General features: G+C 47.0%; 2 protein-coding genes across 2 annotated transcripts in view; both read left to right on the top strand.

Annotated features, from left to right (window-relative positions):
• Ddx47 (DEAD-box helicase 47) overlaps positions 1 to 4,393 on the top strand; it is a 12,120-nt gene extending 7,727 nt beyond the window's left edge. The window contains exons 9-12 of the mRNA XM_057788936.1: positions 400 to 537; positions 1,658 to 1,728; positions 2,991 to 3,120; positions 3,897 to 4,393. Of these exons, the coding sequence (XP_057644919.1) occupies positions 400 to 537; positions 1,658 to 1,728; positions 2,991 to 3,120; positions 3,897 to 4,028 (471 nt within the window). The 3' untranslated portion in view covers positions 4,029 to 4,393. The remainder of the gene's footprint in view (positions 1 to 399; positions 538 to 1,657; positions 1,729 to 2,990; positions 3,121 to 3,896) is intronic.
• A 49,681-nt stretch (positions 4,394 to 54,074) lies between these two features.
• Gprc5a (G protein-coupled receptor class C group 5 member A) lies at positions 54,075 to 70,154 on the top strand. The gene is made up of 4 exons (XM_057779152.1): positions 54,075 to 54,263; positions 64,552 to 65,478; positions 68,888 to 68,946; positions 69,207 to 70,154. Exons 2-4 carry the CDS (start codon positions 64,563 to 64,565, stop codon positions 69,300 to 69,302), a joined length of 1,071 nt encoding a protein of 356 aa, XP_057635135.1. The 5' UTR covers positions 54,075 to 54,263; positions 64,552 to 64,562; the 3' UTR covers positions 69,303 to 70,154.
• Positions 70,155 to 71,233: the final 1,079 nt, after the last annotated feature.

The following is a 71,233-nucleotide window of genomic DNA, read 5'->3' as shown; positions in this document are numbered from 1 at the left end:
CCTATACATACATGTTCGTGCGCATACTCTTGTGCACCTGTGTATACATATGAATACACATGTACACAGAAGAACATAGGTAGTTGTCTGGTTTGTAAGCTGTTGAGTCAATATATTAGCAGTGATGACTCTGGTCTCTAAAAACTGTTAATATTTTTTTATTATTATCTTTCTGACATGTGGAAAACAGTCCCTGTTTTGTGTTACTGTTTGAGGCCTGTCTTAAGTATTTTTTGTTGTTTCCATATTTGTTTTGACTTGAGAAACCCTGCCCTTGACTTAGAAGGGGAAACTATATTAAACAATTAATTTATTATTGTGTTTGTATTCCATATCGAATATGCTAGGATTTCTTCATTTTTCAGAATAAAAGTTTCTCCTTTCTTTTCCTCATTTCAGAGCAAGCGCCTTGGATCCCTTAATAAGTTTAAGGCCAAGGCTCGTTCCATTCTTCTAGCAACTGATGTTGCCAGCAGAGGTCTGGATATACCCCATGTGGATGTTGTGGTCAATTTCGACATTCCAACTCATTCTAAGGTGGGTCCTCTTGATGCCTGGACTTTCTAGTTCCAAGGTTTATTTATTAAATAATGCGGGTTTCTTTTGTTGTTTGTTATCCTGAGTTATTATGTAATGTTTCTGTCCTGTTAGTTCAGTATTGAATCTGAGAAAGTGGTGTGGTAGAGCTCATTTGGTAGAACTCTTCGCTGGCGTGCACAGGACTCTGGGTGTGAGGTGTAGCCCAGATAAACTGGAAATGGTAGCACAGGTCTGTCATCCCAGCAAGCCAGAGGAAGAAGCAGGAAGATCAGCACTTCAGGGTCATTCTCAGGGACATAGGAAGTTCAAGGCCAGTCTGTGCTACAAGAGATCCTGTTTCAAAAAGCAGAACTAAGAAAGCTCTTGACTGATTTATTCCATTTTGCACTTGCCTGTGTTTGCAGCATTAGCCGATGTGAGTGTGAAGATATCCAGAGAGTTACTAGACACAGTCCAAGGGGTCAAGTGCAGGATGCTGACCACTCAGTCTCACTTTACAGACAGCGGCTTCTGTTGCGTAGAGTTTCCGTACTTTGCGGTCTTGGCACTGTTAGCATTTTCCTGGTGGATTCCTTGTCCTGGGAGTTGTTCGTGTATAGTATGCCTAGCATTCCTCGAGTCTACTTGACGACAGTATCTCACACTCTGCCAGTTGTGACAACCAAAATGTTTGAGGCATTACCAAATGTCCCTTGGGAGAGGCAGGATCACCCCCGGTGGAACGTTGTTTCTCTTGGCTCCTTGTTGAGCTGTTACAGATAAGCTGCTGTCTCGTTAGATTTTCACAACTCTAAGTTTGGGCATTCATATCTAGCCCTGGTCTATAAATAGGAACTAAAGTTCAGAGATGTGCAGATAATTGTGTAGGACCCCTAGGTCCAGTGTCACCATAGCCATGGAGTTAGGTGCTGTAGGTTTGTCTTTGTATAAGAGAAGGCAGGCGTTGGATGAATTTTGTGCCATGAGAATGTTATTAAAAAAAAGAGAGATTTCTTAGCTCATTCCCAGGCCATGTCCTCCACCTTCCAGAGGCGTGTTTTCCATGGAAGGCTTGCAGCAGGGCTTTGCACACATCCCTTCTTACCTGCTCTGAATTTATTTTCCGTTTCCATCTCAGGATTATATCCATCGAGTTGGGCGGACTGCGAGAGCCGGGCGCTCTGGAAAGGCCATTACTTTTGTCACACAGTAAGTGAATCCACACTGGGACAGCGCAGTGAGGGACGGGGCACCAGAGCCTCTACCCTTTGCGTGCTGATCACACGGGTGCTATCTCGGCACTCTGTGTGTGTGTGTGTGTGTGTGTGTGTGTGTGTGTGTGTGAGAGAGAGAGAGAGAGAGAGAGAGAGAGAGAGAGAGAGAGAGAGAGAGAGAGAGAGAGAGAGAATATCTGTATAGACCATAGGTCAGCCTTGGGTGTCATTCCTCAGGAGCCATTCTTGCTGTGTTTTGCGGCAGGGTCTCTCTTTGGCCTGGAGCTTGCCAAGTAGTCCAGGCTGTTTGGCCAGTGAACCCTGGGACCCACCTGTCTACCCCGTGTGCACCACCGTGCCCAGTTTGTTTTTATGTGGGCTTGACCTCAGGTCTTCATGCTTGCTCCTTGAGCACTTCACCACTGAGTCATCTCCCAGCCCTGTTTTTCTTAATTCTGAAATGGGAACCACTCTGACTTGGTTAAATTTTGGCAAAGATGGGATAATCCGATGGCCATGGTAAATCTGTCTTAAAAATAAAGACGGGAAATAGTGTGAAAGAGGTCACATATCTTGTCATGTCGTACAGAAGCACAAATGGCACCGCTACTTCTTTCAGTGCCAGAACTGGGGAGCAGTGGCCGTTCCCTTAATTACAACTGCCAAATGACCATGTTTGACTTTTTTTTTATTTTTAATTTTTTTATGTGTATGGGTGTTTTGCCTGCATGTATGTCTGTGTACTACATGTATGTATGTCTGGTGCCTGCAGAGGTCAAATGAGGGTGTCAGATTCCCAGGGGCTAGAGTTACAGATAGTTGTGAGCCACCATGTGAGTGCTGGGAATTGAACCCTGGTCCTTTGGAAGAGCAGTCAGTGCTTTTAGACAGCAAACCATCTCTCTAGTCCTGATTTAAAAGTTTATTCTTTGCCAATTTCACACATGTATACAATGTATCTTGAGCGTATCTGCCCCCCATCCCCCTCTCTCCCATTCACTCTCCCTCTTTCCTTCAGGTCCTCTTGTTCTTTTGTACAACACTGAGCCCAGTTAGTTCAGCTCTTATGAGTGCATGTGGGTAATTTCCCAGGGGTCCAGCACAAAGCTTCATTTTTACCTGTATTTTGAGAAATAGTCATATATTTAGCATTGTTCGAGACTGGTCCATACTCCAGTATGCATGATAGCATGGTACTGGGATCGGAAGATGCTGGCATCACCAGCCCAGCAGAGCCAGGCAGCTTTCTTTCCTCAGGTATGATGTGGAACTCTTCCAGCGCATCGAACACTTAATTGGGAAGAAACTACCCGTCTTTCCGACACAGGATGAGGAGGTTATGATGCTCACAGAACGCGTGAACGAAGCCCAGAGATTTGCCCGAATGGTACGCAGTGTCTGCTTTCCCCAGCTTCTGATGCTCTGACCTGTGCCCTCATCTTTAACCCTTGCATTTTGTTCCAGAATTGACATGGGCAAACAAAGGTTGAGGGCTCATGGGAAGTTCACCACTGACTATGGTGACCACATTCTCCACTCTTCCTGTAACTGTGCTCTCCCCCAATAAAAGTCAGTCTCAAGGTCAGAAGGCTAGTTGTGGCTAGAGTAAGCTCGGGCATTTTGCTCACCTCTCAGAACCAGTTCCTCACCAGTAAATTGGGCATAACATTTGCCATGTATACCTTCAGTGTGTTCTGGGCACTAGACAAGGCTGTGTGAACTGTGAGTGTAGTAGGGGTAGTGGCAGAGGCAGCAGGGAGAGAAGGTTCTAGAGGACCCCCTTGGAAGTTCTGCCTTCAGGCTTCCTGCGGTTTTCTGCTCACGTGGAGTTATGTTTGAGGTTTTGTTTATAAAAGTGTTATCTGTGGTGGGTAAGAAAGGTGGACGACACCTGAGGAATGACACCCATGGTTGTTCTTTGACCTGCATGTGCGCACACAAAAATGGACATCCCTCTCCCTGTATTCTGTGCTACCTGCAGTGAAGTATAATGGCAAATGCCATTCTTTTCCCATCTCTGCCAGTCTTGTTTTATTTTCATGCTTTGGTCACTGTGTAAGGTCAGCGGTTTGTTCATTTGGAGTTGATTCTTACCCTTTGCTGATATCCTCTGACCTGGAGCTTATTGTCGTGTTCAGTCCTATCCTTTGTGCTGTCCCACAGGAGTTAAGGGAACATGGAGAAAAGAAGAAACGCAAGCGAGAGGATGCAGGGGATGACGATGATACCGAGGGCGCCATGGGTGTGCGGAACAAGGTGGCCGGAGGGAAAATGAAGAAGCGGAAAGGCCGCTAGTGGCTGCAGGGAGACCGGGCTTCTGCTCTGCAGCTGCGAAGAGATGGAAGGCGGCAGTGAACCCGCCTTCCCTCCAACAGTTCTGAGACCCCAATCTTCAAATCCTGTCCAGAGGCCGCTCAGCCAGCCGGGAGCTCAGTTTTCTCTCTGAGGGTTGGAGCGCCATTGCAGTGGGACAGCTCTGACAGTGCTGACCCGGGACTGACCTGTGGCTCACGTGCCGTGGGCTCTTGTGCACTTCTGCCTTTTCCACCTGCAAGCCAAGGGCCCGGCTGATGAAGAGCATCGTCTGTAGTTAACTGTAAATCTATCTCAGCTGTCATTAAGTCTGATGTGGAGCAATACTTATTATTTTTAAAGATGTATTTTTATTATTTGTGTGTGTGTTTCTGTGTGTGCATGCACACACTTTTGTGTAAATGCCCATAGAGGCCAGAGGACTCGGATCTCCTGGGAGCTGATTGTGAGCCCCCTGTTGTGGATGCTGGAAATCAAACTCAGGTCCTTTAAAGACCTCAAATTCTTTGGAGACCTTGCTGTTAAAGGGCTTTGTAGCTCTTGCTGATAGAGACCTGTCAGTGTGACTACATGACAGATTTATTAGTTGTCCTTAATTAAGGGAAACGTCATTTTGTGATGGGAAAAAAAGAAAATCAAGAGGAAGATGATGGTTTGGAAGGGAGGTCCTGCTTAAAAGGAAGTTCATTTTCCTTCCTTGTGGGAAGCTGCAGAGGGATTCAGAGCCCGGAATACGTTTTCCTGGTTTCTTGGACTAATCAGGTGACTAGGAAAACTGGTTTCCTGAGTAGTTCCTGTTCCCAGGTGATGGGAATTCCAACAGTGCCTCAGAAAGGAAGGTTCTGCAGTCAGAGTTCATCATCTTGTTACAGCACGTGGTGTGTCACTCTTCTGTTGGTTTGAGTTCAGATGTAGAGCTGGGACACTTCCAGAGGAGGTAACCACTGCCCTGGGCATGTGGTCAGGAGTATGGGTTGTTGGGCATCAGAAATCCCATTTTGACCTGCTGGTTCTGAATAGCCTTGAATTCTGAGTGCTTCTACACATGAAAGGTTCCTGATGATTTTGTTGACTGTCAGTTTATTGAAAGTGTGTGTGGAATGTCAGGCCTGTGGTAAAGGAATTGCAGAGAATCACTGATTGCTTCAAAGATTGTTTTTCTCAAAGAGAAAAGTGTAAGAAGTATAGTTTAGCCCAGGGTGGACTGTTCATTATGTCGGGGATGGGGCCTGTGTGTGTGCATGTATGCACATGTGCTCACCCAGAAGGCAGAACACCAGGTGCCGTTCTCTGATTCTCTGCCTTACTCTTGACTCAAGACAGTGTCTCTTACTGAACCCCAAAGCTCTGGGGTTAGGGGGAACATGATCACACCCAGTTTCTACATGGGTATTAAGAGATTTGAACAACAAACAGATCTACCCACTGAGCCATCTCCACAGCTTCCCATCCCAATCTCGTGAGCGTAGCGTGTGTGAGGGTATGCACATACGTGGTCGTGTGTGTGTGTGTGTGTGTGTGTGTGTGTGTGTGTGTGTAGGTCAGCCCTGGGTACATTCACCTCCCTTTGAGTCAGGGTCTTTAATTTGCCTGAAGCACCCTGAGCTAGGCGGTTAGCCAGTGATCCCTGGGGACACGCCTGGTCTGTTGCTTGTTACTGTCTCCTCGGCATTAGGATTATTGCAGTTGTATGCCGTACCTGGCTGTTTATGACTTCTGGGCATTGAAGTCAGGTTCTTGTGCTTCCCTAACAGCTCTCTCTCTGCCTCCGAAAGGGGCTCCTTTCGCCAGAGGCATTGGTAGTGAACTAAGTACAGCACATAGCTTTTGTTTAGTTGGCTTTTAATTTCCTAAGTTCTTTTTCTTTTTAGCCAGGGTCTCTTGTGTCCCTGGCTGACCTCCAGCTAATCCTCCTACCTCTTCCTCTGAGTGCTGAGATTATAACTGTGTGTCCCTCTTACTGGTTTATGTGGTGAAGCTGCAGATGGAACCCAGGGCTTTGTGCCTGTTCGGTTAGGACTCTATGGAGTGACAGCCTCAGGCTTTGAGTTCCGTAACTGCTCATGATGCATTTGAGTACAGGGTAAGTTAGAGGAGTCAGACAACCCAAAGGAACGGGCAAATAAATGAGAGGGGCCATACTTGTAAGGAATTGTTATGAGTTGGGTGCCCCTTGGAGCTAATTTTGTGCATATCAGATTCTCTTGAGAGACTTCTAAAGGGCAGCTTCGCTGGCATCTTTATCTTGCATCAGTGGATGGCTGATGTTTTCACTCTGTGGAAGATTTAAAAGCAAATTAAAATTGACTGGGAAGCGGGGCACAGTGAAGAGCTTGGAGTTACTCCGGCCTGAACTGTTCTTAGGCAGTGGTCCAAAGAGCTGAGGGATATGTAAAATTTTAGAGAGCCTTTTTTAAAAGAGTGATTGAGGAAGACACCAGACTCTGATCTCTGGCTTCTTTGTGTTTGTTTAGTTTTTTGTTTTTTCAAGAAAGGATTTCTCTGTAGCTTTTGAGCCTGTCCTGGAACTAGCTGTTATAGACCAGGTTGGCCTCGAACTCACAGAGATCCGCCTGCCTCTGCCTCCCAAGTGCTGGGATTAAAGGCATGTGTCACCACCTCCCAGTTTGACCTCTCGTTTCTACACACACACATGCACACACACACAGGTGAGCACGTTTACACCACATAGACATACAAATCTGTGCCAGGCTTGGAAGTGGTAGTTGTCACTATGAAGGCAAAAATGCAACTCGATCATGTTTCTCTCTCAGTTTCTGAAAAATGCAACAAACGAACATCCCAGAATTTTTATGGCTCCTTCTAGATGTCTGGATTAGAGCCAGAGAGCCTTCCAGGTAGCCTGGGAGCCCTCTACCATCCCTATCAGACTCCATCTACCAAGTACCTCAAAGCTCTGGGAAATGGAGCCAGAAAGAACCAGAGGCTGTAGTGCTGGTTACGGAAAATAAAGGAGTCCACCTTATCAGAAGCAAGTAACAAAGCTGAAGAAGGCATGCCCTCAAAAAGAAATGAGAGAACGGACTACAGCAGCTCCAATTCAGAGTTCTTGAGGTGAAACCTAGCCTTGGGACAGATAATAAAAAGGGCGTGAGTCACTCTCAGCTGGAATGACTAGAGACTCAAGGGTGCCCACCCCGACATTCCTCTTCATGCCTCACCTGTCTCAAGAATGCACTAGAACTACAGCTAAAAATAACTGCAGAAACTTGAGGTCTGGGAAGTTTGACAAAACAGTCACACCTAAGAGTCAAGAGCTGATCTGTGCCAAGATTGAAGACAGGAAGAGAACAGGGGCAGGCAGAGGCCACATAGTCTCCAGGACCCTGATGGCTGTTGATACCGTTGGAATTGTCTTAGTTACACTGCTCTATTGCTGTGAAGAGACACCATGACCAAGCTACTTAGAAAAGGAAACTTTGGGGGCTTGCTTACAGTTTCAGGGGGTTAGTCCATGGTAGTGGCAGGTAGCATGGCGTTGGAGCAGTAGCTAAGAGCTTATATCTGATCCCCAGCAGGAGGCAGAGAGTGAGGGAGATCCCTGGCAGGGACTTTTGAAACCTCAAAGCTGACCCACAATGACACACCTCTTTCAACAAGACCACACCTTTTAATCCTTCCTAAACAGTCCACCAATTGGAAACCAAATACTCAAATATATGAGTCTATGGGGGCCATTCTCAATCAAAGCACCACAGATCCTTTTGTAATTCCAGATCTTAGGAGGAAGAAACAGGAAGATCAACTCAAGGCCAAGGTTAGCTGCAATGGAGTTCGAGGTCAGTTTGGGCTGCGTGAGACTTAAAAGAGCCAGTGGGACGCAGGTAAAGGCACTCGCTGCCAAGCCTGAGGGCCTGAGTTTGCTCCCCAGAACCCGAATTATGAAGAGAACTGACTTTCACAAATTGTCCTTTGGCCTCCATATGCGTGTGATATATTACCACCCACCTCCAATAAATAAATCCCACCTCCAGTAAATAAATGGGTGTTTTACTTTGAAGAACCCAAACAAGAGACAAACAAAAAAGCAAAATCAAATCTGATTCCAAGTCTCAGTCTTTTCAGTCTTTATACTAAATACATGCATGAACATTTATCTTTTGTGTATATTATTCCTCTGAGCCTCAGTCTATACTGAGCACATGTTTGAACATGTATCTTTTGTGTACATTATTCCACATTACGCGCTCAGTGAGCACTTGTAGCACAAAAGGAACCAGCTGCTTTTCTTAAATGTGCTCCACATAATAAATGAGCATTATTATGCCAATTTTGTTTCCAACTTAGAGAAAAAAAAGAACATTTTCGTTTTCACCAGTAGATGGCAGGGGTAGGAAAGCTCCCCCTCACTTTCTCCGTGGGAACAAACGTTTGTGCCCATGAGCCGAGACAGGGGCGCAGTGCAGAATAAAAGGGCACACAGTGTATTCTGTGGCCGGCGGTGACTAAGGGGTAGTAATCCGGGTGAGTATGAGGACTACCTACAGTATCTGAAGGGTGTCGCCCTTCCACAGGACCGCCCGGGCTCTGAGCGGTACTTTGCTGGTAGACAGCTTGTCTTCTATGTGCAGGGGACTGCTGGGCTCTGCTCTACTGGCGTCCGGGCTCGCTCATCTGTGTTCGCGCTCCTTCTGTTTGAAGTCTGCTCTTCCTTTCTGGAGTTTGATGTCACCAGCCTCTTATTCTCTCCCTCGAATCTATAGCCTGGAGACACTGGCATTTCCTCCTCCCCAAAGCACATTGTTTTTGAGAGGAAGTTGCTCAGTGTCTTGAATCCCCTTTCACGATATCCCTCAGTCTTGCTGTATGTTTATCTAGTAGGCCAGTCCGTAGCTTTTGCTTTCCGTGAAATAAGCGTGGAGCTTGGTAGCTGGGTGAGTCACTCGTTCTTTTTGTCTTTGACCCAAAGTGGTACGGAATTGTCCTCTTACCGAAAGAACCACAGCAGCAGCTAGGCGTGGTGGTCAACAATACTGGGCTGTGTGGCTGAGGGCATAACTCAGTGGCAAAGGATGTGTTTACATGCATGTGGCTTTGAGTTTGATTCCTGGCATTAAATAGAAAACGAGGGAGCGGGGAGATTGCTCAGTTGCTGAACTGCTTGGTGCACAAGCGTGCGGACCTGAGTTCAGATCGCCGGCACTAATGTACAAAGCCGGTACGGCAGCATTCACCTGTGATCACCGCACTCGGGAAGAGAGCCTGCAAATCTGGGGCTCACTGGCCAGCCAGGCAATTGATGAACTTTGGGCTCAGTGAGAGACTCTGTCTCAGAAGATGCGGGTGTGAGCCTGTGGTGGGGCACAGTGGGTAAAGGTACTCTGTGCCAAGCCTGCTCATCATCTGAGCCTGGTCCCTAGGACCTATGTGATGGGAGGAGAGAATGAGGGGACAGCAATCAAGAAATATACCGGATGTTGACCTCTAGCCTCCACACGCACAAGTGAGCCCTCCTCCATGTGTACACACGAGAGAGAGAGAGAGAGAGAGAGAGAGAGAGAGAGAGAGAGAGAGAGAGAGAGAGATCCCACACTTGAACGCTGGTCCCGTGTCTTTCCCCCCCATTCCTTGAAGAGGGGTCCTTTGGTCGCTCCAGCTCATTGTCTGACACCTCACACACTCCCCAGCCGTGGCGATTAGACCCAGTGCCACCTTCAAACTAACATTCCCCTGTGATTTTCAGGAGAATCAAGAGAGCAGAGGCCATGACAAGTTTTCTTGATGGCCACAGTTTTCTTTGTTCACTTGTCAGAGTTGTTTTAAGCAGGTGATGCTGAGCATCGAGGCTGCACCAAGCCTGCTGTGTGCTTGGCGTCCTCAGGGTGCCGGTTGCCCGTTGTCTCTCTCACTGGGAGGAGTGATTCGGTTTTTGAGGTGACTTCTGGAAAGCTTGTTTGTGATATTTACTAGACGCATCCTGGTCGTCCTCATTCCGTGTCTACCTCTTTAAATGTGTCCAAGGAGTTTCGAGAATTTGGTAGGGAGCTGAAATTTGCTCATGATGGAGCCGAACCAAGACATTTGTTGGCATTTTGTTGGTTGTGGTGGTTGTCAGAGGGCTGGGGGTAGCTCAGTCTTGTAATCCCAGTACTCAGAAGGCTGAGGCAGGAGGAGTGTGAGTGTGTAGTCCAGGCTACCCTGCATGGCAAGAGGATGGACAGGTGGGATGGCTCAGGTGCAGGCACTTGCTGCCAAGCCTGGCAAACGGAGTTTAATTACTGGGATCCACATGGTAGACAGGGAATTGACTGCACTAGTTCCGACCTCCACGTGTGCACCTTGACAGTGAGTGGGCACAAGCACACATAAACAAGGCAATTCTTTTAAAGGAATAGGAGAGAAAGAGATAGGTTGGAAATTTGGCCTCTACCACAACAGTCTCAAAAAATCCCACATAAAACCTGAACTTCAGACTTTAGAGGATGTTGATGAGCAGAATCTTCTCGTTTTTCCTTAGAGGATCCTTAAAAGAATGTGTATATGTTTACACATGTGTGTGTGTCTTATGATGTGCCCACAAGCTCACAGCTGTTTAACAAATGATTCCCACTCTTAAAGGAGCCTAGCGGACTTGGGTTTGTAGTTCCTGCCCGAGGGAGCTTCAAGACCTCGTCAGGACTAATGCCTTGCAGACTGAAGTCCTTAGTGAAAGGATTGCTGGGAGATGTCAGAGAAAAAAGAGAGGTGCTTTCTTTTTTAATTTTTTTTTCTGTGTGTGTGCATGTGGACACACATGTGGCAGTCAGAGGACAGCTCGTAGGAGCTGGTTCTCTTCCTCCATGATAGGGATCAGGACATTGAACTCAGCTTCTCAGACGTGGCTGCCAGTTCCTTTACCCACTGAGTCATTTCCGCAATCTTACTTTAATTTTCTTTATCTTTCTTTTTGTTGTTGTTGTTGTTGTTGTGTGTGTGTGTGTGTGGTGTGTTTTGAAATAGGGTCTCACTATGAATCCCTATCTAGCCTGGAACTCACTATGTAAACCAGGCTGGTCTTGATCTCATATGAATTTTCTTAATAAATGCAGGTGTTTCCTTAACTCGTGATTGTCACGAGAGGATTATAAGTAAGTCACATTCGGCACCACCTCTCTGCCGTATCCTCCTCTGGGGACTTCAGATTAACGTGACCAGGGAGGGTCGCCTTGGAAGGGACAGAAGACCTCACCAGGACAGGCCTGGCAGAGAGGGTCAGATGGAAATAAGGGAAACCAGTGCACTGGGCTGGGTGCGGGCTGAGAGAAAGGGGAAATGCCAAGGTTTATAGCCAGGGTTTATGGTTAACCAGCATGGAGTCATTTCCTGTCCCTCCTCCTGCTTTCTTTACACTCCTTGGGACACTCCCTGGTCAGCAGCCTGTGACCAAGGCTCATTTCTTTCTCTTGTGGAGTAGAAGAGTTATTTCTGAAAAGGACATGTACAACTGGGCGGGAAACAGGTTGTAAGATAATATGTTCAGGTGCCTAAAGAAGCTTCTAGAACTTCTATTTCTATTATTTCTGATTTCTATTTCTGCTTTATAACAGATTTGAAGTGTTACTACAGTAATCATTTATAATACATATGGAGAAACAGGAGTATGTAAAAAATGTTATGTTGAGAGATGTAACTTGGTGGTAAAGTATTAACCAGCACAATGAAGCCCTGAGTTCAATCCCCAATGCTGAAAATAAAAGTTACATTGAGGGCTGGAGGGATGGCTGAGCACTTAAGACTATTGGCTGCTCTTCCAGAAGTCCTGGGTTCACTTCCCAGCATCCACATGGTGGCTTACAGCTGTAACTCCAATTCCGGGGGTTCTGATGCCCTCTGGCCTCCATGGTCTCCCGACACACACATGGTGCATAGACATATATGCAGGAAAACACCTATACACATATAAATAAATTTTGAATAGGAGTGGGGCATAGTAGCAAGAAAGTTGGAGATGATAGCCCTAGAGAATCATTTGGACAAAGTCATTCATTTATTTGATTATTTATCGAGACTGGGTCTTATTGCTCATAGCCCAGGCTCACCTTGGAATTCCCTGTGTAGACAAGGATGGCCTTGAGTTCATGGTTTCTCCACCTCCTTGGTGCTGGGATGGCAGGCGTGAGCTTTAGCGCACTATGGCTGTTCTATGAGACAGTACAGTTTCCGAGCCGGGCAAGGGGCCAGAGATTGAAACACACACGCAGAGACAGAGACATAGGTCATCCTTGAAACAAGAATGCCAACTTGAATCAAGTATGCCAACTTTATTGTGTTACCGGGCAGCTCATATAGGGTCTCCTTGACCAATGGCCACACCCCACCTCTCAGCGCAAGCCCACCAGAAACCACTCCCCTGTCTTATGCTCAGAGAAGCTGCAGGAAAACAAGTTGTTTACAGGAAACAGTCCACAGTCCCCAACAATGAGCTACCACCTCCTTGGTGTTGGGACAGGCGTGAGCCACCACCTCCAGCTAATTACTCTAAAAGTTTTGTGTTATGTTTCATTCTGAGATTAAGTTTAATTTCTAGACAACATCCTAACGAGGCCTTATATTTTGAATATTATAGACTTGAGGGTCAGTGAGGTGAAAGTGCTTGCTGTGGACACCTGACAATTGGAGTTTAGTCCCTGGATTACCCCTGTGCAGGGACAGAACCAACCCCTGATTGTAGGGACTCAAACTCAAATCAGCAGTCTTGGTGGCAACACCTTCACCTGCTGAGCCATTTTGCTGACTCCTGTCAGGCATTTTGATTTTAGCCATTTTCCTTGTAGATTTTTCCCATAGAGAATCACCCTTTTTCTATCTCTTTCTGCCTCCTCCCCTCCTGCTATACAACTTCTCAACATATTTACTGAGGTGTCAAGTATGTACCATAAACTACACATATTTAATATATGCAGTTTGATACATATGTGTTGTGTATATGCACCTACGGCGCTCTTACATGTTGAGAAACTGAGCCATTCCCCAAATGATTCTTCATGTTCCTTCTAATGCCCTCCTCCTTCCTCTCCTAGCTCCTCCTCCTTCCTCTCCTAGCCCCTCCTCCTTCTCCTAATCCCTCCTACTTCCTCTCCTAACTCTTCCTCCTCCCTCTCCTAGCTCCTCCTCCCTCTCCTAGCTTTTCCTTCCTCTGCTAACTCCTCCTCCTTCCTCTCCTAGCCCCTCCTCCCTCTCCTAATCCCTCCTACTTTCTCTCCTAACTCCTCCTCCTCCCTCTCCTAGCTTCTCCTTCCTCTGCTAACTCCTCCTCCTTCTTCTCCTAGTCCCTCCTCCCTCTCCTAATCCCTCTTACTTCCTCTCCTAGCTCACCCTCCTTCCTGGGAAACCCTCGATCTGCTTATGCAGAGGCTGGTTACCTTTCTGTTTTTAACTTGACATTTAGGTGAAGATGACCGTGAGCTCCTGATCCTCCTGCCTGCTCCCAAGTATTGGATCACTACACCTGGCTCATCTGATCTGTAAACTTAACAAATAAGTTTGCATTCTTACAGTGCTAATAAGTGGTGGATCATATGGCATATACCTTTAAATAATTACCTAGGGTTATTATTCTGAGTTTCACCGTGCTAGATCCTGTGGTACAGAATTGTAATCCCAGTTAGTCAAGAGTTGGAGGCAGTAGACTTGCAAGTTCAAAGACTTAATCAGACACCATCTGAAGATAAATAAATAAACCAAGGCCGGGCGGTGGTGGTGCACGCCTTTAATCCCAGCACTCGGGAGGCAGAGGCAGGTGGATCTCTGTGAGTTCGAGGCCAGCCTGGTCTACAAGAGCTAGTTACAGGACAGGCACCAAAGCTACAGAGAAACCCTGTCTTGAAAAACAAAAAATAAATAAATAAATAAACCAAAAAATGTGTAGCATACACCTTTAATCCTATCACTTATGAGACAAAGGCAAGCAGATCTCTATGAATTTGAGGCCAGCCTGGTCTATCTAATGAGTTCCAAATCATAGTTGGACCCTGTCTCAAAAAGAAAAAGGAGAAGAAAGAGGAAGGAGAAAGAAGAAGAAGGAAGAAGAGGAGAAGAAGAAGAAAAGAAATGAATGGAAGAAAGGAAAGAAAGACAGAAAAGAGACAGACAGACAGAAAGAAAGGAAGAAAGGACTCTTTTTGATGCTACCCCATCCACACCATGACTGCAAAGCTTAAAAGAGGTCACACGTGCCATATTTTTGTAAGATGATCCTCCTTGGCCCATTCCATAATTCTAACTTCTTCCCCACCCCGAGTCATCCTCAAGAACATCCTGACAGGGAGACTGCGTTAGAAGTGTGTAACTGTTTTTTTTCCTGGAGACCACTGGATTAATCCCCCCACACCTTACAGCCTCCTTTACCTCTGAACTCCCTGATGTCCAAGCCCCATGTAGAACAGAGTGGATGATGCCTGGCCAGTGCACGTGTGCATATGTGTGTGCATGTACATGTGTGTACATGCGTGTGTATGGGAGTGTGTACATGTGTGCTATGGCACAAATGTGGAAGTCAAAGAAGAACTTTTAGGGGTCTGTTGTGTCCTTCTGCCATGGGTTCCAGGGAGCCAACTCAAGTTGTTGGGCTTGGCCAGGAAGTGCTTTTACTCTCCGAGCAGTGTCGACAGCCCCACATCCCAGGCTTACCACAGTTCTTACTGTCTCTTCCTCTCCAGTTTCTGTGCGGCCCTAGGTGGCCTGGAGATCCTCTCTATATAGACCAGGATGGCCTACAACTCTTCTAAGCTGATTTTGATGCTCTCTGGAGGTCTGGGCTTCTTTCTTCCGTTCCTTCCTTCCTTCCCTCCTTTCTCTCTCTCTCTCTCTCTCTCTCTCCTGATTTTTCAAGAAAGGGTTTCTCTGTGTAATAGCTCTGACTGTCCTGGAACTCCCTTTATAGACCAGGTTGGTCTCAAACTCACAGAGATCTAGCTGCTTCGGCCTCCTGAGTGCTGGGATTAAAGGTGTGCGCCACCACATGCCCAGTAGAGCTCAGGATTTCTAAAATGAGTTGAAAGGTCCTTCCTAAGGAAACATTGAAATGTTTTATTTATTTTATTTTATGCATATGAATGTTTTGCACACACACACACACACACACACACACACACACATCATGTGAGCATGTGAGTGCCTGTTGCCTGGAAAAGCCAAAGAAGGCATAGGATCTCCTCAGACTGAAGTTACAGAAGGCTATAAGATGCCATGTGGGGGCTGGGAACTGAACCTGGGTCTTTTGCAAGAGCAGTTCAATCATGGTTAGTGCTTTTAACTGCTATGCCAACTCTCTAATCCCAAAGAGACATTTAAAACAAAACGAAACAAAAACATTATTTGTGTGTGTGTGTGTGTGTGAGTGTGTAGTGTATGTACACATGTGCAGTTGCACCCTCCTGTCCATGGACAGCGGCCAGATGAGGACGTCAGGTGTCCTGTTCTGTCACCCTCTGCCTTATTCTCTTGAGACAGCGTCTCTCACTGAACCTGGAGATAGCCTAGTGCAGGACTTAACGGCTCAGGACATCATGCCCAGCACATTTTTCTAAAGATGAGAAACAAACATACTGATAGCATTAGTGGAGTCAGGAGCATCTCCTTCACCTGCTCTGTAAGCCTGAGATGGGGGATGGAAGCTGGGCCGGGATGCATCGTGTGACCCTCTGTTTTCCCATTGGAAACGGTCCCTACACCAATGTTGAAAATGCCCATTTCTTTCCCCAAACTTTGCCAACTCTAAGTGCAGTGGCTCGGCTCCACGTCCCTTCATCCCTGGATTTTGAGCCAGCCCTAAGATGAGGATGCATTCTGCAGAGTGGATGCCAAAACAAATGCCACGGTACCACATGCAGCTCTCCCAATTGAACCTTCATCCGCTGCCAAAAGGCACAGAATACAGAACAAAACACAGTTAAAACAGCCAATAGCTCCAGGGTGCAGTGGAATGCAGAGCCCCAAATCCCTGGGCAAGGTACAGCCTAGACCTGTCCGACCTCATTGCTGTGGTTCTGAGGGGCCAATATGGCGAGCAACCACATGCACTGTGTGCTTCATGGGACTTCCTTCCCCCCCTCCCTACTTCCTTTATTCCCCTCTCCCTCCCCCTCTTTCTTTCTCTGTCTTTTGTTGTGGATGGATTAAATCCAATGCCTTGTGCCCATTTTTTAAAAAATGGGGTCTCATGTAGTACAGACTGTCCTTGAACTCACTGTTTACCTGTGGAAGACCTTGACTAATCCTCTTTTCTCCACTTCCCAAGTGCTGGGATCCCAGACCTACACCACCATGCCCAGTTTATGTGGTGCTGGGGATCCAAGCCAGAGCTTTTTGTATGCTAAGCAATCTGCCCACCAACTGAAATACATCCCTTATCCAGACTGTTGTTGTTGATTTTCAAGGCAGGCTCTCTGTAGCCCAGGCTGTCCTTGAACCTACAGTAATCCTCCTGCCTTGGCCTCCCAAATGCTGGGATTATAGGTATGAGCCCTCACACCTATATGTATGAGGTATGGCTGAAATTGACATTTCCAGTTAGGGTCTCTTCTCTCTCCTCTGGTTGTTTGATGGAGCTGATGGACACTTCAGGGATCTGATTCACCCCCTTAGCCAGGTGGAGAAAACATACTAATGCTTGTTCAGGGAAGGACACTGTGAAGTCTGTGGTGCCGGCCTAAGGCCAGAGAGACCTCAGAGGAACATGGACAAAGCTAAGGGACATCCTGCTCACACCCAAAGGGGATGGTGTGGGTGTCAGTACCGCTGTGCCTGCTGTCATAGCCTGGATTTATGACTATGCACTCCCTCTGAGTTCCTATAAGGCATAAATGGCTAATCCATGGATGGGAGCACGGTTCTGTTTGGAGTGTTTGCCTGGAGTACCTTGGGTTCAGTTCCCAACACTGTCCAAGTGAATAAATAAATAATGTTAATTTCTGTAGTAATAATAGAAGGTGCTGAGTAAGTGCTAACTGCAGCAGTCGTGACAATGATATTTAATTGCTGATCTGGGGTGCCTTTAAAGTTCTTGTGGCTGGGCATGGTTGTACATACCCAGGATCCCAGGCTTGGATGGTAGAGGCAGAAAAGTCAGGAGTTCAAAATCATCCTTGAGGACTTAGTGAGTTCCAGGTCAGCTTGGGCTACATGAGAGCCTGCCTCAAAAGACCAATGATGAGAGGTTGCAGGGATGGCTCAGCAGGGGAGAGCACCTGACGCTCTCTCAAAAGATCCAACTCTGGTTCCTTACATCCACATGAGGTTCCCCAATTATCAGCGATTCCGGTTCCAGGAGATCCAATGCCCTCTTCTGACCTCTGAGGGACTGCATGCACATGGCACACATGTATGCAGATATAGGCGAAACACTCTGTCTTAGTCAGGGTTTCTATTGCTGTGAAGAAACACCATGACCACGGCAAATCTTATAAAGGAAAACGTTTGATTGGGTGACTTACAGTTTCAGAGGTTTAGTCCATCATCATCATGGTGGGACATGGTGCTGTGCAGGTAGACACGGTGCTGGAGAAGAAGCTGAGGGTTCTACATCTTGATCCACAGGCAACAGGAAGTGAACTGTGTTTCACACTGAGCATAGCTTGAGCATAGGAGACCTCATAGTCTGCCTCCACAGTGACACCCTTCTTCTAAGAAGGCAACACCTACTCCAAGAAGCACCTCCTAATAGTACCACTCCTTTTGGGGGCCATTTCCTTTCAAACCACCACAAACTCATATACATAAAATGAAATAAAATGTATTTTTAAAAAGGATCAATGATACATAGATGAATAAATAGATTTGGAACTGTGAAAAGCAAACCATGTGACCACAGAGGCAGAGGTTGGTGTGGTATAGCTATAAGCCAACCAACACCAGAACTTGGTCCTCTCGAGAGACAGGCCTGCTCACACTTGGTTCTAACAGCCTCTGAGACAGGGCTTTGGGAGGTATCCCATATCTTCCTGCCAGACATCTTCCTGCCTCCGTCTCTCAAGGGCTTTGTGTTTTGTTTGTTTGTGATTTATTTATTTATTTTATGTATACATATGTGTGTAACAGGCTTTCTTTTGGGCCACCAACCAGCTCCCAAATCAGAACACAGACATTTTTAGTTATGAATGCTGGGCCTTATCTTAGATCTTGTTTTAATCTCTTTCTCTTTATCTACATTTTGGCTCAGGACCAAATTATCTTCTTTTCATTCTGTATATCGTACTTTCCTGTTTCCTCTATCTGTCTGCCAGCTGCCTGGCTTCTGGCCCTGTGTGTCTCCCTCTTTTTCTCCCTTGTTCTCTCTTCTCTCTTGTTCTCTTTCCAAGCCTACATTCCTCCTCCTACCTGTTCTCTCTGTTTGCCAGCCCTGCCTATGCTTCGACTGCCCAAATATTGGCTGTTCAGCTTTTTGCTAGACCAATCAGGTGCCTTAGGCAGACAAGGTGAAGCAGCAGAACATCTTTACACAATTAAACGAATTCAGCATAAACAAATGCAAGACATCTTTACAGTGCTCAACAAATGCAGCCTAAACAAATATAACACACCTTTACACAGTTAAAGTAATATTCAGGAACATAAACAAATGTAACGCATCTTTGCCTGGTTAAAGCAATGTTCCACAACATATGTGTGCCTGTGTGAGTTTATGCATGCCGTGTGTGTGCAGAAGTCCTTGGAGGCCAAAGGTGTGTCAGTTCTCCTGAAGCTGGCATTAGAGCCAGTTGTGAGCCACCATGTGGGTGCTAGGAACTGAATCCATGTCCTCTTGAAGAGAAATAAGTGCTCTCAACCATTGAGCATCCCCCCAACTTTTAAATCCTGATCATGGAAGTGGTGAATCGTTATTTATGATTTTAGATTAGGAAGCTCAGACTCCACTAAGTTTACACTAGAAAACCAGAAGCTAAACTTTAATGTAAGCTAGCCATAGTGATCAAGACCTGTAATTGCAACATTAGCAAGGCTGAGGGAGGAAGATGGCAAGTTTGAGACTAGCTTGGTCTATATAGTAAGACCCTATCTTTCAAAGACACAGCACCATCAATAAGCACACAACCACAAAACTGACTTAAGTAGGTAGAATTCTCTACAAAGAGCAGATTTTTTTTCTTGAGATAGGATCTTGCAATGTATCCCAGGCTGGCCCCAAAACTTGAGGAAACCATCCAGTCTCACCCACCAGAGTTCTGGGATTACAGGTGTGCACCATTATGACTGACTCACAGCAGACATGTTGGCTTTGGGATCTGCTATCTTTGTAAGGTATATTATTGCATATAGACAGCCAGATGCTTAGATTAAGGAATAATTCAAGCAGAAGCAAGAGTTGGTTTAAGTTGAAGTTATGTTAACGTGAAGACATATGAAGCTAGAACAATAGAGACAAAAGGAATGACTCATGGAGAGCCCAGCATTCTGGGACATGTCTTCAGACATTAAAGTGCTATCAACAGAGATGAACGTAAGCATCTAAATCCAATGCCCGCGTGTGCTGATGAGGTGACTGAGTGGTTAAGGCAAGGACTGTTAAACCCACGTCTGCTTCCTTGTGCTATGGTCAGAGACAGAGCCCGTTGTGTCAACAAAGGTCTTTCAGAGAATAGTCTTTGCTTTGTATTTTGGAGAAGGAGGGGAAAAACACATGTTTCCAGGTGTGGTGGTATGTACCCATAATCCCAGCACCAGGAGGAGGGGGCATGAGGAATGAGAGTTCAAATTTAGTCTGCGCTACATACAGAGATCTTGGGAAGAAAAATGAAATCACAGCATTAGAGAAATGGATCAGAGACTTAGAGCACTTGTTACTCTTGCAAAGGACTGGGATTCAGTACCCAGCATCCACATGGTGGCTCACAGTCATCTATAACTCCAATTCCAGGGCATCTAATGCCTTCTTTTGACCTCCATGGGCATCAGGAACACAAAGTAGTTCATATGCATACATGCAGGCAGGCAGGGCTGGAGAGATGGCTCAGTGGTTAAGAGCACTGACTGTTCTTCCACAGGACCTGGGGTTCAATTCCCAGCACCCACACGGCAACTCACACACATGCAGACAAAACACTCAAACAAATAAAATAAATAAATCTAAGTAATTTTTTAAAATAAAGAAAAAATGAAATCATGACATTTACAAGAAAATGGATTATCCAGGAAATTGTGAATATTGTACATTTTTGTCATATATATAACCTAGATCCTGTGTCTGTGTATATATGGTCATAAAACTAGAAAGGAGATTGATATGAAAGTAAGTGAAGGGAGGGTTGTTGGGGAGAAGAAAGGAATCAACCAGAGTGAGGACAAGGGGCATGAGGAAGGGGACTGGGGATGGGGAAGAGCAAAGCATGATGTCACATATCTATGAAAATGCAGTAATGAAGCCATTACTTAGTTGTTTTAATCCCAGCACTGACGAGGTTGATGTCATGGAAAATGTTTTTTTTTTTTACACTGTGGGTATATGTTTCTCTTATTGATTCAATAAAGAGCTAAATGGCTAGTATCTAGGCAGGAAGAGGTAGGCTGGAAAACCAGACAGAGAGAACCCTGGGATGAAGGACAGAGTCCCCAGGAGACATGAGGAGAAGCAAGATGAATATTCTGTGTAATAAAAAGATACAAAGCCATGTGATAGAACATAGATAAGAAATATGGTTTAATTTAAGTTGTAAGAGCTAGTTAGTAACAAGCCTAAGCTATCAGCCAAGCATTTATAATTAATAATAAGTCTCTTGTGGTTATTTGGTAGTTGGCATGTGACAGAATATTCTGCCTACAAATGGCATCCAACATCTGGGGAATGAGTAATTGCTGCTAAGAGGTATTGGATTATGGGGGCAGCTGGGTCAAACAAGCCTATATATCTAACAAGTGTCTCTACTTCAAAATGGACATCAAAAGGTGTGTTGGTTTGGGGGATGAAGTTATGATTTGTTCTCATAGAAAACTAAAGGCTGTGTATTCATTTAGGGTTGAAGATCAGGTTTGATCAGGGAAGACCCCTGAAAATCGTGGGTACAGACATAGAAATAAATCTAAAAAAACCTACAGGACAGGTGATGTATAGTTTACATGCTCAAACATAAAACAAAAGATTATCTTTGACTAACTTGTGTACAACAGTCTATACTTGTATTAATGAAGTTATGTATATTACCTTTGAAAGTTTATGTATTTTCAGAGCAAGGGGACCAAACACCAATAAAAACGGGTGGCCCAAGTGATCCAGCATCTCAGGGTGCTTCTGTTGCAGTTTCCTCAGAGTTCTGTATCCAGAGCAGCTTCAAGACTGCTGACTGAGATGACTCAGCCTCACAAACTACTCCTGCCAGGACTTAACCATTACCCTGATTTTCTTACTGTTCCCCAAAGATGCCAGTGCCTCCAAGCAACAGGAAACAGTTTAGAGAAAGCAACACCCACATTCCCAAGCGATGGATTATGGATGTTTGTCATCATTATGGTGGTGGGGGGGTGGTGGTGGTTCCAAGTTGTTATTGGTCATGGTCAGGAAAACGACTAAACAAGGAGGTAGATTCAAAGATCTCTTTCTTAAGGAAAAAAGGGGGATATAGTATAGAAATGATAAAATAAAAGAGTGGATTGTTGAGTCTACTTTTAAACAACTATTAAACTCAAATATTTTATATTGATATGGGTTTTGGTTTATTGATACAAATTTGAAATTAGTGTTTTGTTATACTGTATGTATACTGTATGTATGTTTTTACTCTTGTTTGGGGTATTATGTTTATGCAACTTATTTTAAAATGTAATGTATAATTAAGAAATACAGGTTAGAAATTATCTATAATAATTAAACTTGTAGTCATATTAGGTATGTTTTCAAGGTTAAACAGGTATATTTAGATAGATGGTCTTCAAACACTTCAAAGGCCTACAGAATATGGCGTTTAAGATGTTTAATAATCTAAGGATTTTCATGACACATCTGCTCCTGATAGCACCAATCTATTTCAGAGAAGATGACAGGTAACAAAGAATCTCTGTAAGGAATTTACTTTCTATGCGGCAAAAGCTAGTCATTTGGGAAAGAAACTGCTCTTGCCTCATTTCCTGACAGTATGTTGTCCTAATTAAACAAACAGAACACAAAAGAAAGTGACTGCAGGACTTGGCCAAGAGAAGACAAGGTAGGACAGTCCTTCAAAATCCCCTGTTTCTTGGAAATGTCTGTCAAATATTCCAGGCCTGTAGGCCAAGGATGGATGCTTCAATGTTGCAGAGAAACTTTAGGTGAAACATCCAGGCAGCCAGATATCTCTGCCATTAGATAATATTACATCCTTCTGGGATCTTTGATGGAGTTAAAGACTAAATAGTTAGACTTATGGTTTTCATTAGTTATGTTAAAAGTAAATTAGGTATAAAACTTTAGACTCAGAAAGATAAGATAATAATATTTTCTCTAAATTTGCCAAATGCAAATGAGCTGGATATTGTAACTGTAATTCTTACATGATAGCTGTTTTTGCTGTATATAGTTTTACTATGTTAAAGTTAAAACCTTCCTTTTTAATTAGACAAAAAGGGGGAGATGTTGTGGAACAAACATTTTGTACACTGTGAAGATGTGTTGCCTCTCATTGGTTTAATAAAGAACTAAATGGCAAGTAGCTAGGCAGTAAGAGATTAGGTGGGACTTGCATACAGAGATGGAGAGCTTGCTGGGATCACGGAAGGTAGAGTTATTAGGAGATCGACATGAGGATCTTAGGAGGCCAGTCTGTTTAGTATCAGGTCAAGAATAGGCAAGAATGCTGGGGGCTGGCAATGTAGCGCTGTTGGTAGAGAGCCTGCCTAGCATGTAGAAATGTAATCCCCCCCATGCACGAAACTGGCTGCAGTGGTTCACAACTGTAATTCCAGCACTCAGGGCAGTTAGGACAGGAAGAGCAGAAGCTCAAAGGCAATCTCTGCACATAGCAGAGGTCAACTGGGCTCTATGACACCCTGACTTCAAACAAACAAACATAAGCAAATAAACAAAATAATCCCAGTTGGGTAAAGGGTTCATCTCTGTATCCTAACACATAGGAGGCTGAGGCAAACCAGGCATGGTGGTGGACTTTAATCCCAGCACTTGGAAGGCATAGGCAGGTGGATTTTGTGGGTTTGAGACCAGCCTGGTTGACATAGTGAGTTCCAGGACAGCCAGAGTTTATCGTTAGGTTCTGCCTCAAAGAGAGACAGACAGAAAGAGTTCCTTTCATTGTCTTCAAAGATAAGGCTTTTCAAATGGGAGATATTTAACAAAGCAGTCATAAAATTTACAGCGCAGAGGTAAATGCACGGCTTGAAGGCCTGCCTTCTGTTGTGTTCATTTGGTACTCGTTCTCACAACCCTAGTCATCATCAGACCTGATTTTTTCTATACTTTGCTCTATTTGTTTTTATCATATTTGTTTATTTGTTTGGCATGGACTCTTACTCTATAGTCAGTTGTGATGATTAGTTTTGATTGTCTGGCTTGACCCAAAGTAGAATAATCTGGGGGGGGGTCAGTACATAAAACAAGACAGCACACCTGAGAGGGAAACTGTACAAAGACTTAAATCATAATTGATAAAGAAGATATGATATGTTTACACAAAGGAGTACTACACAGTGGAAAAAATAATGGCATCTTGAAATTTGCAGGCAAATGGATGGATCTAGAAAACATCATATTGAGTGAGATAACCCAGACCAGAAAGACAAATATCATATGTACTCACTCGTAAGTGGCTTTAAACATAAAGTGAAGAAAAACCAGCCTACAATTCTCAATCCCAGAGAACCTAGACAACAAAGAGAACCCTAAGAGAGACATACATGGATCTATTCTACATGGAAAGTAGAAAAAGACAAGATCTCCTGAGTAAATTGGGAGTGTGGAGATCATTGAAGAGAGTAGAAGGGGAGTGGGGAGGAAAGGAGGGGAGTAAAGAAAAATACAAAATTCAATAAAAACAATTTTACAAAAAAACTGAGATCATAATAGCGCATCCCTGCCATCTGACAGTAGTGGCAATAGAACCAGTTCAAGGTCACCCTCAGCTACCTAGTGAGCTTGAGGTCAACCTGGGTTACATGAGACCATGCCTCAGCAAAACAAAACAAGGACTGAGAATATCTAGAAGGGACAATAAACATTGTTAGGATTCAGGCATTATGCTGGTTCCTGTCACTTGGCAGGATGAACCCAGACAGTACCCTGGCCAGCCCAGGGTCCAATGACTGCTAAGTCACTGCGTAGTCTGTATAAAGGTGCAAGGCCCCTTTAAGAGACAAACTCTGCCCACTCCCCCATCTCTCTTTTTCCTGCTCTTCTGAAGAGGCAGACTGGTCCTTGCCTCTTCTTCTTCTTCTTTCTCTCTGTATTTCTTTTTCTCTCTTTCCTTGCCAAATCACTTTAACTCAGTAAACTCCCACATAACCTGTGCTTGTTCCTCACCCTCTCTTACCCGCTGCATGGCCCCTTGGCCTGCCAAGGTCTGTTTCACGCTGTTTTACAACAAACATGACAGACATATTCAGGTGTACTAGTCACTTGCAGGCTCATTTTGGATAGTGTTTTAATCAATCTAGTCTCAATTTCCCCATATATAACATTAAAGCAGTCATAGCCGTGGCATGTCATAGTCATGATAGTTTTAGTATATGTTTGAGAAAGGTCTTATATAGCCCAGGCTGGCCTTGCACTGTGGCCAAGGCTGACCTTGAACTCCTGATCTTTTATGCCTTTTCCTTCCAGGTTCTAGAATTACAAGTGTCTGATGCTATGTCTGCCCTTGTTTTATTTTTATTTTTATTTATTTATTTATTTATTTTATTTTATTTATTTTTTTTTTTCTGGTTTTTCGAGACAGGGTTTCTCTGTGGTTTTGGAGCCTGTCCTGGAACTCACTCTGTAGACCAGGCTGGTCTCGAACTCACAGAGATCCGCCTGCCTCTGCCTCCCAAGTGCTGGGATTAAAGGCGTGCGCCACCACCGCCCGGGGCTTATTTTTATTTTTTGAAAGGGTCTTGGTATGTGACCCTGACTGACCCCTGCGTAGAACAGGCTGGCCATCTTTCTTCCTCTACCTCCTGAGTTCTCAATCAAAAGCACAGGCCTCCACACATACCATAGTTTATAACTTAAATGTCCCCCAAACGCTCTTGTGTTAAAGACTTGGTCCTTGGCCTGCGGCACTCTTGGGACGTGGCCCTTATGGAGGTCTTCAGGTGTCAGGAGCCGTGTCCCCCCAAAATTTACAGGAAGCACCGCTGTGAGGAGTTTTTGCAGAGGGCTCACTTCTCAATTGTATTGAGAATAGTCTTATTGACCAAGCCTATCTCACACCCAAATTAACTGTTAATAGAGAGCTATCTGTTAGCGGAACCTGCCTCACATTCCAGACTATCTAGAGAACTAGGTGGGTCACCTTGTGACTTCCTGACCAAGGAATCATGACCTGACCTATCGTAACCTCTTGGACTACGTGACGGGCGTGGACCACGTGGCAAGACCCCGTGCCCCAGCCCCCCAAGCTCCTCATCCAGGGGCTATATAAGCTGTAACCATGACTCTAATAAAGGGAGGCTTTGACAAATATGCTTAGCCTTCTTCCTCTTATCAGCCTATGTCTTTTAGGTGGTGCCTCTCCGTGACCCTGGAATAACTGACCAGCCAGGCGGGTTACAAACCCTAGACAGAGTAACCCGTCAAGGCGGTCGACATTCAGGTCACAGAAATGTACCCTGAAAGGGGACCCCAGAACTCCAGCCCCTTTCTTTTTCTTTTCTTCTGTATGTGTGTTTGTGTGTGGTATGCATATATGTGTGTGCCTGTGTACATGGAGCCCAGAGGACACCCTCAGCTGCCACTCTTCAATGCAATCCACCTTGAGCTTTGAAATGAGTCTCTCCTGGTACTAGAACTCTCCAAGTAGGGATCCACCTGTCTCCACCTCCCCAGTGCTGGGATTACAAATTTAGAGGCCCCCACCCACCACCATGCAGCACAGGCAGGGCAGGTAGCACTGTGATGAACGAGTATGCGGAAGGATGATGGGAGAGAGAGAAGCGGAATGGTTTGTGCACTGTGAAGAGAGATGGAACTGGAGATGCGAGGGTGAGGAACAGCCTGATTTGAGTAGCTCGTGCTGCCACCTGAGGCCCATGTCGCTACCAAGGGCCATAGATGGTCTGGGTTGATGTCCATGGCCCATGTTACTACCAAAGGCCATTTAGACGTGTCTGTTCTGGACTGCCACCTGGGGTCATGTTGACGCCTGAGGGCTGTGCAGAGTTGGACTCACCCCTCACTTGGGAAAGCTGGCCCTGCCCCTTTCTGGGGCAGTGCTGAAGAGTTGACCACAATGGAATGAGAGCCAATCCCACCCCTTGCCCCGGCAAAGTGGGAAAGCTGGCCTTGGTGATGCAGGTGTAGGAGAACGGGTGGGCTCAGCAGCTCAGTTACCACTCAGGGACAGATTCAGGCCTTTGAATTGGCTCAACCCAACATCTACCCCATTCATGAACTGTTAGAGTGTGGTGGGAAGGGGCCGGTCCTGCAGAACCAAAGCTGGAGGATCTCCACGACTCTGGGCAACAGCAAGCTACCTGAGAGGAATCCCAGAGTGGATCCAGTGTTGACAGTGTGGCAGAAGACAGAGGCCAATGACTCATTGCAATGAATGTTTGCAAGTAAAGATGAACAGACTAAAGGGTGTGCTGTCTGACACACCGAAGCTTTAAGGGTGAGATGTTTTTCTTGTTTTTGTTTTCATTTGTTTGTTTGGGTAGAGGTTGCAAGGATGGAGGGTAGCTATGGAGGGACAGGGAGATAGGTGGGACTGGGGTCATGATGTGAAATTCACAGAGAATCAATAAAAAGTAAAACAACAACAACAACAACAAAAAAGCTAAACCAAACAAAAACCAAAAAACATATTTATGGAGGTGCACCTGTGTCTACCTGTCTCCGCCTCCCCAGTGCTGCAGTTACGAGCTTACACCATTATGTCTGTCTGCCTTTCTCTTTCTCTACACCGTGAATTCCAGGCCAGCCAGGGCCACATAGTGAGACCCTCTCTCAAAGGGCAAACCAACAAACAATAGTTCGCAAGCCAGCTTTCTGGGGCAGGTGTAGCTACTGCCCCTCTTCAAAGAAGCCTCTTTTTACAGCCAGTGGAGACATCGCAGAAAACCACAACTGGACACATGCGGAGATCAGAGGATCATCAGGAGCCCTGGCCCCGGGGATACCTGTCTATCACAGCTCCCATCCACATCTGTGGTTCAGGGAACACCACAGAAGAGGAGAACAGAAGGTTATAAAAGCCAGAATACCAGGAAGTCTGTGGTGACTCGGCCTCTCCTGGAAATAGCTGCATAAACAAGACCAGAACAATGGCGACATCAGTAGGCATATTACTGCAGAGGGAGGCAGGGAATTTCACAGGGTTCCACCCCTAGACAAAGAACCACAAGCCGCTAATGACTGCCTGGAGAAGGAGAATTAGCTTCTCCCAGGGATAAGACCCCTTGTTGGTTATCCAATGGGATAGAGTGGGCAGCCCTGAAATCATACACATACACAAACGACAGAAACCGACTTAGCAGGCTGTACTTATATATCTGTATATATTTACAAACATATATACATTCTGAAAATCACCAAAGGAAAAGACTATCAACATGGGAGTGTTGGGGGGCCAGGGAGCTGGAGGGAGAAAAGTGATGAAATTCTACTTCAATTAACTTTTCTTTTCTGAGACAGGGTGTGGTGGTCGTATGAACGACCCCCATAGGCTGATCTGTTTAAAAGCTTAGTCTCCAGGGAGTGCTGCTATTTGAAAGGATTAGAAGGATTAGAAGGTGCGCCTTTATTGGAGGAAGTGTGTCACTGGGGGCAGGAAGGCTCATACCCGGCCAATAAGTGTTTCTCCTCTTCTCTCTCTCTTCTTCACCCTCCTTCTCTCTAAATCTCTGAAACCATAAGCAATCCCCCAGTTAAATGCTTTCTCCTTTAAGGGTTGCCTTGATCATGGTTCTCTGCAGCAACAGAACAGTGCCGAAGACAGAGGGTCTCTTAGTAGTCCTGCTTGTCTTGAAACTCACTCTGTAGACCAGGCTGGCCTCCAACTCACAGGGATCCACTTGCCTCTGCTTCCTGAGTGCTGGGATTGAAGGTTTGCACCACTATGCCCAGCTTGAAAACCTATTTTTTAAACAAGCAAACAAATCAACTTAAAGGAGAAGGGGTTGATGTCTGCTCCCAGTCAGTCAGTCCGTCATGGCGGGGAAGACTGGAGGCACGCTGCTGGCTACTGTATCCACAGCTGGGAAGCAGAGTGATGGATCTCCTGTTCAGTTTACTTTCTCCTTTTCAGGTAGCCTGGACCCTGTCCATAGAGTGGCACTTCCCACTTCCGTTAAATTAATCTAGATGATCCTTTTCAGCTGATTCCCAGGCCTGTCTTCCAGGTGATTCAAAATTCTACCAAGTTGACAATATTAATCATTACAAATGCGATCCAGGAGTAAAGATATAGATTCTATTATTGCTTTCCTGGAGGTTACATAGATATCAAATTTAAGGGTTTTTTTTCCTTTTTTTTTTTTTTTTTTTTTTTGGTGGCATTGGGGATTGAGCCTGGGCCTTCATGCATGCTAAGTGTGTGTGTTCTCTCGCTGCCCTATAAACACAGGCCAGAGATTATAGATTTAAGCAGGCCAGTACTGACCAGATCCCTCCTTCCAGGTCTGGCAACGCTGGAGACTGAACCTGGGGCATTGTGCATGCCCTACCTTTGAGCCACAGAGCAGGAGTTTCGGAAGGATCGATCGCCACACTACAGATCTCCAGGGGAGAAGGAAATCCAGAGATACAGAGACCAAACCAGAAGCTGCTGCCTGCAGGGTTGGGGTAACTTAATAGATAGGGAGGGGGGTGGGCCTGCCAAAGGTCACAGTGCTGGTTGGTGACAAGCTGGGACTGGAGCTGCTGACTTGATTACACAGGCATTTCCTGCCAGGAAATTAACCTTTTTTACCTGTTTGTTTAGGCCTGAGTATAATATGTGCTAGTTGATAGAGACAGACAGAGAGGAGGAGTGACCCGCACAGGTGGCTTAGGTGGGAAGGTACAGGCTGTGTTTCCCCTGCCCACTCCTGCTGGATTGGTGTGTCAGATAAGGGAGCCGGTGACCAGCACCTGGGGAAACAACACAAGCTGAGCCGTTCTCTTTGAAGCAGAGGTGATTCTCCCCACCCCACTCCATACCTCCAGGCTGTTTGTTGGGTCACACCCCACCTTCTCGTTGCTGCCTTATTTGTTCTTTTTTGGGTCAGCCTAGGAGGTTTATTTGCATTTTCTCATTTAATTGCCACGTAAAATACCAGTTACACGTGACTGGCGACTGTGTTGGGGGTGTCGCTGGCCTTTCGGGCTGTGTTTCCTAAACATCCTCAGTGGTCACAAGTTTGTCCTGAAGACCCTGTTGTAAGAAGAGACAGAAGCGATGAGGGCGGCTGGGGACAATGGCTTCTGGAGGTTGCCACGTGGGGAAGGGGCTTGGGAGGAAGAGGGTCTGGGGTCTCAGTTACTTATCAGTTGTGCTGAAACATCACGATCAAAGCATCTTAGGGTTCCTAGTGCTGCAATGAAACACCGTGACCAAACAAAAAGCAAGTTGAAAAGGAGGGGGTTTATCTGGCCTATGCTTCCACAGCCCTGCTCATCATTAAAGGAAGTCAGGACAGGAACTCTAACAGAGCAGGAGCTGATGCCGAGGCCATGGAAGGGTGCTGCTTACTGGTGCTGCTTACTGGCTTGCTACCCCTGGCCTGCTCAGCATGATTCCTTATAGAACCCAAGACCACCAGCCCAGGGATGGAATTACTCTCAATAGGCGGAGCCCTCCCCCATTGATCACTGATTAAGAAAATGTTTTACAGCTGGCTTTAAATTTATTTTGTTTTTTTTTTTAAGACTAATTTTTATTTAATGTGCATTGGTGTCTTACTTGCACATGTTTCTGTGTGAGGGTGTCAAATCCCCTGGAACTGGAGTTACAGACAGTTGTGAGTTGCTAGGTCCTCTGTAAGAGCAGTCAGTGCTCTTAACCGCTGAGCCATCTCTCCAGCCCTAAAAATATTCTAGTACAAACATTCTTTTTAAGGTTTACTTATTTGTATATTCATATATATGTGCTTATGTATATGAATGCTCTGTCTTCACGGCCACCAGAAGAAGGAATCTGATCCCATTACAGATGGCTGAGCCACCACGTTGTTGTACAGCTGGATCTTACAGAGGCATTTTCTCAATCGAGATTCCCTCCTCTCGGATAACTCCAGTTCGTGTGTCAAGCTGATGTAAGACCAGCCAGCATAGTGTAACAGTTAAGAGATATTCGATTGGAATTACAGTTTCAGAGGATTAGAGTCCATGCTGGTGGGGTGAAGGCATGACCGCACGAACAGCCAGAAACAGAGAGCACACTGGTCATGGCAGGAGAACACAAAGCCCACTCCTCCTTCGAGAGGGCCATACTGTTGTGGAATATTAGTTTAATATTCCAAAGATGTGTTACATTTGTTTAACGATCTATAGGAGTGTGTTTATGTAAAGATGGCTGCATTTGTTTCACCTTGCCTGCCAAGGCACCTGTTGGTCTGTTAAAGAGCAATAGCTAGCCATGTAGAAGAGGGATAGGCGGGGCTGGTGGGCAGAGTGAGAGAGAAGGAGGAGAAGAGAAGGAGAAAGGAGGAGAGGGACAAGCCTGGGGCAAGAAGCCAGGCAGCTGCCAGGCAGTCAGACAGGAGAAACAGAGAAAGTAGGATATACAGAAGGAAAGGAAAGTAGATAAAAAAGAAGCCGGTTAGTTTTAAGTTAATAAAGCTAGCCAGAAACGAATCTAAGCAAGGCCGAGCATTCACAACTAATAAGAAGTCTCTGATTCATGATTTGGGAGCTGGTTGGTGGCCCAGAAGAAAAAGCCTGGTTCACCATAGACTTTAATCCTTCCCAAACAGTCCATCAACTGGGGATCTAGTATTCAACCATGCGAACCTATGGGGACTGCTCTCACTCAACCATCACAGAAGACAAAGGTGGCTGCTGGGACTGAGGGCACAACATGAGTCTTGAGGGGACCTCAGGTACTGAATAAGGTGACCCTATGGCCAATAATACCTTTGGGATCTCCCAGGCCTTTCCTTTTGTCCGGGAACATCTGGTACTGTGTGGGATTTGGCTGAAAGACACAGACTGGGTTCACCTGACAGAGGCCTCTTTCCGCTATGCTGGTTCACCTTTGCATTACTTTCTGTCCCCTTCAAAGGATCCCTGGAGGACAGGAGGCACTGCACACTCAGCTTCAGTTTATTTTTGAGACAAAGCCTTGCTATATAGTCCAGACTGGCCTCAGAGATCACTAAGTAGTCGAGGCTGACCTTGACTTGACATCTTCCTGCCTCAGCCTCCTGAGCACTGGGGTTACAGGCATGTGCCCCCATATATACCTAGATTACAAGTATTTTTCTTCATTATGAAGAGAATATTTTATTATTTTCTGTAGTTAAACCTGTATAGCTGTTACATATTTAATATATTGTGATAACTTCTAGAAATTGAAAGAGATTGTTAAATGTTTTCATTCCAATATGGCTAATTTCAGAAAAATGCCATCTCAATAGATTACAGTTTTATTACATTTATTCATTTTGTGTGTGCATACATGTATGTGGGCTCTCACAAAACACATATGGATTTGGTTCTTTCCTTCCACCATGTGAATCCTGGGGGTTGAACTCACATCGTCAGGCTTGGTGGCAAGCACCTTTACCCACTGAGCCATCTCACTGGCCCCTCAATTACAGTTTGTATTTGTTTATTCTTTAAAAAACTTATTTTAATTGTGTACCTGTGTGAGGGTGTGTGCGCATGTGTGCAGGTGATCACGGAAGACAGACATACTGGGTCCCTCTGGAGCGGGATTAACAAGAGGTTGTGAGCCTCCTAATGTGGGTGCTGGGCACTGGACCCAGGTCCTCCGCAGGAGCAGGCCCTTAATTGCCAAGTCACCTCTCTAGCTCCATGGACTGTGGTTTTAAAACTTGGTAGGTGATAACTGAGCACATGCCCAAGCGACAGCAGGCCGGCTCAGGGCTGTGCCCCTTTGAAGGTTAGGCTGACCCGTCCCCTTGCAGGCTGACATCTTACAGGAACACCTTCTCCTCTCATAGGGACTCCATCAGACCTGTTGTGGGGGGGACAATCATCCTTACAGTTTCTCGCTACAATCCTTTGGGGTTCTGAGCCGTGGCACACACCTGTCATCTCAGCCCTCAGAAAGCCGAGGCAAGAGGATCATGAATGCTAGCCCAGAGAAGGGAGGGAGGGAAGGAGGGAGGGGGGGAAGAAGGAAGGAAGGAAGGAAGAAAAAATGGCTCACTGTTTAGAGGTTGTGCTGAATGTGGTAAGCTCCAACTCTTTTGGGGAGCCTTTTCAGACCTGCAGCCTAGTCCCCTCTGGGTGTCTGTGTGTCTGTATGTCTCTCCATCCCTCCTCCTCTCTCTGAGAGTGTGTGTGCATTGCGTATGTGTGTGCATGCCCATGAGGTCAGATGACAACCCCTGAAATCATTCTTCAGGTGTCTTCCTTCTTTTTGTTTGAGACAGGGTCTCTCATTGGCCTGGAACTTCATCATGCCAGCTGGCCAGTGAACCCTAGTGTAGGGCCCGGGTCTACCCTTGTTCCTGGGGTGCATCTCGAGGACAGTTTCTGGTCAGCAGACAAAGCATTCTGTTTGTTCCTGTGCTGTCTCTGCCCCACCTGGTGACTAGCTGTAGGACATTGACTGCATTGTTGGTATGGTAATTTCCCACCTGCCTGGGCGGAGGTCCTTGTGCAGCAGTTAGGTACTTAAGGACTTCCCCAAGTCTGAATAAACGGCATGGCTGATCTCCTTTCGAATGACCCAGGTCTCTTTGTGTGTTCTTTCAATCTCCAGGCCCTTGCCCGACTCGCGTATGGTACAGTGGCACGCGAACTGTACCGAGGGTGTAACACAAAATCGGGTGTTACACCCTAGATCTGCCTCCCATCCCCCAATGCACTGTTTCAGGATTCTGAGGGGCACTGAGGCTTTGTCCCCGGAATCACTGCTTATTCATGTCAGTACTGGCTCAGTGGGTTCACATGCGAAGGCTGGGTCTCCAGTGCTGTGGGCAGACTGGTCTCACGTGCTCTCTGTTGGGTCCCTGGTACATGGTAGCCCCTTTGTCTCCCTTACATGGTTGTGTGGTCTATGTGACAGGCAGAGTCACAGAAGTGCGCATAGATGCTGACGGAGCCACATTGCCTTTGTCCTTACTCCATTACCATTGTTGAGATTTCCAGCATGGGCCACCACACCTGTAAGGGCTTTACAGAATATGTCTTCTCCTCAGTGTGCTTGAGGTTTTTGAGACACGTAGCTCAGGCTAGCTTCGGATGTAGCGGAGGATAGTCTTGAACTCCTGATCCCTTTGCTGCTACCTCCTAAATGTTAGGATTACTTATGTGAGCCACCGAGTCCTTGTTAGTTTTCTGGCTTTCTTCTGTGACACAGAGATCTAGACGGAATTCCTAGAAGGCCTTAGATGTGGACGCATTAGTCTTCGCCCTGGGTGTGACCCAGTCTCTGGTCAATGTGTGCAGCCCTCCTCACAGGGTGGTGTAAGAGCATACTCAAGTACTTAAAGGCCCGAGACAGGAACGGGGAAGAGACTGTGGTAAGGCCAGACATCGCGGGATGGCTCACCAATCACACTCCACACGCCGTGTCTCGAGGCAACACCGGCAACAAACTGGGTTCATTTTTTTTTTCTCCGTTGTCCTCCTTGGTTGCAATGCCCTCCCCTCATGCACACTTGGGCTCCCATGACACAGCACAATTAATAATTAAATATTAATAATAATTAATAATCTAATGGCTAGATGAATGTAGCCCAGGCTTGCCTTAAACTCTGGACTATCCTCCTGCCTCAGCTTCCCAAGTGCTAGGATCATAGGCGTGAGCTACCACACCAGACTCAGCAGGAGAACTTTGAAACCGGCTTTTAGCAATATTTAGGCCCAGCGCCTGAGGCCATGGAGGGGCTAGAGAATTCCTCCAGAGGCTGCTTTTCATTTGCCTGGCTTTCCTCATAAACATCTCAGGCTCACAAATCCCTTGCTGTTTCTCAAGTGTGTAGTCGGTGTTTGCAATGCAAAGTAACCTCACTGGGGGAAGAGCAGGGGTCACACCCGCGTGCTATTTGACTATCTGTGCGATGATTCTGTAGTGGCTGCAGACAAAGAGAAGTTAGTGTTGCCTTTGAGGAGGTGTTGGGTTAGGGTTTGGCGAGTGAACCACAGAGGAAGGAAAGGCTACTCAGGTAGAGGAAGGCCATTTCTACTTAAAACCTCCCCGGCCGTCTTCATCTCACTGAAGAAACCTCCCTCTTTCTTTTGAATTCCCGGGTTAGCCACTTCTCTTCATTTACTCACTGTGTTCTAATCGCGGGCTTTTATATCTTTCTCTTCCAGGAGATGGTGAGGGCCTGAAGGACGAGGGATATACTTATGCCCTCCGCTCCAGAGCCTGGTCTCTGGGAAGAAGGTGGCTGTTCACTAAATGTGTGAATGAATGAACCAGGTGGCTAAGCTGAGTGTTGCCTAAATTATACATGGGTGAGTGGGTATTTAAAATCGTTTCCCTTGGGACTGGAGATGTAGCTCAGAGGAGTGCTTGCTTCCCAGCATGCATTAAACCCCACCACTGTATAAACCGAGCACGGTGGCTCATAGTGGCTCATGGTGGCTCATGGTGGCTCATGGCGGCTCATGGTGGCTCATGGTGGCACATGGTGGCTCATGGTGGCTCATGGTGGCTCATGGTGGCACATAATGACACATGCCCACAATTCCAGCACTGCTGAGGCAGAAACAGAAGCAGAATTTAAAGCTACCTTTGGCTACATTGAGAGTTGAGAGTCAGCTTCAACTACGTGAGAACCTATCTCAAAGTAAATAAATAAGTAAATAAATATAAAGACAGCCAGGCACAGTGTACCCACACTTGTCATGCTAGCACTAGGGAGGCTGAAGCAACAGGATGCTGTCTGTGACTTCAAGACCAGCCTGGTATGGATAGTGAGTGCCAGGTCAGCCAGGGCTGCAAGTGAGACCTTGTCTCAGAACAAACACAAAACCCAAACCCCCAAACCCTAGTCCCTGCCCCCAAACAAACAACAACAAACCCCCGCTAATCCTGATGGTCATGTAGCCCAGGGAACAAGCCACACAGCTGACATACAGGAGTGACAATGAACGGCAATGGCCCCGTGAAGCAAAGGCTGATCATTTGCTGGGCCTTGTTGGCACGGCCTGAGGGCAAACTTAGATAACCACTGCGTGGAGTGACTAGAGGGAACCAGAGGTAAAAGTCAGTCGTCAAAAGATCTCTCCTTTCCACACAGGTTCAGCATGCTCTGGTGACAGATGGTACAGAAAAAGAGCTCTCTCTCTCTCTCTCTCTCTCTTGCTCTCTCTCTCGCTCTCACTCTCCCATGCTTATAAGTTAGTTCTGTTTGTATATTTTTTTTTCTTAAGTGCCTTGACACCTGCAGGTTTATCTCACTGCACACATCTGTGAACTGGTCTTTCTGAATCGCTGGTCAATCTGAGCTCTGGAACTTTCCCTCTGAAAAGTGTCAAGTACACAGACTTTCCACCATCTCTGGAGTTTGGGAGGTTTTGGGTGCAACAATCTTTGTGTGGCCAGAAGGGAAGAGAAGAAAAGAGACAACCCGTTTCAACTCTTCCCTTCCCAACAGTGTCTGGGAGGCTATGCACGGATCTCAGCACTGAATATTTGGCTATGGTGAGTGTGAAGCCCTGGGTTCAGTTTCCAACAGGGAAAAGATATAGGTTAATAAATCAAAACCTGAATGTTGCGGGAGGTCGCTTGTTTGTTCCCAGCTGCTCAGACCTGAGATAATCACACAGAAACTATATTATTTGCAATTCTGTTTGGCCAATAGCTTGAGACTTTTTATCTTTGGATAACCCATTTCTATTATTTTATATTTTACCATGAGGGTCGTGGCCTACGGGCAAGGTTCCAGCTAGCAATTTGTGTCTTTTCCCTCTGGGGGCTACAAGGTGTCTTGTGACTCCACCTTCTTTCTCCCAGCATTCAGTTTAGTTCCCCCCATCCAGCTCTACTCTGCCCTATCACAGGCCAAGCCAGCTTCTTTATTCATTAACCAATAAAAGCAACACATATACAGAAGGACATCCCACACCACCAGAACAAGTCCTTGTCAAAACAAACCCTTGCTATGTATCGTCCTTTAAACATTTCTTGCTCTTGGCTATTTCCTGTTCCTCCTCCTGCTCTTCTATTTGAAACAGGATTTTGCTATGTGGCCAAGGCTGGCCTAAAACTTACTATGTAGCCAAGCATAGAACTTGAGATTCCCCTGCCTCAGTCTCCTGAGTGCCAAGATCATGGGTGTGTGCCACCACACCTGGCTTCCATTTCCTGTTACCAGGAAGCAACTGACTCAGATAATAAATCCAGGTAAGTAACTTGTAGGAGCATACTTGTAATTCTGGACTATAAAAGGCTGAGGTAGGAGGATTGCTATTGGCTCAGGCCAGCCTGGGTTACAGTGTGAGAATCTATATCAGTCTAACAAGCAAACAATAATAATGAGTTAAAAAAACATGGTTGGAGAGATGGCTCAGCAGTTAAGAGTGCTGGCTACTCTTCTAGAGGACCCAGGTTCAATTCCCAGCATTCATGTGGCCATTCACAACCATTTTTAACTCTACTTCCAGGGAATCATACAGACATACATGCAGGCATAGCACCAATGCACATAAATAATAAATAGATGATAGATAGATAGATAGATAGATAGATAGATAGATAGATAGATAGATACCTGGAGATGTACCTCAGTTGGTGGAGTGCTTGCTTAGCAATGAGGAAGCCTGAGTTTGGTTCCCAGCACTTCATAATAGTGGCTGTTGTGGTGCACATCTGTAATCAAGCGCTGGGGAAAGAGATAGATGCAGGATGATCAGGGGTTCAAAGTCATCCTCAGCTGTATAGCAAGGTGAAGCCCAGTCTGCGCTATATGAAACCTTACCAGGGAGAGAAAGAGAGAGGGCATTTAGTGTATCCTGAAAATGTGTTTGTTCTTGGGCCATGGTCACTCACGTTTGGCTCCAGAAAAAATTATCACTTATCTTGGAGGAAGATGAGGAGGTGTGACGAGGGGGAGAAAGGGAAGGAGATGACAATATATAAAGTAAAAACTACCGGACTTCCCACAGGGCAGGGAACCCTGATTGCTCTTTGGGCTGACAAGGGAGGAAGACTTGATTGGGGGAGGGGGAGGGAAATGGGAGGCGGTGGCGGGGAAGAGGCAGAAATCTTTAAGAAATAAATAAATAAATAAATAAATAAATTAATTAATTAATTAATAAAAAAAAACTACCGGATTTCTGAGATAAAGACAAGGAGGCAGGTTGGGGACGGCAGGTTCAGGAGACAGAGGGTACATGGGGGATGCACAGGGAGTGGCTGGAGCAGCACTTCTAAGAGCTTGCCCTTCCCAGTTTGTTATGGACAGACAGTTCACCTGAAATGCCTTCTCCACTCCAAGAAATGAGGCCTTGGCCATGGTCAACAGGAAATCAAGACAATCTTGGAGAGCTTTGCCCTGTGTGGCAGAGCGCAGAGAAACGGAGTAACATTGCAAACACAAATGATGGAAAACAAGCCGTGGGTGGAGGCGTTGGCTGATAGATGCCAGCCTGGCCCCGGTGAGGTCACTGTGCCAGCTATGTTCACTTGGGAAAGAAAGTTAAAGAAGGAGCTGCAACGTTGCCAAACCTAACAGTCTAGGAAACAGACCAAGGAACTGCGTGAGCCTCAGGCATCACCAGCTCCAGGAGAGTTCAGCAGGGCGGGGCCAGGGGGAGGCCACTGAGTTCTCCAGGGAGAAAGTGGCAGAGGTCACAGCTACTGAAGTCCCTATAGAGTCAGCCACAGATGGGCCAGATGATCTCGCAGGGGACAGTGGGATACAGAGGAAGACGGCACGGCTATGTTAAGGGACTGGGTCTGATGGTGGCAGGAGCATCTTCTAGTGGTTATGTACATCTTGAGGTCCTGTAGCTGGACTTGGTGGGCTGGTACCAGCACTAGGGAGGCAAGAGGATGCCCAGCAGTTTGAGGCAAGCTTGGCAGCCTAGACTGTATAGCAAGTTTAAGGCTAGCCTGAGTTACATGAATCCCGGTCTCCAAAACCAAACCAAATCAAGCAAGCAAGCAAGCAAGCAACAAACTACCAACAGAAGTGAAGACAATGAATAGCTAGTTTGTAGAGTTTCTGGCCTGTTAAAAAATAAGACACAACTTTAAGTCTGTTTGGAAGCCAAAATGTCTGGCTATCAGATGTCATTGTCATGTAATAAAAACTAAACTGGTTAAAATAAAACAGAACTATTCTTGGAGCCGGAATGATGGGCAACTGGTTAATAACACAAGCTGTTTTGTTCAGAGGACCTGAATTCAGTTCCCAGCACCATGTAACCTCTGTTGCAGGGTGTCTGATGGCTGTCTCTTCCATAGACACCTGCACTCATGCACACACACATACACACACACACACACACACACTTACACAAACATAAATTTAAAAAAAGCCCCAAACTGCTTATTCTTCCTAATGTTTATTGCATCATACTTTTTAGTGAAAAGAAAAGATTATCATTTTAAAAATAATATCCTTTTGTAATAAGAATAAGCTTCACACAGAATGCCAAAATTTGGGAAATATTTATACTCCAGGGCTGACCCTGTCTTTCTCACTCTGGGCTGACACATTACTGTTGCGTACTTCATGCCACTTGAAGAGGACCCTTTGGACACTGAAAGCTGTGTACAAGCCTGGCAAGATAGCTCAGTGCGTAAAGACGCTTTTGACCAACCCAAGTTCAATTCCCTGGACCCACAGGGTAGAAGAGAAGTGGTTTCCTGTGGATTGTCCTTTGACCTCCATAGGCATGCCATGGCACAAGCCATGCGTACATGTGTGCACATACATGTGCACTCACGCACATGTACACACACATACACACACATTTCCTTTTTACTAGATCCTGTTTCTCAGTTTTTCTGCAAAGCTGTGAGCAAAGGCCTCAGACTCAGGATGCATCAAGGGTTGAAACATCAACATATGAAGCTGTGTGTGTTGAGGGCAGCACAAACTGAGTCCACAGTAGCAGGTTGTGAGCTTTGCACTGCTGAACTGTGGAGTCGAGCAATGTCTGTAGGAACAGTTACACAGTCATCTTCCCCTCATCTCTTCTTCTTTTCCTTTTTTATTGCTTTAAAAACCACACAATTAGCCGGGCGATGGTGGCACACGCCTTTAATCCCAGCACTCGGGAGGCAGAGGCAGGCGGATCTCTGTGAGTTCGAGACCAGCCTGGTCTACAGAGCTAGTTCCAGGACAGGCTCCAAAGCCACAGAGAAACCCTGTCTCGAAAAACCAAAAAAAAACAAACAAAACAAAACAAACAAACAAAAAAAACCACACAAATAAAGTAAAAAAGGAGAAAGTTTGAGGCCAGCCTGGACTCCATATCCAAAGCCTGTCTGGAAAGGCAGAATGGCAGAGTTTATTATTTAAAACTACTATTCTGGGTTGGAGAAATTGGTTCAGAAGCTAAGAGCACTGGTTGCTCTTGCAGAGGACCTGGGGTTGGTTTCCAGCACCCACATGGTGGCTTATAACTATCTATAACTACAGGTCTAGGGGATCCGTTATCCTCTTCTGGTCTCTGAGGGTACCAGGTAGTTGAGTAGTACATAGACATACTTTCAGCCAAAGCACGCACGCACACACACACACACACACATAAATTAAAAATAAACAAATCTCAAGCAGTTGTGGCATATGCCTTTAATCCAAGCACTGGGGAGGTGGGGGTAGGTGAATCTCTGAGTGTGAGGCCAACCTGGTCTACACCGCAAACTCCAGGACAATAAAGGCTACAGAGAGAATGTGGTGATTTCACGTCTGTAATTCCAGCACCTGGGAAGCTGAGGCAGGAAGACTACATACAAGTTGGAGGCCATCCTGGGCTGTAGAATGAGACCTTGCTGTATAAAGAGAACCTATCCTTAGATGGGTAACACTGTAGCTGGCTTTCTGGAGCAGGAGTCTAGAGACCATGGTTCGAGTACTGGCCCCCATCATTCAGACTTGGGGCCTAATGCAACATGTAGCTTGTCTGAACTTCTGTTGTCTCAATGGTTAAGCTTGGCCCCACCTGATGCTACTGTCTTGATGCCACACCACAGGCCAAACACTGTGCTAAGTGTCCTTCTTCCCATATGATTACTGGCTTATTTTAAAAAGCAAGAATAGTTGTTTCCACTTACAGACAAGGAAGCAGATTAAATAACTGTGTAAGGTCACATATTTTGTTAGAGAATGGATTATAGCCAGCTTTCATGTTTAGCCAACTTTGGGCTTTTGCTGAACACAGTTGTTCTGACATTACAGTTGTTGTGTGGTGAGAATTTGGAAGTGTGGGAAAGTCTTTGGAAGATTGTCATGTGCCTGTAGTCCTAGAACTCAAAAAGCTGAGGCAGGAGGACAGCTGCAAATCTGAGGCTGGGCTAAATTACTGTACTAAATAGGGAGTTCAGGACTACAGCATAAAACCCTGTCTTTAAAAAGAAAACAAACACATAAAAATAAAAAATAAACTAACAAGAAAGGATCTGGAGAGATGGCTCAGTCATTAAGAGTGAGGACCAGTGTTCTGACACAGCCACAGAATAAGAACATGCAGGGCATCCCACAACTTCAGCCCTAAGGCAGGAAGACACAGGAGGAACACGGGGACTCCCTGGCTTCCGGCTTACCTGAGAAAGCAAGAGCTCTAGCTTCAGGAAGAGACCTTGCCTCAAGGGAATGACTGGAAAGTGACAGAAAAGGACACCCAGGCTCTTTCTGGCCTCTGCGTTCATGTTCTCTCTTGAGCATCTGTGAGACCTGTGTTCCCATACACTCACACAAACGTACTAAATTAATTTATTAATATTTAAAAGACAATGGACTGGCAAGATGGTGCAGGAGTTCAAGCCTCTTATTGCCCAGCCTGATGATCTGAGTTTGATCTCAGGATCTACACGGAAGAAAGAGAGAAGCGATGCATGAAGGTTATTCTTTGATCTCCATTGCTTTCTCTGTGCCATGGCATGGACACACACACACACACACACACACACACACTGCAGCTCACAATAGTCTGTAACTCCAGTTCCAAGAGATCTTCGGTGCACAGACATATATGCAAGTAAAACATACATACATATAATAAATGAATAGACAATAAAGTTAGGCATGGTGACACGGACCTTTAATCACAGCACTTGGGAGGCAGAGGCAGGTGAATTTCTTTGAGTTCACTCTCTGGTCTACAGAGTGAGTTCCAGGACAGCCAGGGCTATGTAGCGAGACCCTGTCTTAGAACAAAACAAAACAAAACAAACAAACAAAAAAGAAAATTAAGTAAATGAACATAATTAAAAAACAAAACAAGGGGGAAAAAGCACGAGACTATAATTCCAATACTGGGCAGGAGGATTTCCAAAAGTTAAGACCAATCTGATCTACATATCACAGTCTAGGTCAGTCAAGGCTATTTGGTAAGACTTCATCTCAAAAGACAGACAAAGATAGCTATGCCAGCCCAAATGCTCCCTCCAGCTTGGGTCTGACGACGAGAATGACTTTCTGCATGCGCATGCGCATATGCTTACACAAGTGCACACGCTTGCCCAGTCTAGAGTTTTGTGGGAAGAGTTCTCTCCTTGTCTGTCGTGGAAAAGAGATTCCCACAGGTCTGGGTTCCTAAGCTCTTTCTCAGGGGAACCACAGTCAGGCTGGGAGTTCCTTTGTGGGCCCCTGTTTACGCTGACTCCTTCCAAGGCCACACCCATCGGCTTCTTAAAAAGATGTCTCAGTGGTTTGGGCTACCACAAGAGAAACAAGGAAAAGGCTGGCAAAGTTCAGAACCCAAAAGTATCCTTGTTCTGCTGCCTGCCTGCCAGCGGCAGGACGGCTTGGGCAGTGCCACCACAGGGTGTCCCCAAAGGGGCCTGAGGTGTTTTACCTGTCCAGAGTCCCCACAGAGTCTCACTCTTCCTTGGGTCTGTGTTGTTCTTGGAATTAGTCAGTGAATCAGACAAGATCCTGTGTCCGCAGGTGCACTGGGAGGCGGACAGAACCAGACTCAATTATTGCTTGGGGACTGTACAACAGAGGGTTTATCTGATGCTGTCCCCTCTGAGACACCAACCAGCCCTTTTGGCTGTTTCTGTGATTCCCACCAACACATAGACTTAGCCACCAAAGGAAGAAACGTCGTAAAGTGGCTACCCTATGGATTTCTCACGGAAGGGTTCTGTGATGCAAACAGTTTGCCGATGTGGGGCAGCGCTTTCATTTGCTGCATGCTTCATCGGACACACAACCTGTGTGCGGCACATAGCAGGCGTCATACAAGTGTGCAGAGAGAATGCACGGTTAGCCCTCCTTAGGTCTACCGTTCTGGAAAGGGCCCTACTGCACAGTAGGCCTTCACTCGATGTGTGGTTTCCCTCTTTGGAGAAATGACAATTGATTAATTCCAAACTTCTTTGGGGGTTGGAAAATTCTAGTTAATTTTCTATTAATTTTTATTTCCGTCCCTCCCACTCAACCTCTTTCTCTTCTTAAGCAGGCAGGGCCTTGCCACCAAGTCTAGACTGGTCTCCAGCTCAAGACCTTTGTGCCTCAGTCTTCCAGCTGCTGGCATCCGGACACAAGCCATCTAGGCATCTAGCTTCAATTTCTGCACCTTAACGTCTGTGCCCACAGACTCCCGCTTCACCATGGAAGTGTTCCATCTATCCAGTTCAGCTGAGCTGGTGCCTCTGCCTTCACCGGGAAACACAACAGAGAAAAGCCCAGAGGGTTGGCGAGATGGCTTATCTGTTTGTTAAAGGTGCTTGTGGCCAAGCCCAACAACTTGAGTTCAATCCTGGAGCCAATGTACTGGAAGGAGAGAATCAATTCTCATAAACTGTCATGTGAGCCCTAGAAGTAGAGCCCAGGTCTGCTCTTAACTGCTGAGCCATGTCTCCAGCCCAGTTTGTTGAGTGTGAGAAATGGATACAGCTGTACAGTGGCTACCACAGTGAAAACAGGGAACACGGTTGTCACCCTTGAAAAGTCCCTGAGGCCCTCGAAGGAAATTCTCAGCCCTGGATCACGTTCAGTTTGTTTTCAGCTGAGGGAGGGTCTAATGGAGCTAATATTGGTCTTGAACTCCCAACCCTCCCAGTTGAGGGCTGGGATTCCAGGCGTGTGCTTCCTCACTTGTGCTGGCAACCAAGCCTGCTGGACAAGCACTCCACCGACGGAGCCACCGCCCGCTGCTTTGGATGTTTTTGAGTTAAGATCATACTATAGAGCCTCAACTAATCTGAAACTCACTATGTAGACCAGGTTAGCCTCAAATGTATGACAATCCTCTTGCCTCTGCCTTCTGAGTGCTGGGATTGCAGGCATGTGCCGTTATGCATGACCAGTGTTTGGAATTTTTCCATATCACTATTAAAAACAAACTGAAAATCTGATCAGTGCCATGGCTCTTGCCTGTAATCCGAGCACTTGGGGGGCTGAGGCTGGAGGGTCACCAGATCTGAGGTTGGTTTGGGATTAATAGTGAGTTCCAGGACACAGGCTTTGGGCCATAAAGTGACAGACCCTATCTTGAAGAAAGAGATTTTTAATTAATTAAAAACTGATTAATTTAAGCCGGGCGCTTGTGGCTCACGCCTTTAATCCCAGCACTTGGAAGGCAGAGGCAGGCGGATTGCTGTGAGTTCGAGGTCAGCCTGGTCTACAAGAGCTAGTTCCAGGACAGGCTCCAAAACTACAGTGAAACCCTGTCTCAAAAAACAAAACAAAACAAAACAAAACAAAACATCCGGGCGGTGGTGGCGCACGCCTTTAATCCCAGCACTCGGGAGGCAGAGGCAGGCGGATCTCTGTGAGTTCGAGACCAGCCTGGTCTACAGAGCTAGTTCCAGGACAGGCTCCAAAGCCACAGAGAAACCCTGTCTCGAAAAACCAAAAAACAAAACAAAACTGATTAATTTGTACAGGGACAATGGGACCTAGTATCTCACACGTGGCAGGAAAGAAAAGAGAGAGAGAGAGAGAGAGAGAGAGAGAGAGAGAGAGAGAGAGAGAGAGAGAGAGAGAGAAGAGGGTTGAATGAAAGATGACCTGGCATGCTGTGGACTTCCTGGCCAGGCACAGCTGTCTGCCTCCCTGAGCTGCGCAGAAGAGGCAGAGAGAAATCAGGACAGTCCATCCTCTGGAGGAGTTGTTTTGTTCTGAGGACTGGGAAGGAGAGAATCTTGCAGCTGCCTTGGGTTTCATGTCACTGAACCAGTTAGAGCACTTTCTGGGCTCTCTAACCTAACCTTGGTGCTGCTAGCAGCAATTTACCGGGTTCAGCACTGCTCTTGGGGTGGAGTGTTGTGGCGCATGCCTGCAACCCCACCTCTCAAGTAACTGAAGCAGGTGGACAGCCTCAAGTCGAAGCCCGCTTGGGCCACACAAGGAGACTATCTCTAAAACCAAGTCAAGTAAAAAAAAGGGCAACAACTAACCTTGGGATTAAGACTCAGAATCAGCTCAAAGTTAAAGTACATTGAAGAAAACGTGGGGAAAGCTGAGCGGAGGTGAGAGCGCTGTTAAAACAGTCTGATAAGGAGATACTGCAAGGGTGGAGCTGGTGGCTGGCAGCCTGAAGCTGACCGCAAGTTCTGGGTCCTTGCGGACTGCATTCCGAAGCTCAAGTGTCACCTAACACTCAGAGCACCCCAGTCCTCTCCCTTCCACCTGGGGAGGGTGGGGAGGTGAAACCATGGTCACTGGGAGATTAAGCCCGAGACTCCTGGTGTTGAGAAGTCCCCATCACCTGCTGTAATATGCAAATGCTGTCCATATTCCTGGAGTGTGGAGGTCACGGGTTAGAGTGCTGTGATGATGCTATATGACAAATGAGATGGCTTGAGATCCTTGGAGTTTATTTCCCACAAGTTCTGGGGCTGAAAGTCAGTGGTCGGTGTGGCCACGGGACAGCTTCCTTCTGGAAGCTGTCTTCTCAATTCTGGGGGCTGCCAGTTGTCTTGGTATTCCTTGCCTTGTGGAAACGTAACTCTTGTCTGTGCCTCTGTCTCTCCAAGACCTTCTGTGTGTGCCTCCTCCATGACGGTGGGTCTCCTCCTCCTCCTCATTGGAAGTATGGTATGGTGGTGGTTAATTCCCGGCAGCAGGCCTTCTCTGCCTCTGAGAAGAATCTGGAAATTGAAGCTCAAACTGTCCACTGGCTCCCTCCCCAGCTTTAGCCTCGCCACCGCTCACTCATGTTCCCAGGTTAGCAATGGCTGAGCTGCTCCTGCCTCCATGTTTTTGCGCATTGGGCCCTGTCTGGAATGCCGTTCTCTCTTCCTGTTTTTCACATCCTTAGGCCTGTCTCCTCAGTGAGGTCTAACTGTTCTCCACAGGGAATCTTTTTTCTCTTATCCTTTTCCTTTCTTGCAGTACTGGGAATTGAACCTATGACCTTGCAAGTGCCAGGCAAGTGAGTTACATCTCCAATTTCCTTTCTACTTTCTAGTGTGAGACAGGGGTCTTGCTAACCTGCCCAGGCTGGCCTCCAGCTGATAGATCAGGCTCCAGAAAGCTCAGGCAGGCCTTGCCATTGCTGCCCTCCTTCTGCGGGCTCCCGAGTAGCTATGGTTGCAGGCACGGAGGACCAGGCTCGGCTCCACAGGGACTCTTGACTGTGACCTTTTATGTCTGGCTAGGGTCCTTGTGTTTTCCTCAGTGTGATACCTAACCCAATACCTTGGTCTTTGTTTTATCACTTCTGTCTCCCTGCTAGACAGAGCCCCTTATACACAACTTTATTTGATTCCCAGCACAGTTATTGTAAGTGTCACGGCTCTGAGGGGAAAAGTTTCCCCAGTGGAAGTGTTGCAGGTATCCTGGCAGTTGAGAGCCAAGGAATACCACAGAGTCACACTACACTGCACACAAACCTCACACAAGAGAGTTATTGGGAAAGACACAAGATGCTGGCTCCCTCTGCTTGGGTGAGAAACAGTAGAGAACTGAGTGGGTGGGGGACAGACTTATATAGGGGGTGGGGCTTTAAAGAGTCGAGATTTCCAGTGTGGGGTTTTGGCAGAATTTTAAATCCTGAGCTTGGATGGGTGCAGGGATTGGTGCATTTTCAAGCTCAGGGACTGATGGGTTTTTAAAAACCTGGCAGTGAGCTTGGACTTTTTATCCTACAGTTATATAGCTCCCTAATGGCTGCATAAATATGAAAATTTATTTCAGAGGGCAGAGACTGAAGGATCTATCCTAGACTTAAAAATGAGACTGCGAGCCTTTAATCCCAGCACTCGGGAGGCAGAGGCAGGCGGATCTCTGTGAGTTCGAGACCAGCCTGGTCTACAAGAGCTAGTTGCAGGACAGGCTCCAAAACCACAGAGAAACCCTGTCTCGAAAAACAAAAAAAAAAAAAAAAAAATGAGACTGTGAGCCGGGCGGTGGTGGCGCACGCCTTTAATCCCAGCACTCGGGAGGCAGAGGCAGGCAGATCTCAAGGCCAGTCTGGTCTACAAGAGCTAGTTCCAGGACAGGCTCCAAAGCTACAGAGAAACCCTGTCTCGAAAAACCAAACCAAAACAAAACAAAAAACCAAAAACCAAAAACAAACAAACAAATGCCCGTCTGTGTCACCATACAGTTCGTGAATCGGGCAAGGGACTGGAGATTGAAACACACAGAGACATGAGTCATCCTTGAAACAGGAATGCCCCAAGAATGCCCCTTTATTGTGTCCAGGGGCAGCTTATATAGGGATAGCTTCGCCCCAGCCAACACACCAGAAACCATTCCCCTGCCATCAGGAACTCCTGAGGGTCTCGTGCTCAGAGCAGCTGTAGGCACTCAGATCAGGGGAAAACAAGTTGTTTACAAGAAATTCAGGATCTGTGGGTTCACAGCTCCCAACATAAGACCGTGTTGGATATGGGAGTGCAAGCCCTTAATCAACAGGGGCAGGCAGATCTCTATTAGGCTAGCCTGGTCTACATGGTGAATTCCAGGCCAGCCCCGGCTATGTAGTGAGACTCTGTCTCAGAAACAAAAGAAGACAAAGCACAGGGTCTCGTGTAACCCAGGCAGCTCCCAGTCTGACACATAGCCAAGGATGCTCTTGAACTCTGATCTTTCTGCCTCTATCTCTCAACTGCTAAAGCTGCAAGTGTAGGGCACCACGCTCAATAGCACCCTTCATCATCTCCCCTTTCAAATTTAGATTAGCTTTTTTTTTTTTTTTTTTTTTTTGGTTTTTCGAGACAGGGTTTCTCTGTGGTTTTGGAGCCTGTCCTGGAACTAGCTCTTGTAGACCAGGCTGGTCTCGAACTCACAGAGATCCGCCTGCCTCTGCCTCCCAAGTGCTGGGATTAAAGGCGTGCGCCACCACCGCCCGGTTTAGATTAGCTTTTAAGTGTATGTGCCCGACTGCTCTGGAGCTGGTTCTTCAGGGAGCTGTGTGCTGCCAGATGTGGGTGCTGGCAACCCAACCCAGGCCCTCACAGGAAGAGTACAAGCCATTTCGCAAGCACCAGCACCCTCCATCTTGCTAGTGGAGAAAAAAGGAGTGTCAAGCGCTGGCAAGAGACAGCAGCTCAAAGCCAGCCATGACTGCAGGAGGAGTCTGAAGCCAGCCTGGGCTACCAAGTCCTGTTACCCATCCCTCCCATACACACAAAAAGAGGAGAGCCCAGCATTCTGAGGTAGGGGTGAACCAAGCTGAGGCCACTAATAGAGCCTACTGGATTTCTGCCCTCCAGACTGGCGGTTTATGGAAGGCCATTGATGGAGGTGTCAGCAGAGTTTGAGATCCTGGACCACCCAAACTGAGGCAGAGCTGCATCCAGCCTCAGGGAGCATAAGGCTCCCAGCTGGCCTGCAGCCGAAGGAGGCTCCTCCACTCATTTCCTCTCTTCTCTTATCCTCACTTCCAGTCAGGCATGTGTCCCCACTTCAGGACAGCTTGAGCTGGATGCAGCCCGGATCTCCAGACTACAGTTTAGACTCTTTCTTTCACTAATTCCTAAGTTTTTGCATTTACAACCTATTATCTAGTTACTTAATCTATAATTTATAAATTATTTATTGCTACAAATTATGTATTATTTATTTGGGGTGCAGGGCCTCATGCCTTTTGCATGCTAGGCAAGTGTTTTCCCACTAAGTAAGATACACCCTAGACCCCGAATCTCTCTCTCTCCGAGATGAAGTCTCAATATAGCCCTGCTAGCTTCAAACTTGCCACACTGCTGAGGGTGGCCCTGAACACTGGTCCTCCCGCCTCTGTCTTGCAGGTTAGGATTGTAGGAATGTGTGTTACCAAGCCCTGGATGTCTTTCTTTTTAGTCTTTATAGTTGTTATTTGTTATGAAATGCTCAATACCGTCAAATAGGTAGAATATGTAAAGATAAAACCAGAAATCCAACATCTTTGCATTATTGCCCAAGTAGACATCAGTATCCTCGAGGCCTCTGCTTTATGTTCACAGTGACCTTGTGTTCTCTCCACTGGCCATGGCGAGGGTGTCACATTTGGTGTTTAATGGTTTTTAAAGATTTATTTCTTTTAACTGTGTGGGACTGCTTGCCTGCGTGTATGTATGTGTACCGTGGGTGTGCAGTGTCTGCTGTGCGTCAGATCCTTTGGATCTGGAGTTACAGATACACCCTGGTTTTGTTTTTTTTTTTTTTGAAAGAGTTCTTTCTTTGATTTTAATCAGTTTACTTTAAAAAAAATAACTTTATTTTATATGCATTTGGGGTCCTCTGGAAGAGCTCACATTGCTCTTAACTGCTAAGTCATCTCTCCTTCCCCCAGTTCACTTTTTTTTTTTTTTTGAGACAGGGTTTCTCTGTAGCTTTGGAGCCTGTCCTGGAACTAGCTCTTGTAGACCAGGTTGGCCTCGAACTCACAGAGATCTGCCTGTCTCTGCCTCCAAAGTGCTGGGATTAAAGGCATGCACCACCACCACCCAGATGATTTGTTTTTATTTTTACGTGTATGAGTTCTTGCCTACGTGTATGTAAGTACATCACTTGTGCGTATGGTACCCATGGAGGTCAGAAGAGGGCGTCAGATCCCCTGGAACTGGAGTGACAGCCGGTTGTGATTGTTCATATGGGTGCTGGGAACTAAACGAGAGTTTAGTTCCTCTGGAAGAGCAGTCAGTGCTCTCAACTGCTGACCCACCTCTCCAGCGCTGATGCTTTGCTTTTTGAGAAAGGCTCTCACGTATCCTAGGCTGGCCTTCACCTTCCATGTAGCTGGCCTTCCATGTAGCTGGGACTGGCTTTGAATTCCTGACCCGCTTTCGGCCATCTCCTGAGTGCTGGATCATACGTGTAGGCTACCACACCTGGTTTTTTTTTTTTTTTTTTGGTTTTTCGAGACAGGGTTTCTCTGTGGTTTTGGAGCCTGTCCTGGAACTAGCTCTTGTAGACCAGGCTGGTCTCGAACTCACAGAGATCCGCCTGCCTCTGCCTCCCAAGTGCTGGGATTAAAGGCGTGCGCCACCACCGCCCAGCCCACACCTGGTTTTTTGTAATTACTGTTTTTGTTTTGCTTTGAGACAGGGTTTTACACTGTAGCTTAAGCTGTCTTTGAATGTAGGTGGATTTTTCTTTGGGCCACCAGCTCACAAAAAACAGCATGAAAAACATCTCACAAAAAACAGTTATGAAAACTTGGTCAATAGCTCAGGCTTGTTTCTGATTAGCTCTTATAACTTAAATTAACCCACAGTTTTTAATCTATGGTCTTTCACATGTTCTTTACCTAATTTCTATTTGTCCATCCTGCTTTTGGAATCTGCATCTGACTTTCTTCTTCCCAGCATCCTGTCTGCCTGGACATCCTGCCTAGCTATTGGCTGTTTAACTTTTTATTAAACCAATCAGAATGACAGATCTTCACAGTGTTCAAAAAGGTTATTCCACAACACTTGAATTCACCATCTAGCCCAGGATAGCCTTAAACACATAGCAATCTCCTTGTCGTCGACTCCCATTGTGTGATCCACTATGGGTGACTCACAGGCCCACTTTATAAACAACACAGGATGGTGGAATGGCTTGGTGGTTAAGAACACTGGTTGCTTTTACAGAAGATCCAGGTTTGGTTCCCAACACCCACATGGACACTCACAATCATCTGTAACTCCAGTTCCAGGGGATCCGATATCCTCTTGTGACCTCCTTGGGTACCAGGAATGCACTTGGTACACATACATACATACAAGCAGAACACTCATGCACATAAAACAAAACGTTTTAAAGAACCAAAGAAGGATAGGAGAGGATGCTTAAAGGCCAAGGCAGTGTTCCAGAACTTTTCCTGAGATGACATGAACAACTGTGCTCAGGCCAGACAGGACACTGACTATAGATAGACCTAAGAATCAGTTCCACCCAAGTCTAGCCTAGTGAACCAGTGAGCTCACTGGGTTATGTACAGGGGTAAAGGGTCACTTACAGGAGCATGGTGACTCAAAGGTAGCACTAAAAAGTCCACTCCAGCCCTGAGTGATGATTCATCAAAGTACCCTTGCTGCTTCCCCGCCCAGCTTGCAGGCATCTCACCAGAGAGTCTACTCTCTAATAATTGTTAACTGCTATGTAATCTTAGGGTGGGGCTGGGTAACTCATTAGCACCCTGAATCTTACGGATTTTCCTCCAGGACCAAAATGTTTTAATTAGGAGGAAATTTCTACATGACAGGTGGGCATCCAAAGTCAATGACAAAGTGAAATATAAGGAGAGAGAGAGAGAGAGAGGGAGAGAGAGGAGAGAGAGAGAGAGAGAGAGAGAGAGAGAGAGAGAGAGAGAGAGAGAGAGAGCGCTTTCCCATACAAGGGTGTCTCTTAGTCACGAGCCTGGACCAGTCAGCCAGACATCATTTAGACTCTGTATTTTAGGGCACAACGGGCATCAGAGAAAGTCGCCAGTGGCAACGAAGAAATCTTGTCCCCTCTGCTCTTGCTTTCCTCCTCAGACCTGACGTCTTCTACTTGACGTCATGAGCCTCACCCCAGACATAGTGACTCAGACCCTAAAACAGGGCTAGAAGTGCCCTCAGTGACAGCTAGCTCTGTGCTGTCCAGGGTGGCAGCCACGGGCCGCACATGACTTTTGGTCCCCTGATATATGACTGGTCTAAAATGGCATGAATTTTTGAGGCCATAGTGTGACAAAATAATGCAAAATAACTTAATAATTTTCTCGGCAAAGCCTCACTACGTAGCTCAGGATATCATTGAACTCAACATCCTCCAATGTTAGTCTCCCATGTGCTGGGATGGTGGTCATATGTCATCATGTCTAGATTTGTATTTTATTCATAATTAAAGCCAATTTAAAATTACATTTATGTGTGTGCTTATTTATTTAGTGTGTGAGTCCTTGCCACAAGACACATGTGGAGGTCAGAGGACGATCTGCAGAAGTTGTTTCTCTCTTCTATGTGGGACTCGGGGATAAAATCCAGGACATCAGGCTTCATGACAGCACGTCTACCCACTGGGCCAGCCATTTCTCCGCCCCTTGCTTCATTAAAAAGAATTGTCTTCTGTCTACGAGTGTTCTGTTGGCATGTGTGTCTGTGTACTGTGTGTGACATGGGTACCCAGAGGGTCCAGAAGAGGGCATTGGGTCCCTGAAACGGGAGGTAGAATTGTGGGCCACCATGTGGGTGCTAGGAATTGAACTCAAGTCCCTTGGAAGAGCAGTCAGTGCTCATAATGGCTGAGCCATCTCTCCATTGGCCTCATATTTTAAAAGATGGATAATGTGTTGAGATAATCTTATTTGGATTTATTGGTTTAAATAAATGATAAAGTTAATTCGTTTTCCTCTCATTTCTTCCTTCCTTCATTTCTTCTTCTTCTTGAGATAAGGTTTTACTTTATAGCCTGGTATGGCACTTAACAGCTTGAATGACAACAGGCTTTGGTCTCTCAAGTGTTGGGACAATGGGTGTGAGCCACCATGCCTAGCCCTTCTATGTCTTTTTTACTTCTTATAACTTGGCTGCTGGAAACTGTGCTGTTTCAATGCCTACATACATGCCTAGAATTTGCGGACTGGTTACGGTTCTGTTGTGCAATGGTCAAGTTTCTGTAGACAAGAGAGAAGAAGTTCAGAGCAAAGCCCTTTCCAGCCCCATCCTTCTCAAAGTCCCTTTCTCAGGCCTCTGTCCCTTGATGAGCCCCAGGAGAGGAAGAGAGTGCTTGAAGCCCCCTGACCTGCAGGCCTCTAGGGAAACCACCAGCCAAGTTAAGGTACTGGCTGTGATTTCCTGAGTGTGAGATCAATAGAGGCAAGGCCTCCAAAGATGCAGAGTATTCCGGTCCTGGGGCTTGAACCCAGTACCTTGCACACCAAAACATAAGCTCATGAAGAGTCTTTCTGTCTTTCTCTTTCTGTTGCAGCGCGCGTGTGTGTTTGTGCGTGCGTGCGCACACGCGCACGCTTATATTCACCGTGGTCATTGTGTGTAGGCCAGGGACAGTTTTGTGGTCTAGGTGCTTTTCTTGGACTTCGCTGATTTGGGTTGTCAGGCTGGGCACAGTGTAGATCAAAGAAAAGAGGTTTTTTTTTTCCCCCTAGGCCAGTGGTTCTTAACTCATGGGTCAAAACCCCTTTGGGAATGGAATAACCCTTTCACAGAGGTCACCTAAGATCATCGGAGAACACAGATATTAATTTTGTGATTCATAACAGTAGCAAAATTCTGAAGTAGCAATGACAATACTTTTATGGGTGGGGTCACCACAACCCGAGGGACTGTGTCAAAGGGCCGCAGCTTTAGGAAGGTTGAGAACCATCGCTCTAAGCCTTCCCCACCACCTTAAAGTTCAATTCCCCCAGGCCACCAAGGTGACCCGGTAGAACCAGGCCCAACAACACATTCCAGGGCTTTTTGACCACCGAACAGGCAAGTTCCAGACAGACTGGCCTGATAATGGGAGAGCTGCGGGCACCCGCCTAGACAGGTGGAATCCGACACCAAAGGCAAATTCCTTCGTTTCAAAATTTTATCTGGCGTCCCCATTCCTATCAACCTGCTTTGTCAAACTTTTGGAGAGCTGGTTAGGAAGACAGCGATATGATCTTTCAGCCCAGGGCTATACTAACCTGGTTATGCGACTACAGTTCCACTAAGTGGCCTTCCTGAACCATCTTTGGGTCCTCACGGGACTTTTCCTTGGTCTTCACCTCCTTCGCTTTGATTGGGGGACCATCTTTTTTCTTTTAAGCCTGGCTCCTTCCAGCGCTCGTACCGGAGGAAGGAGTGATGGGGAGACAGGTGTCACCAAGGGGAAATGAAGACCAACTCCTCCCGCAGAAAGTAACAAAGGAGCGGCAAGGAGCCGCTGGCTAGGTCTTGGCCCTCGGGGCCCTGGCGTGCCCTCGGGGAGGATGGGTGTGGCTCCCTCCAGGAGTTGACAGCCAGCAGCGCTCAACCACAGCTGAGTTCATGGTGTGGCCCTTATCTTACCGGCGCTCCCGCCTGGACGCGAGCGTTTGTCTTGGGGAGTTACGCTTGGCAGAATTGGATGCTTCCTCTACAACCCCGCCACCTATTTCATGAGTGACTGTGCTTCTGACGTCAGGGAGGCTTTTGGTTCAGTCTCTGGCGCGGTGACTTTATTTTCATAACAGCGAGAAGTGCCGCGGAGCTGGATTAGGCGTGTCCTCCCCCCCCAGCCCCGCCCCCGCCCCCTGTCCCTCGGCTCACCCTTTCCCTCCCTCCCGCACAGAAGCCTTTATAACTGCTCTGCGCAGCCTAGGCGGGATCCGTGTCCCGGGACGCGCCTAGCAGGCAGGGGTCGCACGCTCGCTCGCCCCTCCCACGCGCGATTCGCAAGTTCTCGGTTCACCCCCAGTCGCACGCTCGCTCGCCCCTCCCACGCGCGATTCGCAAGTTCTCGGTTTACCCCCAGCGCCGCGGCGACCAGGTAAGAGGGCGTAGTGAAAGGCGTACGTGGTCCAGCTTTAAATCCGGAGAGTGGGGCTTGGAGAGCCCTTGGGGTAGGAGAGTAGAGACTACCTGTGATGAACTACAGCTGGCTAGGAAAAACAGATGAAACCGAGCTTCACGCACCTCGGAAGGCATTCTCTGGGTTTCCCAGGCTAAGACAGAGGGGAAAGACCAATAAGCTTGTAATCCTGCACCTGGCGACAAGGCCAGCCTGGGCTACGTAAGTCCCTATCTCAAATACAAAGCAATATTTTAAATATTGCAATGAAAAGAGGTCTGTCTTGAACTGCACTAGGCTACTTCCAGGTGCCTCCTAGCCCCTGGTGAAAGATGGGGTGTTACTGAGCTTTTTGGTTTTCGAGACAGGGTTTTCTCTGTGTAGACCTGGCTGTCCGGGAGTTAGCTCTGTAGTAGACCAGGCTGGCCTCGAACTCACAGAGATCCGCGCACCTCTGCCTCCCGAGTGCTGGGATTAAGGGCGTGAGTCACTACTGCCCGGCTTTCTGTTTGTTTGTTATTGAGCCTTTAACTTCTCTCTGAGTTTCAAGAGCTTGTGAATGAATCGTGTGGGCACGGGGAGACAGTGCAAGGCACTTCCTTCCCAAAGAAGAGAAGGCTCAGAAAGAGCGACTTCTAGATTTTCCTCAGAACTCCCTCGTTCATGTGTGTGACAGAATAAAGCCAAGGGGAGCGGTTGGTGTTCCTCCACCCAACCCTTTACCTCTCCTAGTGCCCCCACGGTCCAAGACCTTTTCTCCCTTTAACTTCTGCCTGGCCTGTGAGAGGGTGAAAAGCTTCCTTTCCCAGAGGAGAAGCAAGGCAGCGAGCAAGGGCATCATCGAATCTGAAGACAGAAAACAGTGGTTGTTGTTGCTTTTTTGTTTTGTTTTGTTTGATATCCAGGCTGGCCTCAAGTTTGTAACCATCCTTCTGCCTCAGCTTTGAGAGTGCTGGGATTATAGGTATCCGTCACCATGTCTGACCAAAATTGTCTCTTAAAACATCTATAGTGAAGGCTCCTAAAAGGCAAAGCCTGCTTGGATTCAGGAATTGGAAGGTCCAACATTCCTGACTTTTCTCCAGCCTAGCTTTCTTCTCAGAGGCTTTTGTTGAAGCCTGGTGAAGGGTCCTTTGGAATCAGCCACAGCTCTGAGCTCATTCCTAAAGGAGAATTCTTTAGCCACTTCAGACACAAAGGCTTGGAAACTTGGAGGGGAGGGTGAGGCCAGCACTCCACCCTGAGGGGTTTGTGTGCTAGTCACCACTGAGAGAGAGAGAGAGAGAGAGAGAGAGAGAGAGAGAGAGAGAGAGAGAGAGAGAGAGAGAGAGAGAGAGAGAGAGAGAACAGGAGCAAGGACTGGGAGGTGCTGCCCTGGGATCAAAGCAAGAATGGAGAGGCTGGCCTCCGGGCCCAAAGGGAATGGCCAGAGGGCAGGTTCCCAAGAAGAGGTCTCTACCTGACCCCAGGCAGTCCAATGTTTCCTGGGTTTTGCAGAAACTTATTAGGCAGCTACCTGTTCCCTGAGGTCCTTGTGCTGAGGGGGTCTTTGGGGATGCCCCAAGTGTATTTTCTGTGTGTGTAGATCCTGGCTTTCCCGAGGCCGCACAATCTCCTTCAGAGGCTGATTGAAAACCTACCTGCATTTTCAATTTCATTTCATTCTTGAGAGGTAATTGAGGATAACGGGGTGTGAAGAGGAATGCTGATGGTGGAGGACTCTGTTGTTCTTTCTGGAGATCCACAGAGGGGACGGTGGGTTCCAACAGCCCAAACAGCCGCAGTAATGAACAGAGCTTTCCTTGGAGGGGATCTGACCTTCCCACCAGTGCTGACTTTTTTCTCGTTTGTTGGAGCCTCCTCCCTTCTGTCTGTCTGTAGGTGTGAGCATGCCACAGTGCATATTGTGACTGTCAAAGGGCAGCTTGAGGGAACTGGCTTACTCTTGCCACCATGTGTCTTGTGTGTGGCATTCAGCCCCTTAGGCTTGGTGGCGCGCCACCTTTACCATCTAGCCGACTTGTCAGCTCCTGCTATTGTTTCAAGAAAGGAATTCAAATAGCCTTCACTGACCTGGCATTCACTGTGTAGATCAGGTTACCCCACTTTCTCAGTGCTGGGAGTATAGGCCTGAGCTACCCTCTGAAAGCTCAGTGTTTGTATTTTTGTTCCTCCGCTGCTGCTTTTTTTGAGACAAGGTTTCGTTGTGGCCCTAGCAGACCTGGAAGTTACCACATAGAGCAGGCTGGCCTTGAACTCCTCTCTCTCTCTCTCTCTCTCTCTCTCTCTCTCTCTCTCTCTCTCTCTCTCTCTCTTGCTTCCCAAGTGCTGAGACTATGGCGCGTGTCCCTGTGCCCACCTTATTCTTGTTTTATGGCCTTCTTTCTTTCCCTCCTTATTTTGAGACTAAGTCTTGGTCAGTTGTCCTGGAGCATCTCAAACTCCCGAGCTCAAATGTGTCTTTCTCCACTTTCCCCGTTTCGAGTGGCTGGGAGTACAGGTGTGAGTCTGTACGTTTACTTTAGATTTTCAGATTCTTTGCGTTCTAAATGGCACTCAAGCTTTGGTAAACATTCATGACCATTTGGATAAATTCCATCAGATAGGGCAGGATTAGCAAACTATGGTGTATGGTCCAAAATGGCCTAGAGTTTTGTTTATTTCCTTCTTAATAAAGAGTCTTTCTTCCTTCCTTCCTTTCTTCTTTTTCTTGGTTGTTTTTCAAGACAGTGCTTCTCTGTGTATTCTGGAACTCACTTTGTAGACCATGATAGCCTCAAACTCACTGAGATCCGCCTGCCTCTGCCTCCCGAGTGCTGGGATTAAAGGCGTGCGCCACCACCGCCCGGCTTCATGGGAACATATTAATGCTCATTTGTTTTTGTGTTATTTGTGACTACTTTTATGTTACAAAGTTGTGGCTTCCAAAGCCCAAGCAACTTACTGCCATTACAGAAAGTGCTTGACAACCACCAATTCAGAGGGTCTAGTTATTTGGTTAATACTGGGGAGATGAATCGAATGAAGATAGGCAGTGTTTCCATTAACGTATCCAGAAAATAGTTTTGAGATTATGTTGTTGGTTTTTTTTTTAATATTTATTTATTTATTTATTATGTATACAATATTCTGTCTGCATGTATGTCTGCAGGCCAGAAGAGGGCACCAGACCTCATTACAGATGGTTGTGAGCCACCATGTGGTTGCCGGGAATTGAACTCAGGACCTTTGGAAGAGCAGGCAATGCTCTTAACCACTGAGCCATCTCTCCAGCCCTGTTGTTGGTTTTTTTAAATGACATCTGCCAAGAACCAGACTTTAAAAGTCATCTATGGAGGCTTGGGAGCTAGTTCCCTGGACAAGAGTTTGATTGTAAGCCCGAAGACCTGAGTTAGAATCTTAAGCACCCATATAAACCCGGCCATATCAGCATATGGTCATGCATGTCTGTAAATCCAGGGTGGGGAGCAGAGATAGGCAGATCCTGAGAGTTTCCTAGCCAGCCAGTCTACCAGAACATTGAGCTTCAGGTCAGCGGGAGACTGTCTCAAGAGAATATGATAGAGCAATGGAGGAGGACATTCAATGTCTGTCTCTGGCCTCTGCGTATAAGCACATACACAGATACGGGGTACAGACTCTACACTAAGCACATATACAGATACGGGGTACAGACTCTACACCAAGCACATTCTCTCACATACGTGGGTTACAGACTCTACACCAGTACATACCCACACACATACGGGGTACAGACTCTACACCAAGAAAAGAAGCTATAACTTTGTCGTTTCTTTTAGCTTCTTCTCATGCTGCGATGACGTTCTTCTTCCACAGGGTGCATCTCTAATTGCTTTCTGTTGCTGTTTGTTTGCACACTGGGTTTTACGATGGAGGTCTGACTGACCTGGAGCTCATTATGTAAACCAGGCTGTCCCAAACACACAAAGACCTACCTGTCTGGAATATCCCAGGGCTGTGCCTGCACACACACACACACACACACACACACACACACACACACACGCACGCACTGGCTTCTCGTGTTTTATTGCACGTTCTCATTAATCTAAAGTCTACTTGTTTTGTTTGGAGTAAGAGTGGAGGGCTCTACTCTGGGGTGCTGTTATGAAAGTGAGAAGTGGGTCTGAGCCTTGCTGTCAGATCTGTCCCGTCTACCTCATAGTGATGCACTTTCCTTCCATCACTACCTAGAAACTCAGCTCGGCTGCATTAGTAAGGCATTATTCACAGGATGCTGCCGCAATGTGTCATGTTTATGTGGTGGGAGCTGGGGTGGCTACCCAGGCCAGGGGATCGCAGATAGGTACTTCCCATCTGTACTAATCCTTTTTCAAGTGCAGAGACGTTTTTGTGGGACTCCTCCCTTGGAAGACCTCAGCCTGGATGAAAATAGGAGGTCAGGAACATTTGAACGGGCTCATCTTAAAGTTCTTTACTCCTTTAGCTGGGTGTGCCAGCTCACGCACGAGGGCCCATTACACGGGAGTGGAGGGGGAGTGGGGGGTGGAGGCAGGAAGTTTGAGGCCAGGCCCAGCTACATGAGAATGAGACCCTGTTTCGGATAAATACTTTATCTCCATTAATCATAGTTGATTATGTATTTAGCAGTTAATTTTAGTCCAAAATACTTGCTCAGGGCCACTGAGCAGAACACACACACACACGCACACACACACACACAGAGAGAGAGAGAGAGAGAGAGAGAGAGAGAGAGAGAGAGAGCCCAACAGTCAAGAGAGCTGCTCTGTGTCCCCATGAAGCTTGTTATCCGACAGGCTGGTCAGCACTGGCGTCACGGGAAATGAATACTATCAAGTCTAGGAAGAGACCTATACATTTGGAATGGGAAGAGATTAGTAATAATGCGATAAAAATTCCCGGTGGTTCACTTGGGAGGCTGAGGCAGGTGATCTCTGTGAGTTCAAGGCCAGTCTGGTCTATGGAGTGAGTTCTAGGACAGGCAAGGCTACACAGAGGAACCCTGTCTCGAAACAAACAAACAAACAGAAAATCCCAGCATAGGTTAAACTGGGAGAAGAAGCACATCTGGACTGTGAGCGGGAGGGAAGGGAGCTCTTTGACCAGAAGGATTTCACACACTTGAGGCAAAAAGCATGATTCTGTATGAGAAGACCCTGAACAACCCCAAATTCTGATTCACATAGAAAGCACTTTTGGAATGTCGGGTGTGGTGGTGTACACCCTGGCACTCAAGAGGTGGAGGCAGGAGGATTATGAGTTTGAGGTCAGTTTAGGTTACCTTATATGTCCAGATCCTGTCTTTAAAAAAGGAAAGAAAGACCTGGCAGCGCACGCCTTTAATCCCAGCACTCGCGGAAGCAGAGGCAGGCGGATCTCTGAGTTCAAGGCCAGCCTGGTCTGCTCGTCCAGTTCCTGGACAGTCAAGGCTACACAGAGAAACTCTGTCTTGAAAATCCAAAAAGAAAAAAAGACGGAAGGGAGTGAGGAAGGAAGGGGCTGGAGAGATGGCTCAGCTATTAAGAGGATCAAAATGTTTAAAGCCACCCTCAGCTACATAGTGTGTTCAAGGCCAGCCTGGGCTACAGTGAGACCCTGTTTAAACACAAAGAAGAATCAAAGTGGGGCTCCCTCCTCTTCATCCTGCTCAGGTATGTGGGATCTCAGTAGCCCACATGATACTCTCTGAGATCCCCAACTGCTTAAGTGAACGGTCTGTCAATCGTCTGACAGACCTATGCAGTTGCTTCTCCAAGGGCAGTAGCCACACTTTGGGTTCTGTGGGATTTGTCCATCTAGTGCTTGTGGATGAGGGAGACTGACTACCTGAAGGGTTGCTTGCTCTGGGGACCTATCACCAGTCAGAGCTTGACTAGATGATGGTGTGGAGTGGTGGTTCTCAAGCTGTGGGTCGCGACCCCTCCCTCAGGGGTTGGATATCAGATGCCATGCTTATCAGATAGTTACATGATGATTCATAACAGTGGCAAGTATTGCAGTTATAAAATAGCAATGAAATAATTTTATGAGTTGGGATCACCACAGCTTGAGGAACTGAATTAAAGGATCGCAGCGTGAGGAAGGTTGAGAACCATCGGTGGAGTCTGGAGAGAAGTCTGGAGAAGGGCAGGCTCTGGAGGCCGTGCTGGTGACTGAGAGAGGAAGAGAATCAAGGGTGAAACTGTTAACTAGGGAAGCGCTCTACCCATCCTCGGCCCTCCTGAATGTCATTTATGTATTCTAAAATACATTTGTTTTATTACTTTTAACTATGTGTTTGTGTGGATATGGGCCTTTTCACGCATTTATACCATACTTTATTCTTATTTATTTATTTTTTGTTTAGACAGGGTCTCTCTACGTAGCCCAGGCTGGCCTTGAACTCAGAGATCTGACTGCCTCTCTGCCTTCCTCTGGTCTTCAGCAATCACCATGTCTGGCCTCATACTTTGTCCTTATTCATTTCTCTTCTACACTGCTCGCCACACATAATTTAATTTTTTAAAAAATTATTTATTTTACACAGGATCTGACCAAGTTTCCCAGACTGACCTGAATTTGCTATGTAGGCTATGCAGACCTCAAACTTGTGATCCTCTTACAAGTGGCTGGGATTACAGGCATGGGCCTCCAAGCCTAGACGAGGTGTAGAATCATAAATCTTTCCTTTGTGACACTGGACATTTAAGTTCATCGTTTAAAAAATGATTTGCTTGTGCAAGGTGCACACGTAGCTCGGGATGAAGCCAGAGGACAACCTCAGGTGTTGATCCTGACTTCTACTTTCTTTGGGGCAGAGTCCCTTGTTCACCATTACATACGCCAGACTACCTGGCCCAAGTGAGCAGAGAGTCTCCTGCCTCCTATCTCCCTGTAGGCTGCCCTGTTGGGCTTTTAACTGGGCTCTGGAGACTCAGACTCCAGAGGTAAGCACCTTACTCACTGGGCCATACCTTCATCCTTAACTTTATCTCCCAAGGATTAACCTAAATAGATTATTAGACTAGTAGATGAAAATGAGGAAAGATTGTAAAAATTATTAATTAAAATAAAAAATAGTAGATGAGATACTATGTAAGAAGTATGCCATTTCAGCATCACCCATCCGATATGTGGCAGCAGATGCCATTTACTTCCTCATGATACCGTGACCATTGTCACTACTGACTGAATAGAGAGAATGAAAAGTCTACAGAGTCCCAAGTTTACAGGGCTGAGATCTTGACCTCACCCCCAGGGCAGTCCTCAGAGGAAGGTGCTGTGGTCACTTTTGATGACAGAAGGAGGTGAATCTCCCAAGAAGGAAGAGAGTCATCAGCCTTGAGCTATCCTCGCTCCTCAGCATGCTCCTTTGTGAGATCTGCTAGGAAGGGCCGTGTGGAGCCAGCGTCCAGTTCTAAGCCTGTCTGAACCCTTCCACTACAGTGCTGAGGAAGAGTCTGGAAGTGGAGGAGAGAAGCCAGGAGCTTAACAAATGCTGGAGTCTGTCCTTGTCCACCAGCGAGGGCCACATGCCAACGCCATGCTTAGGGTCGACAGTATTCGCAGAACTTGTTTTTGTCCCCCAGACTCCCAGGCCATCTCTGCTCTGATCTCGCTCACCCCTAGGCCTGGTTTTGGATGGCTTAGAAGTTTGTGATCCATATTTTAATGATGGGAGGTGAAGTGAGGAGGAAGGTGGGGCTGGAGAAAGCCATGGAAGGAAGCTGTCTACATGGAACTGCCCAGGGGATGAGCAGAGGCTGACAAAGGGCTTGGTCCCCTGGTTCAACAGCCCTTCCCTTGTTTTATAGATGGGAAAACGGGTTCAGAGAGGTTAGCAATTTGGTCCATACACAGTGCTCCTTAAACCCAATTATACTAGTTACCTTTCTGATGGCTGTGACCAAAGACCTGTTAAGAGGGGGAAGGATTTATTTTGATTGATAGTCTGAGGGGCTACCGCCTGTCATGGTGGGGAAAGTGGGTGACAGTTTATGAGTGGCTGGTCACATTGCTTCCGACATCAGCAAGCAGAAAGTGGACAGGAAGTTGGGCTAGGCTAAAAGATCTGAAAGCTAACCCCCAATGGCCCACTTCTCCAGGAAGGCCCCAACAAGGTTGGCCCGCGGCTGGGGACCATGTGTGCAAACACACGAGCCTGTGGAGGGGATTTCATGTTCAAACCATCTCAAATATGAAAGGGACCAGGGCTTGTGATTGAGCTCAGAAAGAACCTCCCTTCCAGTCTCCCCCTTCCCTCTCTCCCCTTAGATCCCCACCCCAACCCTGCAATTGTGTGTTCCTACCTTACTTTCGAGTCCCAACTCGTTCCAAAAAGATTGAAGGCAGCACCAAGTAATTGCCCATCCTGCAGACTATGTGGCTCAGGTCTGTAATCCAAGCACTCAGGAGGCTGAGGCAGGAGGATTGCTAGGAGTCCAGGCCAGCCTCCGCTAAAGACTCTGTCTCAAAAAACAAATAATCTGGGCTAGGGAGATGGCTTAGTGGGTAAAGGTGCTTCTGGCTAAGTCTGACAGCATGGGTTCGATTCCTGGGACCTGCGTGGTGGAAAGAGAGAACCGACACCTATAGGTTGTCCTCTGGCCTCCAACGGTGGCACACATGTGGCCTCCCTGTTCCAAATAAGTGAGTAGATAAATAAGTAAGTGTGAAAATAAAAAGAAAAGGAACAGCAAAAAAAAGCTACAACAAAACTAAGAACCTGCGTTTGACACCTTCCTTCCTGTTTCCTTCCTCTCCTCAGGCACATTATGGTGCCTCAGCAGCTTTTCAAGGCGTTCTCGCTTCTTAAGTGACCTTTATTTGCCTCTCACGAAATTCAAAGTGCTTAGGACACTTTGAGACTTGAGCAATCCCAGCCAGCTGGGGAAAGGGTGGAGGAGAGTTAATAGGTGAATTACTTTGGTGATTTCCCAAAAATTAGTCACTCCTACACAAAATACTCACTAAGACTTTTTGCTGCTGTTGCTGCCTGGGGCTGTGCAGGCCCGTAATCCCAGGACTCGGGAGGGAGAAGGAGGACGGCCAGGGGTGATGCTCGTCTGGGCTGCAGGCGACCCTGTCTCAGAAAACCAAAGCGGTGCTTGTCCACACCCTCTTATGAAAGAGGAGGGAGTCACAAGGCCCACACCTCCCTGAGGATTTGTGTGTAGTTACTGGTTGGTAAGGCTGGGGGCTCAGGAGGTAGGCATTTTCTTTAATAACTACGTGTTCCTATGTGCCGCCCCAATGAAAGGCTTCAGGTCATTAAAAACAAGCAAACCATAAAGCTTTCCTAAAAGGTTGTTTGTGGCACTGGGGGCAAAGCACATACCTAGTATGTATGAGACCCTGGGTTTAACACACACACACACACACACACACACACACACACACACACACACACGGGCACACATGCATGCAGAACTGACTGGAGGGATGCTTGATATTTATAACACTACCAACTGCCCTTAGTGAGGCCTGGTCTTCGGAGTCGGGAGGTGCCAAACAGGACACCCTACTGCACAGTCACAGTGAAGCTAGGGACCAATGCCGATGTCCCTTTGTCCAGTGCTGCAACTGTCTTTTAGGTCAGAGGTAACTGATCTCTGTCAAGGTTTATAGTCATCAGGTTCAAAGTCCTTCCTAAACATCAAGTAATTATGATTAAAGCTGCTGGTCCACAGACAGCAGAACTTTGAGAGGTGAAGCGGTGGTTGACAAGGAGGGCCAGGAAACATGGAGAAACAGAAGGACCAGACCAACGGAAACTTTGGTGACAAATCTGAAGGGGCAGGGAGGATGAGATGACATGTCAGATCTGTGTCCCCGGTCTTGCCCTTCTAGCACTAGATGAGCCTGGGCTAGTGTGTGTGTGTGTGTCTGTGTGTGTGTATGTGTGTGTGTATGTGTGGTTACTCAGGATTGGCCCTAGGCCATTTTGCATGCTGAGCAAGAGTCCTGAGACTGAGCAATGTCCCCAGTTGAGAGTTCTTGTGATTGGCACACAGTGGGACTCAGGAAATCTGTTGGGTGTTACCTTCCACTACTATAGCGGGATAGCTAAGGCCGGGTAACTTTGTATGGAGAAGAAAGCTTATTCTTAAGGCCCAAGAGTTAGGAGTAGCATCTGGGAATAGTTTTCTTGCTGACAAAGTCTCACAGTACAATGAGATATGGCATGATAAGGAACCACGTGACACAAGACATCACACAACGTGGAACAGGAAGTAAATGGGTGCACATGTATTTTTGCTTCTCCTTTTTCTTTTGTTAATTGCAGGAGCAACCAGAATGACTGCCCCTAGAGGTTGTCGCTCAGACCTGGATTCCAGGTACCACAGACTTTGTGATCTGGCTGAAGGCTGGGGCATTGCCCTGGAAACACTGGCCGCGGTGGGCGCTGTGGCCACAGTGGCCTTCATGTTTGCTCTCTTGATCCTCATCAGCAAAGTGCAGGACTCCAACAGGCGGAAGATGCTCCCCACCCAGTTCCTCTTCCTCCTGGGCGTGCTCGGGGTCTTCGGCCTCACTTTTGCCTTCATCATCAAGCTGGATGGGGCCACAGGCCCCACGCGCTTCTTCCTCTTCGGCGTCCTGTTCGCCATCTGCTTCTCTTGCCTTCTGGCGCACACCTTCAACTTGAACAAGCTGGTCCGAGGGAGGAAGCCCCTGTCGTGGCTTGTGATCTTGAGCCTGGCATTGGGCTTCAGCCTAGTCCAGGACATCATTGCCGTCGAATACCTGGTCCTCACCATGAACCGGACCAATACTGGTGTCTTCTCGGAGCTGCCCGCCTCTCGGCGCAATGAGGACTTCGTCATGCTGCTCATATACGTACTCTTCTTGATGGCGCTGACCTTCTTCTCATCCTTCTTCGTCTTCTGTGGGTCCTTCCGTGGCTGGAAGAGACACGGGGCTCACATATGCTGCACCTCATTCCTGTCCATTGCCATCTGGGTGGCCTGGATCGTCCTGCTCCTGATTCCCGACATCGGCTCTGAGTGGGACGACACCATTCTCTGCACAGCCTTGGTTGCCAATGGCTGGGTTTTTCTGGCATTTTATGTCTTCCCTGAGTTTCTACGGCTCCCAAGGCAACAAAGTCCCACAGATTACCCAGTTGAAGATGCTTTCTGTAAACCACAACTCATGAAGCAGAGCTATGGTGTAGAGAACAGAGCCTACTCCCAAGAGGAAATCACCCAAGGTATGGGCAAGGAGGCCTTGGTACAAAGATGGGGGACAAGTTGGGCATGGTAGTGCAGGCTCATGTGCACACACCTGGGCACACACACATGTGCACACACCTGGGCACACACACATGCACACATACACAGAGGCAAATACATCTCTAATCTCAGCACTTGGGGGGTGGAGGCAGGAGGATCATCATGAGTTTAAGATGGGTCATATAGAAAGACTGTCTTTCAGAATACCAAAACCCTTTTGGGCTGGGAATGTAGGTCAGTACAGTGCTTGTTTAAACATGAAGGGAAAGTCATAGACCCTCCAGCACCACTGAAAATGGGTACGGTGGCACACACTTGTAAGCCCAGCACTTGGGAGGGAGAGGCAGGAGGATCAGAAGATCATTTTTGGCAACACATGGATTTCAAGGCCAGCATGAGGTATAGGAGGTGGTCTCAAGAACACAAAAACAAGCCAGGCAGTGGTAGCACTCGCCTTAACCCCAACACTTAGGAGGCAAAGGCAGGCCTTGTCTCAAAGAACCAAAACAAACAAAGAAACAAACAACAGCAACAACAAAACCCCAAACCAAAGATTCCAACCAACCAAACCCCCAATAACAAAACAAACAAGCAAACTGCAGAAACATTCCCAGCTGTAAAATCTGTAACTTTCTAGAAAGCACACCAGCTGTTCCATTCAAAGCAAGAGGAGATTTCCGAGCTGCCCTAGTGTCCTCCTCATTTTGTCTCAATCACATTGTAATCCCAGCCACCCTGTAATCTCCGTCGTGGAAAAGAGGAATAGAGACAGGAGGGGAACCAAAGCAGACAACACCGCACTCCCAAACCCAGAAGCAAAACACCGAGAAAAGACAGTAGAGGCAGAGGAGGAATCATTGACTATAACCCTAAGAATGCCGGGCTATGGGGTTCACCTGTCATGAGCCCTTGGGAGGTGAAGACAAGAGGATCAGAATTTCATGGTCAGCCTGAGGTACATGAGATCCAGTCTTAGAAAACAAATAAACAAGCAAACAAAACCCAAACAAAGGCAAGAGAGGGTATGGTTGAGAGCATTGCTGCTTTTGCAGAGGACCCACGCGGAGGTTCACAACCCTTGGCATCTCCAACTCCAGGAATCTCGTACCCTCTTCTAGCCTCTCTGAGTACTAGACACACACTTGGTATACTTACATGCAGGCAAAGCCTCATACACGTAAAATAGACAGATCTTAAAGTAAATTCAAACAAACACCCCCTGAAACAAACCCCCAAACTATGAGGAGCTTGCTGGCTGGTTACAGATTCTGGTCTTGAGTAAATCAATATCTATATTAGTCACTTTCCTGTTGCTTTGACAAAAGACCAAGACCCAACGCAAACCATTTTGGCTTTTGATTCCAGAGGGATAAGAGTCCATTATGGCAGGGAAGTTGAGAGCGTGTGTCTTCAAACACAAGCGGGAAGCAGAGAGCCAACCAGCTGGGAGTGGGGGAGAGGCTTTAACCTCTCAAAACCCGCCCCATTGACATACTTTCTCAACAAGGCTGCACCCAGTAAGCCTCCCCAAGTAGTTCCACCAACTAGAGACCAAGTATTTGAACATCTGAGCCTATGAGAGCCCTTCTCATTTAAACCACCACAATCCATTCCCTTGACTTTTGTGCTCATGGCTGTAGGCAGAGTTTTCCTGTCCTGACCACCTGCTCCCAAATAATTACCGAGGCTTAATATAAATGCTTGGCAGTAGCTCAGGCTTATTACTAACTAACTCTGACATTTTAAATTACCCCATTTCCATTATTCTACATTATATCAAATGACTCGTGGCTTTCCATGTCTTGTTCCCTCTGCAGCTCTTGGCATCTCTCTTGACTCCCTCTCTTCATCCTAGCATTCTCTCTGTGTCTGACTGTCCCACCTGTACTTCCTGTCTGGCTACTGGCCTGTCAGCTTTTTATTACAAGGAGAATAATACATATTCACAGTGTACAGAAGGGTTATTCCACAGCACATAACCATATCATAATGCAAAACGCACTTAATCCAATTTTAGAAGTCCCCATAGTCTGTTCAAAAACCCAAAGTCTCTCCTGGGCAATTTCTTAGTAGCTTCCCCCAAAATCCAGTCATAGTCAAGTAGGACTGGAAGCCGGCCTCTCAAGTCTTCATCTAGTACTTCCGATACAATTTCATGCAGGCTGAACTAGAATAAGGGATAAAGGGTAGGAAAACCCCCTAGTGTTTGTGGTTGGGGTTGGGTTCTGTGCAAAGGTGTATAAATGACTTTCCTGTTTTGAGGTTGGGTCTTGCCATGTAGTCCTGGCTGTCCTTCAGCTTGCTGTGCAGAGCAGACTGGGCCTTTATATGCCAATCCTCCCACCTCTGCCTTCAGAGTGCTAAGACTGTAGGTGTGTGCCTGGCTCGGTGTCTTGCCTTTCGTGTTCTGGGCCCCTGGCGGCTTCCTTTCTCAGCCGTCTTTCTAGGTACTGTCTATTGCTGCTCCCACTTCTCACCGGCACCCCACATCCTGTTATGTTGGGTCTGCGTAAGTCGTGCGGCCTTCCACAACGGAAGTCAGTCTCAGTCCAGACAGACCAAGCTGTCACTAGTCTCCAGCCTCATGATGTCCAGGGTGAAGCTGCTTGTCTGGGCCTTCTGCCTGCTTCAGAGCCCAGCATTCCCCAGTCTGTCTTGGAAGTGGCTCCACCATGTCTGTGTGCTGTAGAACCGACATATTCTTGTTAGCTAACTTGTGTTTCTTACAGGACAGGGCACACCTTATGTTCTTCATACTACCTTTTAATACAGCTTGTTTACTCTCTTTAGTGTGTGTGTGTGTGTGTGTTACAACACACATGTATGTTGTCATAGGATAAGTTTCAGAGTTCTTTCTACCACGTGGGTCTTGAGATGAAGCTCAGGTCATCAGGCTGGGCAGCAAATGCCTCTCCCCACTGACCTACCTTGACAGTATTTACTTTGGTTTTTTATTTTATTTTTTTGAGACAAGGTCTGAAGATGGCCTTGAACTCCTCATCCTCCTGCCTCCACCTCCCAGGTTCTGGGATCACAGCTGTGCACCACCATGCCCACCCACGTCCCTACACTATCTTAAATGAAGAAGTGTTTAGGAAGAGGGCAGGGACAGGTAAACTTGTCAGGAAATAAGTTCAAGTATCCTATGAGTTCCCCTAAATACACAGAACACGCCACTTAACTCTTCCCAGTTTAGGAAATGTGTAAGTCTCCGTGGCCCCAGGATGTGACAGTGCCTGGTTTGCGGCCGGAAGGCATGGCCTCTCCCTGCAAGAAATTTGAACTGCCGAGGCCCAAGGGGACCAACTGTCACAGACACCACGGCAAGGGCTACAGTGAGACACGCACGGGCCCAGGTGCCTCAGTTTCTCCTCTCTTCTGTTCCAGGTCTTGAGGACACGGGGGACACGCTCTATGCACCTTATTCCACCCATTTTCAGCTGCAGGTAAGCGACCTTTGCCACTCCTCACTCCCCCTCTCCCAGGGACAATTGTCCTTTGGGAATGGCATATGCCACCACTGTGGTGGAACCCAAGTGGCCATCATGAAGGGTTGGCATGCCTTCTTTCCTGCACTGTGCCTTTCGGGGTTGGGGTGGCACTCGGGCTCGGGGAGGATCTGCAGACAGAGATCTTTCGAGAAGGGCATCGGAGGCTCACTGAGGTGGCCTTGGAAGGGTTAACCACGTGATTGCTTCCTTCACAGGATCGGACCCCTAAGAAGGAGTTCTCTATCCCGAGGGCCCATGCCCCAACCAGTCCGTACAATAACTACGAAGGACGGAAAGGGGACAGCAGCTAACTCTGAGAAAAATGGGACAACTAGAGCCAGGCAGCAGCTTCCAGTCAGGAGCCCTGCGGATGCGGACTGAATCCAGGGTGTCCTAGGGGAACTGTGCACGAGAGGCTTTTCCCCACCCAGCACCCAGCTGTCCTTCTGTCTGGGGCTGCCACACCCAGCAGACCGCTTCTGCTTCTGCTTCTCAGCGGCCCCGTGTTTCCTTGTCCCATTCTTCTTGGAGGTGGGAGTCTTGGGCGACTCAGGGTGGGACTCTTACCTCTGCCACGAATTGTGAGCAAACAGCTGGTCATCTAACTCCTCACTGACTTGTTCATCTCCGGAAGCCAATTCGTCGAACCCAGGGTGGGGTCCGTGAGGATCACTTGGCACAGAACAGAACCGCAATTCGCACCAACCCAGAAAGATGTGGGTCTCCACCCTGTACATATCAGTCCACACTGGAAGCTAACCTGGCCCTGCCCTCCTAGGTCTTCCTGCCTGGGGAGGAGAGGTTAAAGGTCATTAAGTGTCTAATCGCCAGGCACTGCCCCACAATGGTCCCAGCAGTGCGGACACTGACTTGAAGGGCGTATCACCTCCAGACTTGCTGCCGGCCAGGACCTCCTTGTCCTTTGCTGGGAGTTCTGGATATTACTGGAGTAGACAAGGCCTGTTTCTTCCTGCCAGGAGAATCTGGGCTTTGTCGTGCCATGCATTCCTGACCGGCCCTCCTCCCCACCCCGTCACCCCCAGCCTCAGTAATAGATGGATCCTGCATTCACCTCAAGCCCTGTAAGTGGGCAGTGTCTCTTGGGGCGGGATGTGTCCGTTGTTTGGTAAATTATTCACCTGGATATGTAATAAAGATGCGGCGGCAACTTTTTTTAAAAATTTAAATTTATTTATTTACTTTTGTAAAAAAATTAATATTATATTTTAAAGGTTATTTCTGGGTGTGAGTATGCACATGCCATTGGGAGGTCAGGGGACATCTTTCCAAAATCTGTGGGGCAGAGGATTAGGAATCTCTCCCTTATGGGGGAACTAGGATCCTCACCCTTAGCCATGCAAACAATATGTAAACAACAGCTTAGTTGGGAACTTGCCCTTTAAGAGTCTTCACTTGGGCCTGGGCATGATGGCACACACCTTCAATCCCTCAGGCAGGCAGATCTCTGAGTTCGAGGCCAGCCTGATCTGCAGAGCAAGTGCCAGGACAGGCTCCAAAACTACAGAGAAACCCTGTCTCGAAAAACCAAAAACCAACCAAGCAACCAAAACCAACAGGAAAGTGAGTTAAGGTCCTGCAGAATGATAAGTATTATAGCTCACAAAGGTTGGTAGGTCGCACTAGCATCCCTCCGGGTTTGTACGAATTGAAAAGGGGGGTGGCAGAGCTGGTGTGAGGGCTTAGTGAATAAAGGTGCCTGCTGCCGGGTCTGACAACCTGCGTTCAGTCTGCAGAATCCAAATGGTGGAACCAGAGCCCATTCCTGAACGCAGCCTTCTGACCTCTACACGTGTGTCATAGTTGTGTGCACCCAGATACGTGGGCATGCACAAGAAAGAAATGTGCTTTAGAAAAGCAGCAATGAGACTCCTTCTAGACTGCTGCAGTCTTTCTCCAGAAACCATAACCCATCGGGGTTTGCTGGGAGGAGAAAATAGCTTGGTTTTGCTGGTATTATCTGTCACACTCTAACTACACATTCCTGGGCTGGCAGGCGGCTCAGAGGGCAATGGCACTTGCCGCCAAGCCTACTGAATTGAGTTCAACACCTGGGAGCTACATGGTAGAAGGACAGAACTGACTTCCATGTCCTCTGACTTCACCCACACATATGCAAATATATATGTATATTTATATATATACACACACACAATGCACACATAGCGTGTGTGTGTGTGTTTCTGGGTTTGTTATAAAGGCTGCTGTAAGGGACGCAGATGAA

The sequence above is a fragment of the Chionomys nivalis genome, chromosome 1 (genome assembly GCF_950005125.1).
Source record: "Chionomys nivalis chromosome 1, mChiNiv1.1, whole genome shotgun sequence".
NCBI lineage: Eukaryota > Metazoa > Chordata > Mammalia > Rodentia > Cricetidae > Chionomys > Chionomys nivalis.
Note: the sequence above shows the minus strand (reverse complement) of the source record. Positions and strands in the feature narration are given on the sequence as shown.

What these genes read in the sequence shown, in the direction of transcription:
- Gprc5a (XM_057779152.1), top strand. Translation starts at nt 64,563, where the DNA reads ATGACTGCCCCTAGAGGTTGTCGCTCAGACCTGGATTCCAGGTACCAC. An exon ending in CCAAGAGGAAATCACCCAAG is followed by an intron (nt 65,479 to 68,887) that starts GTATGGGCAAGG and finishes CTTCTGTTCCAG; the next exon opens with GTCTTGAGGACACGGGGGAC. An exon ending in CCACCCATTTTCAGCTGCAG is followed by an intron (nt 68,947 to 69,206) that starts GTAAGCGACCTT and finishes CTTCCTTCACAG; the next exon opens with GATCGGACCCCTAAGAAGGA.